At 48.6% G+C, this 71,753-nt stretch overlaps 2 protein-coding genes and 1 pseudogene across 10 annotated transcripts; 1 reads left to right on the forward strand and 2 right to left on the reverse strand.

Moving 5' to 3' along the window:
• Nucleotides 1-25,149: 25,149 nt before the first annotated feature.
• On the reverse strand, nt 25,150-28,395 carry LOC136457632 (uncharacterized). 9 transcript variants are annotated; one of them, XR_010759769.1, is made up of 7 exons: nt 27,937-28,391; nt 27,773-27,843; nt 27,627-27,711; nt 27,407-27,480; nt 26,880-26,950; nt 25,803-26,721; nt 25,150-25,492 (listed from the first exon to the last, which is right to left on the reverse strand). XR_010759769.1 is itself a non-coding variant. In XM_066457662.1 (6 exons), exons 1-6 carry the CDS (start codon nt 28,009-28,011, stop codon nt 26,718-26,720), a joined length of 396 nt encoding a protein of 131 aa, XP_066313759.1. In that variant the 5' UTR covers nt 28,012-28,395; the 3' UTR covers nt 25,516-26,717. The 9 variants fall into 9 exon arrangements, 2 of the variants coding, with proteins under 2 accessions (XP_066313759.1, XP_066313758.1); XR_010759770.1 differs by having other exon boundaries at nt 25,151-25,492; nt 25,973-26,721; XR_010759771.1 differs by lacking the exon at nt 25,150-25,492 and having other exon boundaries at nt 25,516-26,096; nt 26,578-26,721.
• Nucleotides 28,396-29,661: 1,266 nt separating this feature from the next.
• LOC136457634 (probable small nuclear ribonucleoprotein F) lies at nt 29,662-32,554 on the forward strand. Its single transcript, XM_066457664.1, has 5 exons — nt 29,662-29,844; nt 31,251-31,338; nt 31,452-31,489; nt 31,634-31,698; nt 32,250-32,554. Exons 1-5 carry the CDS (start codon nt 29,839-29,841, stop codon nt 32,311-32,313), a joined length of 261 nt encoding a protein of 86 aa, XP_066313761.1. The 5' UTR covers nt 29,662-29,838; the 3' UTR covers nt 32,314-32,554.
• A 777-nt stretch (nt 32,555-33,331) lies between these two features.
• Nucleotides 33,332-35,973, reverse strand: LOC136457635 (uncharacterized; annotated as a pseudogene).
• Nucleotides 35,974-71,753: the final 35,780 nt, after the last annotated feature.

The following is a 71,753-nucleotide window of genomic DNA, read 5'->3' on the forward strand; positions in this document are numbered from 1 at the left end:
GGCGACCACGAGGTAGTGGGCAGGCGACGGCGCCACGACGACGGAGCCGCCCGAGGCTACCACCCGCACCGAGGCGGTCGCTACGAAAGTGGTGAGGACCGCAGCCCCTCCCCTGAGCCGCCAGGACCTCGGGTCTTCAGCAGGGCCATCCGCGTTGCTCCTTTCCCCGCCCGGTTCCGACAGCCGGCCAACCTCACCAAGTATAGCGGCGAGACGAACCCTGAGCTATGGCTAGCCGATTATCGCCTGGCTTGTCAGCTGGGTGGCGCGGACGATGATCTGCTCATCATCCGCAATCTCCCTTTACTCTTGACGGACTCGGCGCGAGCCTGGCTTGAGCATCTCCCCCCCTCGCAAATCCACGACTGGCGCGACTTGGTTAGGATCTTCGTCGGGAACTTCCAGGGCACTTACGTGCGCCCTGGGAATTCCTGGGATCTCAAGAACTGCCGCCAGAAGCCGGACGAGTCTCTCCGAGACTTCATCCGGCGCTTCTCCAAACAGTGCACCGAGCTACCCAGCGTCGGTGACTCGGAGATCGTCCAGGCTTTCCTCTCCGGCACCACTTGTCGGGACTTGGTCCGAGAGTTAGGGCGCAACGTCCCGCGCTCTGCCGCCGCGCTCCTCGACATCGCCACCAACTTCGCCTCGGGCGAAGAGGCGGTGGGGGCCATCTTCCCCAACAACGACGCCAAGGGGAAGCAGAAGGACGAGGCCCCCGAGGCCTCGCCCACCCGCGTCCCTAAGAGAAAGAAGAAGGGCCGCCCGGGAAAGCAGGAGGTCCTCGAGGCCGTTCACGTCGCCACAACAGATCGCAGGAATCCCCGAGGCCCCCGCGGCCCCGGGCTATTTGACGACATGCTAAAGAAGCCCTGTCCTTACCATCAAGGCCCGGTGAAGCATGCCCTCGAGGAATGCACCATGCTCCGGCGTTACTACGCCAGGCTCGGGCTCCCCGACGACGATGAGGCCAGGAAAAGGGGCGCCGGCGAAAGGGACGGTGATAAAGATGATGGGTTTCCCGAGGTACGCAACGCTTTCATGATCTTTGGCGGACCCTCGGCATGCCTCACGGCGCGCCAGCGAAAGAGGGAACGCCGGGAGGTCTTCTCGGTCAGGGTAGCCACCCCCCGGTACCTCGATTGGTCTCGGGAAGCAATCACCTTTGACCGGGATGACCACCCTGATTACGTTCCAAACCCCGGGCAGTACCCACTGGTCGTCGACCCGATCATCGGCAACACCCGGCTCACCAAAGTACTCATGGACGGAGGCAGCGGCCTCAACATCCTCTACGCCAACACTCTGGAGCTCCTGGAGCTCGACCAATCACGGCTTCGGGGTGGTTCCGCGCCCTTCCACGGCGTCGTGCCAGGGAAGCGCACACGACCCCTCGGACGCATCGACTTACCCGTCTGCTTTGGCACCCCATCCAACTACCGTAAGGAAGCCCTCACCTTCGAGGTAGTTGAATTCAAGGGGGCTTACCACGCCATCTTGGGGCGCCCGTGCTACGCCAAGTTCATGGCGATCCCCAACTACACCTACCTCAAGCTCAAGATGCCAGGCCCCAACGGCATCATCACCGTCGAGTCCACATACGAGCACGCATACGACTGCGACGTCGAGTGCATCGAGTACGCCGAGGCCATCGTGGAGGCTGAGACCCTCATCGCCGATCTCGTCCAGCTTGGTGGCGAGGTTCCCGACGCCAAGCGGCGCGCCGGGGCCTTCGAGCCCGCGGAGGCTGTCAAGCTCGTCCCCGTCGACCCCGCCGTCCCCGACGGCCGAGGACTGAAGATCAGCGCCACCCTCGACAGCAAATAGGAGGCCGTGCTCGTCGACTTTCTCCGTGCGAACGTCGATATGTTCGCATGGAGTCCCTCGGACATGCCAGGCATACCAAGGGAGGTCGCCGAGCACGCCTTAGATATCCGGCCAGGCTCCAGGCCGGCAAAGCAGCGCCTGCGCCGGTTTGACGAGGAGAAGCGCAGGGCCATCGGCGAAGAAGTACAGAAGCTCGTGGCAGCCGGGTTCATCAAGGAAGTATCCCATCCAGAGTGGTTGGCTAACCCTGTACTAGTCAGGAAGAAAAGTGGCAAGTGGAGGATGTGCGTGGACTACACTGGTCTAAATAAAGCATGCCCGAAAGTCCCATTCCCACTACCACGAATTGACCAAATCGTCGACTCCACTGCAGGATGCGAAACCCTCTCCTTCCTTGATGCGTATTCCGGTTACCACCAAATCAAGATGAAAGAGTCCGACCAGCTCGCGACTTCTTTCATCACTCCATTCGGCATGTACTGCTACGTAACCATGCCGTTTGGCCTCAGAAACGCAGGGGCCACTTACCAACGGTGCATGATCCAAGTCTTTGGCGAACATATCGGACGAACCGTTGAGGCCTATGTGGATGACATCGTAGTCAAGTCCAGGAAGGCCGGCGATCTCGTCGGCGACCTGGAGGTTGCCTTCACATGTCTCAGAAAGAAGGACATCAAGCTCAACCCCGAGAAGTGTGTCTTCGGGGTCCCCCGAGGCATGCTCTTAGGATTCATAGTCTCGGAACGTGGGATCGAGGCCAACCCGGAGAAGGTCTCGGCCGTGACCAACATGGGCCCGATCCGAGACCTCAAAGGCGTGCAGAGGGTCATGGGATGCCTTGCGGCCCTGAGCCGCTTCATCTCCCGCCTCGGCGAAAAAGGCCTGCCCCTGTACCGCCTTTTGAGAAAGGCCGAGCGCTTTTCTTGGACCGCCGAGGCCGAGGAAGCCCTCGCCAGGCTCAAAGCACTGCTCACCAACCCCCCCGTCCTGGTTCCGCCCACCGAGGGCGAACACCTCTTACTCTACGTCGCCGCGACGACCCAAGTGGTCAGCGCGGCCGTAGTCGTCGAGAGGCAGGAGAAGGGACACGCTCTGCCCATCCAGCGACCTGTCTACTTCATCAGCGAAGTGCTCTCCGAGACTAAGACACGTTACCCGCACATCCAGAAGTTAGTTTACGCCATAGTCTTGGCTCGACGCAAGCTGCGTCACTACTTCGAGTCCCACCCGGTGACTGTGGTGTCGTCTTTTCCTCTGGGAGAGATAATCCAAAACCGGGAGGCCTCGGGTAGAATAGCCAAATGGGCTGTCGAACTCATGGGGGAGACCTTGTCTTTCGCGCCTCGGAAAGCGATCAAATCACAGGTCCTGGCCGACTTTGTAGCCGAGTGGACCGACACACAGCTGCCACCCGTTCAAATCCAATCAGAATGCTGGACCATGTACTTCGACGGGTCTCTGATGAAGACTGGGGCCGGCGCGGGCCTGCTCCTGGTCTCGCCCCTCGGAATACACATGCGCTACATGATCCGGCTTCACTTCGCCGCCTCCAACAATGTCGCCGAATACGAGGCCCTCGTCAACGGCCTGCAAATCGCCATCGAACTTGGAGTACGACGTCTCGACGTACGGGGTGATTCGCAGCTCGTCGTCGATCAGGTGATGAAAGAGTCAAGCTGCCACGACCCCAAAATGAAGGCGTACTGCGCGATGGTACGTCGTCTGGAGAACAAGTTCGACGGTCTCGAACTCAACCACGTTGCACGAAAGTTCAACGAGGCCGCGGACGAACTGGCAAAGATGGCGTCGGCACGGACCCCGGCCCCTCCGAACGTCTTCGCCAGAGACCTCCACAAGCCGTCCGTCGACTACGCCTCGGCGACGGAAGAGGACCCATCGGCCGAGCCCACCGCAGGGCTCGAGGCCCCCTCTGCCGCCGAGACCCCGCCAGCCGAGCCCGAGGCGATGGCGATTGACGAAGAGCCTCCCAAGATCGACCAAGGAACGGACTGGCGAGTCCCTCTCCTTGATCGCCTCGTCCGAGGAGAGCTTCCTGCTGACAGAACCGAAGCCCGACGGCTTGCGCGACGCGCCAAGACTTACGTCCTCTGCAACGGCGAGTTATATAGGCGCAGCCCATCTGGTATTCTCCAACGATGCATCACCACCGAGGCTGGCCAATCCTTACTTCAGGACTTACACGCGGGAGTCTGCGGGCACCACGCGGCGCCTCGGACGCTCGTAGGTAACGCCTTCCGCCAAGGTTTCTATTGGCCAACAGCGGTGGCCGACGCCACAAAGCTAGTACGCACCTACGAGGGATGCCAGTACTATGCTCGACAGACGCACCTCCCGGCCCAAGCCCTCCAAACCATCCCCATCACATGGCCATTCGCTGTGTGGGGACTGGACATGGTTGGGCCTCTGCAGAAGGCACCCGGGGGCTATACCCATCTGCTGGTAGCTATCGACAAATTCTCCAAATGGATCGAGGCTCGTCCGATCGCTCAGATCAAATCCGAGCAAGCGGTGCTGTTCTTTACGGATATCATCCACAGGTTCGGGGTTCCTAACACCATCATCACTGACAATGGGACACAATTCACCGGGCGCAAGTTCCTAACGTTTTGCGACGACCACCACATCCGGGTGGCCTGGGCGGCCGTAGGGCACCCAAGGACGAATGGCCAAGTAGAGCGTGCCAACGGCATGATCCTACAAGGCCTTAAGCCAAGAATATTCAACCAGTTGAAGAAGTTTGGCAAGAAATGGCTTGCCGAACTCCCGTCAGTCATCTGGAGCCTAAGAAATACCCCGAGCCGAGCCACGGGATTCACACCGTTCTTCCTGGTCTATGGAGCCGAGGCCATCCTCCCCACTGACTTAGAATACGGCTCCCCGAGGCTACAGGCGTACAACGAGCAAAGCAACCGCACTGCCCGCGAAGACGCCCTCGACCAACTGGAGGAAGCCCGCGACGTCGCGCTACTACACTCAGCCAGGTATCAGCAAGCCCTACGACGCTACCAAGCCCGGCGCGTCCAAAGCCAGGACCTGAAGGTGGGCGACCTAGTGCTGAGACTGAGGCAGAGCAACAAGGGCCGCCACAAGCTGACCCCACCCTGGGAGGGGCCGTATATCGTCGCTCAAGTGCTGAAGCCCGGGACCTACAAGTTAGCCAACGAGAAGGGCGAAATCTTCACCAACGCTTGGAACATAGAACAGCTACGTCGTTTCTACCCTTAAATTTCCAAACGTTGTTTACATTGTTTCTCGAAATAAATAAAGAAGCGTTCTTTAATTGTTATAATCTTTCGAGGAACCCCCTTATAGACAAATCGGCTGTATAGAACCCAAGGACCGAAAGATCGTCTCAAGGGCGAAAAGGCCGGCCGAGTCGTGAGAACGGCCTATGCCTCTGGGCTACGGCAGCTCCCTCACCACCGTTTCGCCCAAAGGACAGCTTAGGTTCCGAGGAAGTTCTTTGCAGAGAGGTTGTCTATCGATAGGGGCTCGACGTCACTATAACGCAATAAGGGAGACTCGGCTCTGCCTCTGCAAAGTCGAGCCTCCCTCGGGGGCTAAAAAGGGGAACCCCCCTAAGTCCCGGACACCATTTCTCAACCGTTTTTCCGAAAATTTCCACGCCAAACTCTCTCGCGCTCCGACGGGACCTTCACAAGAAACCCAAAGACCAAAAGCCTGTCTGGAGGCCAAAGGGCCGGCCGGGTCGTGAGAACGGCCTACGCCTCTGGGCTACGACAGCTCCCTCACCACCCTTCGCCGAAGGACGGCTTAGGTTCCGAGGGATTTCTTCGCGATCGAGACAGAGGGCACGAACTTAGAAATAGAATGGAAAACGGTTAAGAAGCACACATACGCAAATACTTTAAGGGCCTCGACGGCCACAAAAAACGTCACGATTCGGCAACTAACTCGATCCGGTTACATGGCCCCTTTTGGCCCAGGTCAAAGCTCAAGGATCGGCGGTTGGCGCGGGAGGGACCACCTCTTCTTCGAACAGCTTGGCCAACGCGGTGCCAGGTGCCTCGGCCGCCTCCAACAGCCTCACGACCTCTGCATCAGCCTCCTCGCCATCTTCTGGCAACACGTAGCCGTCGCTGACAGCCTCGAGGTTGATGGCGTAGTGCGAGGAGACGACGGCCAGGGCGCGCTTGACACCCGTGTGCAACGCCCCTCGGAGTCTCTCGCGGACGTGGCCGCTCAACGCGATGAGGCGGCTCCCAAGGGAGCTAGCTGATTGGACCTCCTCGACGTCCAGAGCCTCGCAGGCAGACCGGACAGCGCTGCGCAGCGCCTCGTGCTCCCGGACCTCGACATCTAGCGCTGCTTGCGCCGCGACGGAGGCCTCAGCCGCCTGGGAGGCCTCTTTCTCCAGATCTACGTCGCAACAAGGGGTCAGGAGTCAAGCGCGAACCAGGACAAAAAGGGCAAATGGAACGAGGAACATGGTTCAGCGGAACTTACCCTCGGCCTTGCCCTTCCAGGCTGAGACCTCGACCCGAGAGGCCTCGGCCGCCTTGGTAGCCTCTGCCAAGGCGACTTTTGTCGCCTGATGCTCGCTCTGCTCCGCACCCAGCTGCCCGGCTGTAGCCTTCGCAGAGGCCGTCGCTTCTTGGGCCCGAAGCCTGAAGGAGTCTCGCTCCTCCCCCAGTTCCTTGATCTTGGCCACCAGAGGGGCGGACTGCTCCTTAGCCATGGCCAACTCCGCCTGAATGTCAGCACAACGAAGGCGGAGGTCCTCCACTTCCGCACTCCACGCCGACAATAGTCCCTGGGCATCGGCAAGCAAGCCCTTCTGGCGCCGGAGCTGGTCCCAGATATCCCTCTCATTTCGCAGGAACACCGATTTCCCAAGGGATCGGGTCTCGAGCTCCTAAGGAGGCAAAACAAAAAACACACGTCAAAACACTGCGAGCGGGCTCGGAGAGAAAACAACGCGGCACGAGAGGGGAAAGTACTTACCCGCGTGACACCGGGCAAGTCCTGACCCATAATGGTCATCGCTGTCTGCAGCGACCGCACTGCCAATTGGCGATACTCCTCGAGGGTATCCCAACGCCCCCCCTCGGCGACGTCCTCAAGGGCGAACACAGGCTCCCCCTCGGGATCAGCCTGGTCCCGCCAGAAAACACGCGGGAAGTTCCACCCGCGAGGCTCGGGCCGTAGCCGGACAAGAGCCGAACTCCCCTCGGCGGGATCTGGGACTGGTTGCTCCGCGGTACTGGCCGCCTCGACGTCCGCCGCCTCCTTCCCTCGGGAGGAATCATCAGACGAGATTGTCTGAACCAGGGGCGGCGCCAAAATTTGCCCCGTCTCCACCTCCATCGCCTCGGTCTCGACGGACCCGAGGGCTCTAGCCTCCGCCATCTCTACCTTGATGGCCTCGGCGTCCACCGCCCTGACGTCGGAGGTCTTGGGGGCTCCGGCCTCGCCCTCGGTGGCCTCGGCAATGGCAGACGCCCCAGCCTCCTTCGCGGCCGCCTCGGCCCCCTGTTCCTGGGCAGCCTCCTCCTCCACTCGCTCCGCGGCCGCCTCGGCCCCCTGTTCCTGGGCAGCCGCCTCCTCCGAAACGGCCTCACCCGACGCCGCGCCGCGTCGCACGCCTGCCTGCGCCTCCGCTGCCTGATGGGCGGAAGAGCTAACGTTCACCTTGAGCGCCTTACGGGGCGCCAAGGGAGGGTCTCCCACCAGAAGCGTCTGGCTGCAAGAAAAGACACTCCCAAGGTCAGCATGCAACCAAGGGGCAAACAAGAAGCGGACTCCGCCAGGAAAGACGCTTACCGCGAACGGGGATGCAACCGCTTCGACACCGTCCGCCTCCTCTGCAACGGCGGCGGTGGTGGCAGCAGCGCGGCCTCGGTGTCCACCAGCGCCAGCTGGTCCCCGTCGGACCTCGGCACCTCCTCGACCCTTCGCGGAGATAATGGGGTCGCCCCCACCGTCACCCGCTCAACCTCCACCGTCGAACCCATCGGGCCGACGGCACGCTCCTCCGACACCCGCGCCTCGGGTGTGCCGGCCTCGGCGCTGGGACGAGCCACCACTGGCCCCGGGACACCTCCTCCTCCTCCTAGGGGCGTCAGGCTCCTTGCCGGCGCCCCGGGAACCATCTCCCTGATGTCGGGGAGGTGTTCCAGGCAGGCCGTCCCCACCTCGCGCCCACCGCCGTCGCTCGAAGAATCCGACACCGACGACGAGGGAGACGGCTCCAAAGGGAGACCGTCGAGCCTCTGGCGCCGGCGACGGGCGTCCAGCTTTTCGCGCGCGAGGATCTTCTTCGTGCGCTTCGCCTCCTGGGCATCTTTCTTCTTCTTCTCCTCCTCGGCACGCGCCCTGTTCACGGATCGCCGCCGGGCGTCCTCAGGAACGGGCGGCGGGGAGCCTCGCACGTCTCTTATCCCCTGTGAGAACGACGAAGTAAGACAACAGACCAAAAAGGCGAAAAACAAGAAGGACGCGAAAGCCTCGACAACATCCAACTTACCAGCGAGACATACCCCCGCGACGGGCGCATCGGGAACGGCATCAAGTCATCGAGCCTCGGCTTCCCGTCTACCGCCTCCCTCACCCGACGCAGGGTCTCGTCATCGGTAAGGGCGAAGGCGGACATCTTGATACCGGCGACCGGGTCGCTCGGCGTCATCTCGAACAGCCGCCGCCGCCGGGCCATTAGCGGCAACACCCTCCGGCGGTGAAAGGCCGCCACGACCACGGCCGCCGAAAGGCCGCAGTCACGCAGCTTCCCCAAGGCCCTCAAGAGCGGTTCCAGCCTAGGCTGGTCGACCTTGATGACGCCGTACCCCCATTTCTCCGGTTGACTCTCTACAACCCGCCCGGTATAAGGGGGAAGTCCTCCGCCGTCGTTGCGGAGGTAGAACCAGCCGTCATACCAACGACGGTTGGACGTTGACAGCTGGGCCGGGATGTAGAGGGACTGCCGGTCTTGGCGCACGTGGAGGGTGCAGCCGCCGGCCCTCTGCGCCTTCCGAGCCCCCCTCGTTCCCCCGGCTTGGAGGTGAACGTCGCTCGGAACAAATGGAGCCACAACTCCCAGTGGGGAGCGATCCCCAGATACCCCTCGCAGACGGCGACGAAGATGGCCGCCTGCGCGATGGAGTTGGGGCTGAAATTGTGCAGCTCCACGCCATAGTAGTGCGGGAGTGCCCGCATGAAGCTATCCGCCGGCGACCCGAAGCCTCGCTCGTGGAAGACGACGAAGCTCACCACGTAACCGTCGTGCGGCCTCGGCTCCGACTCGTCCCCCGGAGCAATCCACTCCGGCTCGTCGGGGTCGGTGATCGGGCGAAGAAGACCGGCCTCCACGAGCGACTGCAGCTTCTCCTCGGTGACGTCGGACCGCTCCCAGGGATCCGCCGGGAGGATGACGGGACCACCAGCCATTGCGCGGCGGAGGACGCTGCTACGGCGGTAATCTCTCTCCCTCTCTCTTTCGATCTCTCGCCCTCGCACTTCTCTTCCCCGGCGCTCTATGCTCTCAGCGACGGCACGGAGGCAGCAAAAGCGAACGCGGAAAAGGTAAGGAGGGAGAGGGCGAGGCTGTTTGCGTATTTATGCAGGGACGAATCGAAACCACCGGGCGACGAAATCGGGGAAGTTTCCCCCAGGAAATCCGGCGCGGTTATCCAGATCCGGTCTTACCGCCCACTCCCTCCTCATTAATTGCGCGTGCAGTTACGTCCCGTCGACTGACGCCACGTCACGCCCAACCGCAGCAGCAGCAGGCGCCGTTCCACCTCCCCGAAAAAGCTGCCTCAAAAGGCGCGCCTGCCGTTGCTAACCGCAGGGAGAGAGGTAACCCCCACCCGATTCCTTTCAGGCAAAGGAACCAGGCACCGAGCCCGTTACGGTCCAGGGGTTCGAAGGCTGGGCCCTCAGGGGTTTCGACAGCCGCCCCAGGACAACAGAGTCAGGGGCGACTACGGGCGAGCCTATGCGTCGTGTCCGAGACCGGCAGGGAAGTCTCCGAATGGGATCCCACCGTAGGGAGGCACCGAGCCACCGAGGCCCAGCGAACGGCCTCGGCACCCACTAGAGAAACCCTCCGGTACTCTTGGAGCGCGTCTCCGGACCGCTAGCTGACCCCCAGCGAACGGGGTACGGGCCTCCACTCGGACTTACCCGATAACAGCTCACCGGAAATGCCGTCGCTCGCGCCCACCGAGGGTAGCGTGGCATCTTCCACCCCTCCTTCCGAGCGAAAAGGAAGCGCGAGGGTCGAACAAAAAGTCAGGAGAATCCCTGACGGCCCTCTCGCTCCGCGCAGAGGCTAAGGGACTCTTCCTGCAAAACGTTGCCGAGTCCCAGCGACTTGGGCTCGCACACGAGGGGACTCGGCAATACAAACCCTCCTTCCGAGCGAAAAGGAAGCGCGAGGGTCGAACAAAAAGTCAGGAGAATCCCTGACGGCCCTCTTGCTCCGTGCAGAGGCTAAGGGACTCTTCCTGCGACACATTGCCGAATCCCAGCGACTTGGGCTCGCACACGAGGGGGCTCGGCAATACGAACCCTCCTTCCAAGCGAAAAGGAAGCGCGAGGGTCGTTCAAAAAGCCGGAAGAACTCCTGACGGCCCTCTCGCTCCGTGCAGAGGCTAGGGAGCTCCTTCTGCAAAATGACGCCGAGACCCCGCGACCTAGGCTCGCACCGGAGGGGGGCTCGGCAGTCAGACCCTCACACGCGAGGGGCGAACCAAAAGCCAGGGGACCTCTGACCGCTCTCTCGCTCCGCGCGAGAGACTCGGGGGCCCTCCTGCAACTTTGCCGAGACCCAGCGGCTCAGGCTCGCACACGAGTGGGCTCGGCAAACAGCCCCCCCCCCGTCCGAGCGAAAAGGACGGGCGGGGGACGGGCAAAAAAGACGGGAGGACCCCTGACCGCCCTCTCGCTCCGTGCGGGGGCTCGGGGGCTCTTCCTGCACCCGAGATAAAGACAAGCGACCCAAGCCCGTTACGGTCCAGGGGTTCGAAGGCTGGGCCCCCAGGGGTTTCGACAGCCGCCCCAGGGCAAAAGAGTCAGGGACGACTACGGGCAAGCCTGTATGAGCGCGCCCTGTATCGTGTCCGAGACCGGCAGGGAGGTCTCCGAATGGGATCCCACCGTAGGGAGGCACCGAGCCACCGAGGCCCAGCGAACGGCCTCGGCACCCACTAGAGAAACCCTCCGGTACTCTTGGAGCGCGTCTCCGGACCGCTAGCCGACCCCCAGCGAACGGGGTACGGGCCTCCACTCGGACTTACCCGATAACAGCTCACCGGAAATGCCGTCGCTCGCGCCCACCGAGGGTAGCGTGGCATCTTCCACCCCTCCTTCCGAGCGAAAAGGAAGCGCGAGGGTCGAACAAAAAGTCAGGAGAATCCCTGACGGCCCTCTTGCTCCGCACAGAGGCTAAGGGACTCTTCCTGCGACACTTTGCCGAGACCCAGCGACTTGGGCTCGCACACGAGGGGGCTCGGCAATACAAACCCTCCTTCCGAGCGAAAAGGAAGCGCGAGGGTCGTTCAAAAAGCCGGAAGAACTCCTGACGGCCCTCTCGCTCCGTGCAGAGGCTAGGGAGCTCCTTCTGCAAAAAGACGCCGAGACCCCGCGACCTAGGCTCGCACCCGAGGGGGGCTCGGCAGTCAGACCCTCACACGCGAGGGGCGAACCAAAAGCCAGGGGACCTCTGACCGCTCTCTCGCTCCGCGCGAGAGACTCGGGGGCCCTCCTGCAACTTTGCCGAGACCCAGCGGCTCAGGCTCGCACACGAGTGGGCTCGGCAAACAGCCCCCCCCCCGTCCGAGCGAAAAGGACGGGCGGGGGACGGGCAAAAAAGACGGGAGGACCCCTGACCGCCCTCTCGCTCCGTGCAGGGGCTCGGGGGCTCTTCCTGCACCCGAGATAAAGACAAGCGACCCAAGCCCGTTACGGTCCAGGGGTTCGAAGGCTGGGCCCCCAGGGGTTTCGACAGCCGCCCCAGGGCAAAAGAGTCAGGGACGACTACGGGCAAGCCTGTATGAGCGCGCCCTGTATCGTGTCCGAGACCGGCAGGGAGGTCTCCGAATGGGATCCCACCGTAGGGAGGCGCCGAGCCACCGAGGCCCAGCGAACGGCCTCGGCACCCACTAGAGAAAACCTCCGGTACTCTTGGAGCGCGTCTCCGGACCGCTAGCCGACCCCCAGCGAACGGGGTACGGGCCTCCACTCGGACTTACCCGATAACAGCTCACCGGAAATGCCGTCGCTCGCGCCCACCGAGGGTAGCGTGGCATCTTCCACCCCTCCTTCCGAGCGAAAAGGAAGCGCGGGGGTCGAACAAAAAGTCAGGAGAATCCCTGACGGCCCTCTTGCTCCGCACAGAGGCTAAGGGACTCTTCCTGCGACACTTTGCCGAGACCCAGCGACTTGGGCTCGCACACGAGGGGGCTCGGCAATACAAACCCTCCTTCCGAGCGAAAAGGAAGCGCGAGGGTCGTACAAAAAGCCGGGTGAACCCCTGACGGCCCTCTCGCTCCAGGCGGAGGCTAAGGGGCTCTTCCCGCAGCATCGTCAAGGCCCTGCGATCCGAACTCGCACTCACGGGCCCGGCAAACACAATGTAACTCCCCACTCGAAAGAGAAAAAAGCCCCTGGAGAAGTGAAATCACTCCTCCAGGGCCTCGGGGGCTACACCCGGCGGGTGCGCTCGCGCGCACCCACCGAAACCTCGAAGACAAAACACCATCCCGACAGAAACTATCAAGAGCCAATTCTCGTCAGAACCTCAGGGGGAGTGCCTCCACTCCCCCCAAGGCTCGGGGGCTACTGTCGGATACCGTGAGAAGGGGTACCCTAAGCAAGATCCAAAAAACGACTGCTTAGACTTCGTAAAGATCGAAACCAGCTAAACGCTGCTGGCCTCGGCCGATTGTCCGACTCGCCCGAGGCCCCATCGCCGCGAGCCTCGGCCGACCCTCCGCTTCGCCCGAGGCCCCTCACCACGGGCCTCGGCCGATTCCCCGTCAAAGGCCTCGGCCGGGCCACCGACCCTCTGTCTCGCGCAAGGCGGACTCGGCAGCACTCCGCCACCTCTTCCTTCTCCCGTCCCTCTGGCAAAACGTCGTGTCACGACAACTCAGCCAACTGCTGCCCCTGACAACAGCCGCACGCCCGGCACAGTACAGCAGAATGGCCGATGGGACAGGAGGCAGGACTGGGCAGGGGTTACCCGCCACTGTACTAACCACCGTGACGCCCATGCCTCACTATGCTGCCAACTCCTGCACCGAGGACGATGCAGCGTGGGGAGCCACATCTGGGCTACTGTAGCCTCGGAATCAGTACCCAAGGCCAATAACTCCCCCCAAGGACCTCGACAGTTTGCTTCACGGGCTCAGCAGCCTGAGGGTCCATGACCACCGAGCCCCCCGCGATGGCTCGGCCTCGGCATAGCCGCTGCCCCCTACGACGTCATTACACAGGCAACCCGCACGTCGCCCGCCATGTCCTGCATCAAGCCGTACTGGAGCCCCACGACGCACAAGACCGAGTACGACCAGCATGTCACTTCCGCACGTCCCATCGAGGCGCTCAACCACTCCGACAAATCACACGACGGCGCAGTGCAGCGACGTGGCAGACCAGACGTCCGTCACGTCAGCACCCTGCCATCCACGACAGGACTGTGCAAGGGTTACCGGCTACTGTGCTGCCTAAACTCCTGCACCAAGGACGGACACGACGTGGGGAGTCAGAACCGGGTTCCTGTGACCTCGGGGCCAGCGAACCGACCGCTCCGCCCCGCTCGAGACCCCCGATGAGCCTCGGATTCCGCCTCGCCCGAGACTCCCGGTAGGGCCTCGGGCGAACTGGCCATGCTCCGCCTCGCCCGAGGCTGGGCTCGTCCCGCAATCTCGTCACCTCCACCTCAAAAGTCACTCTGGCAGGCTATCGCATCCAATTAATGCACCCAGCTGCCCTCACTACGAAAGCCACGATCGGCAGTATGCCGCGACAGGACAACGGTCAAATCGCCTTTTTACCATCCCTTACTGACGATACAGGGCACCGTATCCTGTAGACGCATGTTCGGCACTGTTCCGCCCAAATCAACTATCGGCGATGGCCGCCCAGACCTCACATTGCCACCCGCTAAAGGCCTCGGCACAGCAGGCCTCAGCACAGTGGGTCTCGGCCTCAGCGCGATAGGTCTCGACACAGCCTACTACAACAGCCACCAGGCCTCGGCATTTCACCAAGTCAACAAAAGTACAAGAGCGCAGCATGTCGTCAGCCTTGAAGACCATACCGACTAGACATCGACTGGAACTCCCACGACGCCATACTGCTTCAGGGAGCGGAATACGTCAGCAAATAGTAGCCTTCTCATGTACCTCTCGCTTCCTCCTTGTGACTATAAAAGGAGGTAGCCAGGGCCATTTCTGGGGGGGCAGAAGGACAAACACACCGATAGAATCACGCACTTCCACGCTGCTTGGGAGCAACGTCCCAAGCAGCTCGCACCACCCTCGCCGAGACCTGGGGCTAGCTCCCTCTCTCACTCAGCTTGTAACCCCCTACCACGAGCACTCCGGTGCAAGGAATACAAGATCAATCTCTCAGACTGGACGTAGGGCCTCGACTGCCCGAACCAGTATAAACCTTGTGTCTCTTTGCATCACCATCCGGGATTAGGGACACGCAGTACAAATTCACTCGTTGGTTGAGGGACCCCCGGTTCCAAAACACCGACAGAGAGGCTGCCGAGGTGGCCCCAACACAGATGAGGGAGGGAGCACCTCTGCCCTGTGAGGCCGAGGCCCATGAGTCAAATGGGGCCGAGGCGCCCTCAGTGGCCAAGGCCACCGAGGTCGAGGCCCCCCGGGCCTCCGAGGCTGAGGCAACGGAGGCCGAGGTGCCTAGGACCGCCGAGGCCATGGTGGCAGGGGCCGGAGCCCTCAGGACCACTAAGGCCATGGTGGCCGGGGCCAACATGAGTGCGGCCAAGCCAACGGCCTAGGGAGTGGAGATGAAGGTGGCGGAGGCCTCGGTGCCGCCCCTGGTCTAAGGCCTGCCGTTGTTGCGGGAGAGCGCCCGGGAGGCGGAGGTCCATCCGATCTCCTCTGATGATACTTCTCAGGCATAGGAGGTGGTAGACGCCGAGGTGGCCGGCACCATGGAGTAGTCGGCTCCAACCCCAGGCGAGGGAAGCTCGGCCCTCGTGTGGGTACAACCTGAGCCCCATGGGTGGGATCACCCACGTGTCCTGTGGCAGAGCCGGGATGACCCTAAGGGGGAGCCTCTGTTCACCCTCAAGGACGCGGCCAAGGGCGGGTGCTGGGACACCTTTGGGCAATACCGCCAGCTGGCTGAGCGGCCACTGTAGACAGCGCTGTCTGTCATGACCAACGATCTGCCCAGGGTTGCCTAGGTTCACACCTTCTTTTCTCAAGTGGCGTCGTCTTTTTCTGAGTTTTTTCGCAGTGCATGACCCCTATTCTGCTTATCTAGGAGCTCGAGACCCGGTCCCTTGGAAAGTCAATGTTCCTCCGATGGGAGAGGGACATCTAGGACTAGCTCCAGTGGCAGAAAGACCTGCTCGCTCATGCCAACAAGCTTCTGTCGGCACGGAGCGCGGAGGTGGAGGACCTCCACCTACGTGGTGCTGACATGAAGGCCGCGGCGATGGTGGCTTAGGAGCAGGTCACCCCCCTTGGCGGCGTGGATCAAGGAGTTGGAGGAGGAGCTGACCCGCGTGGCCAGTGATCGGGACGCCTTCAGGTCCCGGGCTGGAGAAGCCACAACCTCTGTTAAGGCCCTTACTAGACAGCTAGGGATAGAACAGGGTGTGCACCAGCTGACGAAAGGTGCCTTGGATGAGGCCCTTAAAGCGGCTGAGGCTTCCCGGACCGAGGCTATGGTCAGGAGGGGAAAGGCCGAGGGTGAGTCTTATTCCCTTTGTTTTATTTGTTTTTCTTGTGTTTGGCCCCTAACTCCTTGGTGTGATGCAGAGCTGGAGGAAGAGGCTTCCAGGGTGGCTGAGGCTTCTCAGGTCGAGGTCCAGTGCCTGAAGAAGAAGGCCGAGGCTTCTCGAGTCGAGGCCCAGCGCTGGAAGGAGAAAGTCGAGGCCTCTCAAGTCGAGGCCCAACGCTGGGAGGAGAAGGCCGAGGGTGAGTCCCATCGGCTTCTGTCCCTATTTGGCTTGTTTTCCTTTACGCTCAACCCCATTCCATTTCTTTTGGCGCAAAGTTGGAGAATGAGGTCACCCGGGCAGCCGAGGCCTCCGTCGTAGTGCAGGCAGTGCTTGAGACCAAGATCAGGGAGCACGACGCGCTGAAGAGTGCCGCCCATACTGCCTGCGAGGCCCTAGAGGTTGAGGGGGTCTAGTTGGGCAGCTCCCTCAGGAGCCGCTTGATTGCGTTGAGCGGCCAAGTGCGCGAGTGACTTCGAGGGGCGCTGCACACGGGTGTTAAGCGTGCCCTGGCCGTCATTACCTTGCACTACATCGGCGTCGACCTCAAGGCCATCAGCGATGGCTATGTCCTGCTCGATGATGATAGTGAGGCTGACGAGGAGGTGGCGAAGCTAATGGAGGTGGCGGAGGGCCCTGGCGTGGCGCTAGCCAAGCTGTTCGAAGAGGAGGTGGTCCCTCCTACGCCGTCCGCCGATGCTAGAGACCCTGAGCCTTGACCTGGGCCCAAGAGGCCATGTAATTAGATTAGGGATTATGTTACCCTACCATAACGCTGGTGGCCATCGAGGCCATTTTAAAGTAATTGTGCATCTACGCATCTTTAATCGTTTTTCATTGTATTTTCGAGCCTCTGCCCTCTGTCTTGTCTCTGAACAAATCTCTTGCAAAAAACTTCCTCGGAGCCTAAGCTGCCCCTCAGGCAAAAGGTGGTAGGGGAGTGCCGTAGCCCAAAGGCGTAGGCCATCTCATGACTCAGCCAGCCTTCTGGCCTTGAGACAGTCTTTTGGTCCTTAGGTTTTTTCACCATCGATTTGTTAGAGAACGCTAGAGAGTTTGGCATAGGATTTTTTTTCGAAAAACAACTAAAAAATGGTGCATGGGACTTAGGGGGGAGTCCCCCCTTTTAGCCCCCAAGGGAGGCTCAGTTCTGCAGAGGCAGAGCCGTGTCCTGTGCGAGCCCTATAGTGGGCACCTCTGCAGAGGCAGAGCTGAGTCTCCCTTATGGTGTTATCGTACTACCGAGACCCGTGATGGGCTCGGGGGGGGGGGGGGGTTCTTGAAAAATTAGAAAAACTAGAGAACACTTCTTAATTGTATTCCAAGAAACAATGTATACAATGCTTGGAGATTTAAGGGTAAAAGCGACGTAGCTGTTCTATGTTCCAAGCGTTGGTGAGGATTTCACCCTTCTTGTTGACTAGCTTGTAAGTCCTGGGCTTCAGCACTTGGGCGATGATGTATGGTCCTTCCCATGGCGGGGTCAGCTTGTGGTGGCCCTTGTTGCTCTGCATCAGCCTCAGCACTAGGTCACCTACCTTCAGGTCTCGGCTTCGAACGCATCGGGCTTGATAGCGTCATAGAGCTTGCTGGTATTTGGCCAAATGTAGCAGTGTAACATCTCGGGCTTCCTCTAGTTGGTCGAGGGCATCCTCGCGGGTAGTGCGGTTGCTCTGCTCGTTGTAGGCCCAAAGCCTCGGGGAACCATACTCCAAGTCAGTGGGGAGGATGGCCTCGGCCCCATAGACCAGGAAGAATGGTGTGAACCCCGTGGCTTGGCTCGGGGTATTCCTTAGGCTCTAGATGACTGACAGGAGTTCAGCAAGCCATTTCTTGCCAAACTTCATCGACCGGTTGTATATTCTCGGTTTGAGGCCCTGTAGGATCATGCCATTGGCACGTTCTACTTGGCCATTTGTCCTAGGGTGTCCCATGGCTGACCAGGCCACACAGATGTGGTGGTTGTCACAGAATGTTAGGAACTTGTGGCTGGTGAATTGTGTCCCGTTGTCAGTGATGATGTTGTTCGGAACCCCGAACCTATGGATGATATTAGTGAAGAACAGCACCGCTTGCTCGGATTTGATTTGATTGATCGGACGAGCCTCGATCCACTTAGAGAACTTATCGATTGCTACCAATAGATGGGTGTAGCCCTCGGGGGCTTTCTGTAGAGGCCCAACCATGTCCAGCCCCACACGGCAAAGGGCCATGTAATGGGGATGGTTTGGAGGGCTTGGGCTGGGAGGTGCGTTTGCCGCACATAGTACTAACATCCCTCGTAGGAGCGTATTAGCTTGGTGGCGTCGGCAACCACCGTCGGCCAGTAGAACCCTTAGCGGAAGGCATTTTTGACGAGCGTCCGAGGCGCTGCATGGTGCCCGTAGGCCCCTACGTGCAAGTCCCATAGTAGGGCTTAGCCTACCTCGGTGGTGATGCATCGCTGGAGGACGCTAGATGGGCTTCGCCGGTACAACTCGCTGTTGCTGAGGACGTAAGTCTTGGCTCATCGCGCAAGCCATCTGGCTTTGGTCCTGTCTGTAGGGAGCTCTCCTTGGATGAGGCAATCAAGGAATGGGACCCGCCAGTCCGTGCCCTGGTTGGCCTTGGGAGGCTCCTCATCGACTTCAATGACCTCGGTCTCGGCCACGGTGGTCTCGGCGATCGAGAGAGCCTCGAGCCCTACGGCGGGCTCGACCGATGGGACCTCTTTTGCTGCCGAGGCATAGTCGATGGAAGGCTTGTGGAGGTCTCTGGCGAAGACATTCAGGGGGACCGGGGCCTACGCTGACGCTATCTTTGCCAGTTCGTCCGCGGCCTCGTTGAATTTTCGTGCGATGTGGTTGAGTTTGAGACCGTCGAACTTATCTTCAAAGTGACATACCAGCTTGTAGTATGCCTCCATCTTGGGGTCATGGCAGTTTGACTCCTTCATCACCTGATCGACAACGAGCTGCGAATCGCCCCGTACGTCGAGACGCCGTACCCCAAGTTCGACGGTGATCTACAAGCCATTGACGAGGGCTTCATACTCGGCTGCATTGTTGGAGGCGGCGAAGTGGAGCCGAATCATGTAGCGCATGTGTACTCTGAGGGGTGAGACAAAGAGCAGACCTATGCCTGCCCCGGTCTTCATCAAGGACCCGTCGAAGTACATGGTCCAGTATTCTGCCTGGATTTGGGCAGGTGGGAGTTGGGTGTCGGTCCATTCTGCCCCAAAATCGGCCAAGACCAGAGATTTGATTGCTTTCCGAGGCATAAAGGACAAAGCCTCCCCCATGAGTTCGATGGCCCACTTGGCTATCCTACCCGAGGCCTCCCGATTATGGATTATCTCCCCTAGGGGGAAAGATGACACCACGGTTACCGGGTGGGATTCGAAGTAGTGAAGCAGCTTGCGTCGAGCCAAGACTATGGTGTAGATCAATTTCTGGATGTGGGGGTAGCGTGTTTTGGTCTTGAAGAGTACTTCGTTGATGAAGTAAATAGGTTGTTGGATGGGTAGAGCATGCCCCTCTTCCTACCTCTCGACTACTATGGCCGCACTGACCACTTGGGTCATGGCGGCGACATAGAGCAAGAGAGCCTCACCCTTGGCTGGCGGTACCAGGATGGGTGGATTGGTGAGCAATGCCTTGAGTTTGGTGAGGGCTTCTTCGGCCTCGGGGGTCCACAAAAAGCGTTCTGATTTCCTCAAGAGGCGGTACAGAGGCAAGCCTTTTTTGCCAAGGCGTGAGATAAAGCGGCTCAGGGCCGCAAGGCATCCCATAACCTTTTGTACTCCCTTGAGGTCTCAGATCGGCCCCATGTTGGTCATGGCCGAGACCTTCTCCGGGTTGGCCTCGATGCCGCATTCCGAGACTATGAATCCTAAAAGCATGCCTCGGGGGACCCCGAAGACACACTTTTCGTGGTTAAGCTTGATGCTCTTTTCCCTAAGGCATGTGAAGGCTATTTCCAAGTCGCCGACAAGATCACTGACCTTCCTGGACTTGACCACGATATCGTCCACATAGGCCTTGATGGTCTTCTCGATGTGCTTGCCAAAGACATGGGTCATGCACCGCTGGTATGTGGCCCCTGTGTTTCTGAGGCTGAACGGCATAGTCACATAGCAGTACATGCCAAATGGTGTGATGAAAGAAGTCACGAGCTGGTCAGACTCTTTCATCTTGATCTGATGGTAACCGGAATACACATCAAGGAAGGATAGGGTTTCACATCCCGCAGTGGAGTCAATGATTTGGTCGATTCGAGGTAATGGGAAAGGGACTTTTGGACATGCTTTGTTTAAACTGGTGTAGTCTACACACATTCTCCACTTTCCATTTTTCTTCTTAACTAATATGGGATTAGCTAACCACTCTGGATGGGACACTTCTTTGATGAATCCAGCCGCCAGGAGCTTCTATATCTCTTCGCCGATGGCCCTGTGCTTTTCCTCATCAAATCGGCGCAGGCGCTGCTTCACTGGCCTAGAGCCAGCCCGGATGTCCAAGGCGTGCTCGATGACCTCCCTTGGTATGCCCGGCATGTCCGAGGGACCCCACGCAAACATATCAGCATTCACACGAAGAAAGTCGACAAGCATGGCTTCCTATTTGGTGTCAAGGGTGGCACTGATCCTCAGCGCCTAGTCGTCGGGGTAGGTGGGGTTGACCGAGATGAGTTTGATGGCCTCCATGGGCTCGAAAGTCTCAGCGTGACGCTTGGAGTCGGGCACCTCACTGTCGAGCTAGTCGAGGTTGACGATGAGGGTCTCGGCCTCCACGATAGCCTCAGCGTACTTGATGCACTTGACATCACAGTCGTATGCATGCTCGTACGTGGACTCGACAGTGATGACGCCGTTGGGGCCTAGCATCTTGAGCTTGAGGTATGTGTAGTTGGGGACTGCCATGAACTTGGTGTAGCACGGCCGCCCTAGGATGGCGTGGTAGGTTCCCTTGAACCCAACCACCTCGAAGGTGAGGACCTCCTTGCGGTAGTTGGCGGGAGTACCGAAGCAGACGGGCAGGTCGATGCGCCCGAGGGGCCACGTGTGTTTCCCTGGCACAATGCCATGGAAAGGCATGGCACCACCCCAGAGCTATGACTAGTCGAGCTCTAGGAGCTCCAGGGTGTTGGTGTAGAGGATGTTCAGGCTGCTGCCTCCGTCCATCAATACCTTAGTGAGCCGGGTATTGCCGATGATGGGGTCGACGACAAGTGGGTACTGCCCGGGGTTCGGGACGTAATCGGGATGGTCGTCCCAGTCAAAGGTGATTGCCTCCCGAGATCAGTTGAGGTATCCGGGAGTAGCCACCTTCACCAAGAAGACCTCCCGGCATTCCCTCTTCCGCTGTCGTGCCGTGAGGCACGCCGAAGGCCCGCCGAAGATCATGAAAGCGTTGTGCACTTTGGGGAATCCGTCGTCCTTATCGTCGGCACCTCTCTTCTTAGCATTATCATTGGGGAGCCCGAGCTTAGCGTAGTAACGCCAGAGCATGGTGCACTCTTCGAGGGCGTGCTTCACCGGGCCCTGGTGGTAAGGGCAGGGTTTCTTGAGCATGTCGTTGAAGAGCCCAGGGCCTTGGGGGCCTCGGGGATTTTTGTGCTCTACGGCCACGACTAGGCTAACCTCGAGGACTTCCTGCTTCCCCTAGCGACCCTTTTTCTTTTTCTTGGGGAGGTGGGGAGCCGAGGCCCCTGGGGCCTCATCCCTCCGCTTCCCCTTGGCGTCGTTGTTGGGGAAGATGGCCCCGACAGCCTCTTCGCCCGAGGCGAAGTTGGTGGCGATGTCGAGGAGTGCGGCCGCCGAGGTTGGTACATTCTGGCCCAATTCTCGAACCAGGTCTTGGCAGGTGCTGCCGGAAAGGAAATCCTGGATGATTTCCGAGTCGCCGACGCTTGGCAACTCAGTGCATTTCTTGGAGAAGCGCCGGATGAAGTCTCAGAGAGACTCGTCTGGGCCCTGGTGATAACTTTTGAGGTCCCAAGAGTTCCCAGGGTGCACGTATGTGCCCTAAAAGTTCCCGACGAAGACCCTTACTAAGTCGCGCCAGTCGTGGATCTGTGAGGGAGAGAGATGTTCAAGCCAGGCTCACACCGAGTCTGACAGGAACAACAGGAGGTTGTGGATGATGAGCAGGTCATCGTCCGCGCCACCTAGTTGACAAGCCATGCGGTAATCGGCTAGCCAAAGTTCGGGATTGGTTTCGCCGCTGTACTTTGTGAGGTTGGCCGGTTGCCAAAACCGGGCCAAGAAATGAGCAGTGCGGATGGCTCTATTGAAGACTCAAGGACTAGGCGGCTCAGGGGAAGGACTGCGGTCTTCTCCACTGTCGTAGCGGCCACCTCGGTGCGGATGGTAGCCCCGGGCGGGCCCCTCATTGTCGTGTCGTCGTCGCCTGCTGACCACCTCGTGGTCGCCCTGTGCCTCGCGTTGGTTACCGAGGCGGTCGTGCAGCAAGGGGACCCTGTTGATCGCCGGTGCACGAGCAGGTTCGGGACGAGTCGAGGCCTCCCTGTCCTACCAAGGCAGTGCCGTGGGAAAGTCCGAGGCGCCTTCGCATCGTTGAGAGGCGGAACTCTTGGCCTGCTGCACCACGGCGGTCTTGAGGAGATCCTGAAGCTCGCCGTGGACCCGTCGCCCCTCCATAGTAGAGGGCTCAGGCATCGTTTGAACTAGCATTGCCGCAGCCACGACGTTCTGGCTAGCGCGATTGAAGATTGGGGGTTGCTCACCCCCTTCGTTGTCGTTGATGCGGTGGTGGACATCGTGGGCCCTCCGTCGGGCTCCTCCACCATCACCACGACCCTATTACTCCTGTTCGAGAGTGTCTCGGAGCTGTTGCAGAAGGAGTCGATCTTGCTCGACCTTGGCCTAAAGTTCACGGAGCTGCTCCAGGTCCGGGCATTGAAGTTGTCCAAGGGCGAGGCTCTCGTTCTGTGCTGCCGGTGGGACAATGCGTGAGGGTGTGGCATCGCCCGTTCCCTGGCGAAGCAGGGTACGGTTGCCCGCCGCCTCGTCCTCATCGCCCGTGCTCGACATCCCGAGTCCGACGTGGAAGCACTCACGAGTGGGATCGTAAGTGCCTTCGTCGTCAGAGTCAGAGCAGCCGAAGCAGTTGTCGCTCATGGCCAGGAAACGACGCATGGCTTTAGGGTCGTGAAGTCCGGAGAAGTCCGCTCCGGCCTATGCCTCGTCCTCCTCTGAGGAGTCAGCGCGGGCGTGAGTCAAAGTCATGGTGCCGAAGTCAAGGGCGAAGCATTGGTGGCATCCTGAGGGCTCTGCGTGAGCAGAAGCGTAGGCGGAAGCATAGGTGGCGGCGGCATTTCTCAACCCGAAGGGGTATGGGGATGGTGCCATCGCCGAGCTTTGCTCTGCCGAAGTTGACTCCTCAGGACGTGGCGGGGCAGAGCTTGATGACAGGGCGTCGTCGTGCGCCACCGGCGTCTTTCCCTTGTCCAGGCTCAGGCTAGACAGGTTCCCAACCAGGGACCTTATGCCAACAGCTGGGCGTGGGATACCGGTGGAGGGCAGCGTGTCGCCCTGAGTTCGCGTGGTGTCGAGGTGGCCCTGCTCGCGTCGTGCTCGGCGAGCGCGACGAGAGCGGCCGCCTGCACCTAGGCTACGGGTGCGTGACGTCATCATCGGTCGATGGGGCTCGGGGTGTGAGAAGTACCATATCATACTCACATCCTAGAGACATGAACTCTAGGCTCCCGAACCAGATCACCGTGCCGAGACGTAGCGGTCGTACGAGATCTGCCATCCGGAACTTGTTAGGGAGATGAAGCTGACACACAGAGCCCCTACCTGGCGCGCCAACTGTCGATGTTTCGGACCGGCGGGCCCTCAACCAACTAGTAAAAATATACTGCGTGCCCCTAATCCCGGATGGTGGTGCAAAGAGACATAAGGTTTATACTGGTTCAGGCAATAGGTGCCCTACGTCCAGTTTGTGAGATCGATCTTGTATTCCTTGCACCAAAATGCTCGTAGTAGGGGGTTACAAGCAGGGCGAGAGAGGGAGTTAGTCCCAGGACTCTGCGTGGAGCGGTGCGAATTGCTTGAGATGCCGATCTCAGGCAGCGGGTAACGTGCGTGTTATAGAGCGTTGCTTGCGCGTGAGTGAGTGAGTGAGTTCGTCTGCCTATGCCTCTCTCCTAGAAATGGCCCCGGTCCCTCCCTTTTATAGTCGAAGGGGGTTAGGGGTGATACATGCATTCGTTATGCGGCGTCCTATGAACAGAGGCGGCATGTCCGAGCCCTGTAGCCTGTTATTGTGGTGGTATGGTCGACGGAGCGGTCCTGTCCTTGATGCACTGGAGCAACACGCCGGCCACGCCCAATCCTGTGCGAGTGGGAGCTCCAGTGATAGCCCGACGCAGGGCATGGCAGACGACGTGCCGGTTGTTGTGCGCTGATAGTGTGAAGAGCCGAGGCTCAGTTGATGCCGAGGCCGAGCCATCTTGGGGGGCTTGGCGGGCGCGAATCCCGAGGTTACCGAGACCCTGAAGTTGACTGCCGAGGCATGGAGGGAGCAGTTGGTCTTGTACACTGATTCCGAGGCTATAGTAACCCAAACCTAACTCTGCACGCCGCGTTGTCCCTGGAGCAGGAGTTAGGTAGCATAGCGCAGTACGGATGCCGGTCGTGGGCACAGCACCGAGCATAGTGGCCGGTAACCCCCGTCCTGTCCTGTTCTGGACGGCATGGCTCCGATGTGACTGGCGTTCAGTCGGCCACGCCGCTGTGTCGGGCCGTCGTTCGGCTGATATCGCGGGAGCGGTTGAACGCGCCGGGCGGACGTGACATCTTGTCCGAGAAGTTGGTCGAGGCGGAGGCGGCGGGGTTGTTTTGCCGAGCCGGCCTTGAGCGAGGCGGAGAATCGGCGTCTCGTCCGAGGCTGCACACGCGGGGCCTCAGGCGAGACGGAGAATCGGTTCCTCGAGCGAAGCGGAAAATTGGTAGGCCGTCCGAGGCCTTCCGTGCGAGGCCTCTAGCGAGGCGGAGATTCGGTAGGCCGTCCGAGGCCTCTCGTGCGGGGCCTCTAGCGAGGCGGAGAGTCGGTGGCTTCGGACATGGCCGGGGTTTGGCCAACAGTTGTCCCTTGGCTTTGACTTTAACGGGGTCTAAGCGATCTTTTTGATTGTTGCTTAGGGGATCCCTTCTCGTGGTACCCGACAACAAGCTCTCCCACTTAACCTTTTCTAGTCCCTTAGCAAAATTAAACTTAGCAAAAATTGGATCAGGAGTTTTGAAAATATCGAAGCAACTCCTTAAAAGTACACATACGTTCAAACAAGAATTCTCCTTCGAATTAGAATGAACTGATCTGACTTTCAAACTTACCTATATTACCTTCAACTATGGGGCTTCTTAGCCTTCACTTAGATATTGAGCAATTGAAAGATAGAACGATCAAGTCAAACACTATGTCTCTAGTTCTTTTGCTTAAATTTCAGAGTTTTTGTAAATTTTCAAAATAAATGTCAGAGCTTACCATCCGGTGAGCTCTGCTTCTATTGCCCGTTACTGCTGCTCCTGCCGTTGCCTGAAATTGGTGCTGAAATCCCGAATACACTAGAAAACCAGCGCGGCTTTGCCGCGCCATCTGTTGAGTGAGCCTGCAAGTTTTGACAGGTTTTGTTGCTCCTCTTTCTTCTATATCTTCTATACCTTTCACCATATCTTCTTTGCAAGACGTATTACTGATAAATAGAGGGGATAATTTTGTTTAACATTGGTAATACTGAGTTGTAGTAAAACTTTTGTTTGCTGAAATCTTGAGGACAAATGTGTATGTCTATTTTCTGCCCAATCAAATGTTGTTCTTTCAGGAGACAGGCTTTCAAATAATCAAAGAGGCATATATAGCTTGTGTCTGTCTATTATGAATAATAAATTGTTTTTGTGCTGAATTTTCATAGAAGGAAAATAGATCTCCCTGGGAAGCGTTGTCATTTGAAGGTATGGCAAATGTTTAGAGATAAGCATATAGCAAACATGTATTAAGCACACCTTAGGCAGAGATGGATAGACTGGCATGCTACAGCCTATACAAAGACGTTCACTCAGTATTCAGTGTCGTAGCCACTGAGACATCCACTTCGAGTCTTCCAAAAGCTTCACAGACTAAGGTACTTCCATTTGCTAAAATAGCAGCACGTACAGTCTAAATAGTGCAGTACCTGAGTACATTGAGTCTATAGGTGATCCAGATTCAAGATTCAGGAGTAAGTGATCTTGAAATGGTATGAGGAGGTAAGCAACGTAGGCGGAGGAGACATAGGCACCAACTGGGACTCACCAGTTCTGCCCATTTAGAAGAATATGGCAGCATTAATGAATAGAAACATGTATTAGAGGAAAATTTATTCTTGAAAAGAGACATATGGAAACATGTATATATAATAACAATAACAAATCTTAGAATTCTAAATTATGCATTTATTTCAACCAAGGCCCCAGGAGTCTTTCCGGCACCATTATGATAATTATACAACCGAGATAGACCTATTGGCATGAAATCTGAAACTCATAAGTAACACACATGCATAGCCATGGTTCGCATGTAGGTCGGCAGGTGTATTTTTTCCCAATTTCATGAGTACCATAACAGTGGGTATTCTATGTCTTTACATTGCTTCAGAAACAAACAAAATGGCATGATGTACAACAAATCATACAGAAAATAAATAGGTTGGGTAAACACGATCCTCTGAAAATAAATTTGAAGCTGACAACACATACAGAAAACAATAGATGTAGAGACGATGAGAGGGGTGTACTCAGCTGAATAGGTTGGGTGGGGAGGGGATGGCAAGTAACTTCGGTTGGACTGGTTGTACTGCCGTAGCGGGCTGCAGCAGGGAGAGACAGGCAGGGAAATGTTCGTGCCAACATTGGAGCTTCTGTATGATGAAATTGCAGTCTTCACCTGGCCAAAAAAAAAGACATACCATTAAGAAATCATGAAGGATACCTTGAGATATGATCGGTGTGTCATATTGTATAGGAGATGTAGAATGGAAGAATCTGCATTATATAATTGATAAGCATGTAAAAGTAGTCGCATCCATTCGGTCAATAACTCACCCCTTCATACTGACTCCAAGGAGACTTTGCTGTTGCCATAAGTAGAATGGTGTAGCCAAGACTTCAATTGTCTACTGAAAGGATGCGAGCATTGCTATTAATTTTGGAATGAAAAGGAAGAATTAAAGCCTTTAGTTAATATGTTCACTATGGGAGAATGAAAGAATCAATATATAAGATATAGTTGTCTTTTACTCTTTGTAGAACTGCATGTCAGTCTTAGTGTCTTTAATTATTAATGAAATTTTGCTTTTCTGACAGGGATATCAAAGGGGCAAGCACACTTGTTGATGGTAATGGTGACAGGAAGGCTAGCATGCAAGTGGTAAACTCTGTGAAGCATCTCATAATTTTATACTCGACTGCCTGTCTTATCTTATACTTTTAATCAATAATCTGTTATATTTACATATAAATCAGCATATGTATGAAATCCTTGAAAGGGAGCCTTTACCGGATGGAAGAATTTGCATCATATAATTGATAAGTATGTCAAAGTAATTGCATCCATTCAGTCAATAACCCACCCCTTCATAATTACTCCAAGGAGGCTTTGCTGTTGCCATACGAAGAATGGTGCAGCCAAGGCTCCAAATGTGTACTGAAAGGCGGAAAATTTAGACATCGAAGGAAAGAAATGAGGTGCTTAGTTCACATGTTCAATACGGGAAAATCCAATGATCAACATATAAGGTTAATCCTAAGCCGGTGCAGCATCGCATTTGGTTAAGCATCAGGAAGCCTTACCCATCGTTAATGGCACATTAAACTTCGTTAATTCGTTGGAGCACACTGCCAGCCCCCCATTGTCGTTGGAGCATACCGTCATTACCTTCATGTAGGAGAGGTCTGATTAGAGTCACAACCGGGGTCCGAGATGTTTCATCACTTACATTATTAGTAGGATTATGTTCCTGGAAAAATCTGAAGACTGCATTCCTGCTGGCACTGATATGGCGTCCACCTAAATTTATGGCACCCTCAAAAAAATTAGGATGAGATGAATTAGTACAACATTTTAACAAACAGCTGATGTGCGTATCAGGAATTCATGTACCTTCTTTAACTGGAGTACGCCAACACTGCTGCAGAGTTTGGCACCAGGGGTGGGGAGGGAAGCCGTGAGGTTCATCGAGGTGCGGCATCGAGGTGGGCGGCAGCGGAGGCGGCGTGACGGAGCCGGGCTGCGCCGCTAGGGTTTGGCCGCGCCGGGGCTCCTGTGCTGTCGCGGCGCAACGTCGGGCCGCCAGAGAGGAGTGGAGCGTCGTTGCTGGGAGAGGCGGAGGGCGTCGCGAAGGCCAGGCGGAGAGGGCGGACCTGCGCCATCGCTGCGACGGCATGGACTCGGCGTCCGGCGGCGGCGCGACTCCGGGGAGAGTGGACGGAGGAGGAGGGCGGCCGGCCCATTGAAAAGGCCTGGATTGAGGGTTGATTTCGGTAAAGTTCGAGGGTTTTTTTGCAAAACAAAACTGAGAGGAGGCCTGGACTGCGGGTTGATTCGACTAAAGTTCGATGGTTTTTTTGCAAAAAAAACCACGCCTCGCACGCTCTGGGCCGTTCACGCGCCCGATCCGACGGCCGGGAACGGCCTGCGACGTGGCCACTCTCGCTGGCCCGCTTTTGGTCCCAGGATTCATAGTATAGAGATGAGAAGAGAATTTGCCTGGAGATACACTAATACACGCTACTTGCCGCTGTACTACTACTAAGTACTGATTGAACGCTGTGATCACGGTTGCAATGCTGGCCAATGCTACGGAGGGGATCATCGACCAAGCCAATGGCGAGCTGCACGCGTACGGCTGAGCAGAGTTCAGGTTCCTCAGGGTTCTGAACTCCGACGAGTACCGAATCGTGCAGAGCGATGCTACATTGATGTGTGTAAAGAAACCGCCAGCCCTGCCTGGTTCTGAATAATTCATTTATGAACCATGATCTCGTACGATAGGCCATTGAGATCTGGAGTGATAATGTGAATAAATATCTGAAGAGAGCCCCAGACCAGACGTTTTCTCCACGAAAAGTCCCCATTTGCGTGTTATACTCTTGATGATCTGATCGTGGACTCATGAGGGCGTCTCCATCTTGCTTGCTGAGTACGGGAACTGCTTCATCTTTGCTATCGGCATTCGGCAACCGGTGGCAACCTTATCCTCCTAGGACTTCTCCAATGGCTAGCTCACATAATTTTTTCTCGCATTTTAATAGGAGAGAGAAGAGCTATCGCTTGTTCAAGAGAAAGTCTCATGCACGCACTTCGAGATTACTTTGAGGATGACGTGTGGGGTCATTTATATTATGTACTATGTGCTAAGAGATAGATTATTGGAAGTGTTGTCTCTTAGAGTGCTTAGAGCTAGGTACAAAGAAAACAGAAATACTCCCTCCGTTCCTTAATATAAGCCATATAGTTTTTAGCACCAATATTAACGTATAACTTGAGGAAGGATGTGAGACCGAGAAAAAAAAGAAAATCAAGCCATCTTCTCTCTCCCAATCATGTTGCTTCATAAATTTAAGGGATTAGTTGGGGCATATGCTATGTACGGTGGGAAAGTTTCCAAATTAATCGGCGTGGAAGCTGATACATACCTATATTTTGAAATTTTATTTAGAAATCTATATGGCTTATATTAAGGAACAGAGGGGTAGTAGAAAGGAAAGAAAAGGAAAGAGGAAAAAAGAAATAGAAAAAAAGAAAACTGCCGTACCTTGGGCCGACTGGGCCGAAACGGCGGGAAGCTTCGCTGGTCGTACGTACGAGCACGTCCGTAAAATAAAAAGAACGAGCGTGGAGGGGGTGAGAAAATGCACGCGAATCCTGTCGTCGGCAGCGATTGTTTCCGATTCCGCCCCTCTCCTAAACCCTAGGGTCGCTTCCTCCGCTCCAACCCCCGCTTCGCCCGGTCGTCGACTCGCTACCGCTGCCGCCTTCCTCGACCCGCACCCGCAGAAGCTAATGGCGGTAAGACCAGCCGTTTCGTCCTCTCTGTTTCTCCCAGATTTATGAACCAGATCTGTTTGTTTCTACCTCTGTTTAATTAGTGTGATTTGCGGACTAGTACCCCTTAGGCTAGTCTTAGTTTCCTGTGGTGTGCATAATTGAGTTCAAGCTGCTTCCTATGGCATGTTTGGAACACAGGGTTATCGGATTCCAGCCAGAGCCAGCTAGCTGGGAGTAGGTTGGATGAATAATTTGAGATATTTGTGTGAATCCACTGTGGACGGGGAAGGAGAAATGGGCAATTACTAATCTAGAGAATGCAACAAAGCCTCCCAAAATCGTCGGTTCCAAGGCACACTTGTTGTTTGGAGTTTTTATTTAAATCAGAAGATTCTGTTAAACACGATTTAAGGTCTAACTCCCCTAAATCTTGTTTGGTTAGGAATGCTTGCACCGAACATCGTGTGCGATTGCCCATTAGACTCTTTTGTTTTTTTGGAAACCAAGAACTGGATCGGAGCACCGATAAGGCTTTTCCTGTTTTTTCCGTTGCCAGTACCAATAATAAGTTAGCCGCTTGACTTAGTGTCATGTATACATCATAATCTAGCCAGCTCTTGCAGATTTGTTATGTTATTGTCTCGTAGTCTTCTTGTGAATGTCAGCACCACCATCGAAGGTTAAGATAAGTGAATGTACCTTTGCCAGTACCAATGATGGCCCATAGCTCAGCTTATAACTGCTCCTGTTAGAGCTGAATCTAGAAATGCATCCACAGTTGTCTCCAAGTGTATCCAAGCTCAGCTGGTTAGAGATTCAAGTTAATTTATAAAGCTCATTGTGATGTCAACCTTCATGAGAAGAGCATCGGTTTCTAATGAGCTAGTCCATGCTTAAGCTATTATTAAGCATAATTCCATCTCTGTCTGATGTTCTATTGTTATTGAACTGCTATGGCTAGAAAACAAATTAAACTAAAGAAACAATAAGGGACAGATAACCATCTACTGTACTTGAATCACATCGCAATGATTGATCTGTTTATATAACTTTGCCATGATAACATTTTAATTATTATATATAAGGTGTACTTTTCTTATCCATACAATGAAGTTATTACTCCTTAGGCTCCCAGGATAGTGCAATGGCAGCCACTGGGTGCATCACCCATGCCATGTTGTTCCGTTCCTATTTGTTAATCAATTTATGTGTTGCCATGTAATAATAAAATCCTATGCCTTCCTTACCATTTTGTATTGGGAAATTACCGTCTTGTCGACTCATGGAATTCGCTAATAATTGGAACCAAGAAGTCCGGAACAAAATAACAGTCTGTTTATGCATACTCCTATTTGCCAGCCATAATAAGCCCTAACCTCATGCAATTATGCTACACTTACTAATGGATGGACTCTTGCTTTGTGCAGACTGTGCCAGTTAACCCAAAACCTTTCTTGAACAATCTGACAGGGAAGACTGTAATTGTCAAACTTAAGTGGGGTATGGAGTACAAAGGTAAATTTTTATTGTTATCAATTTTATTTATTTCAAATTTTAAATGTTAAATTTTGTTCCTTGAATTGGCCCTTCCATAAATATATTGATGAACATTTGCTTTATTTTCCCAGGGTATCTTACTTCTGTTGACTCGTACATGAACCTTCAGGTATTACCTTTGGTCTTTGGCAGTTTAGCTGTCGTATTATTAGACTTCATCTATTTGTTTTTTATTGTTTTGCAAGCTCATCATTCGTTCAATATGGAAGAACATGCCAAAAAAAGTGATTACTACCTTTGCTACTGGTTGCAGCTTGCTAACACAGAGGAGTACATTGATGGACAATTCTCTGGAAACCTGGGTGAGATTCTGATCAGGTAATGATTCATGTTCCTTTTGTTTGCTTGCATCAGGTGTGTTAATCTAGATATAACCCAATAAAAGTTTGCTTGCTGTCCAATTCTGATTATTGAGGTTAAAAGGTACTTTAGTGTGAATCTGAAAAGGTTGAATGTAAGTGATCATGAAAAGCCAGGGGTAAATATTCAATAAAGAGCGGCATCAGTTTGTAAAATTGTAGCATTGGATGCTTGGGCTACAGTTTTCACAAAATAAGTTGAATAGGTTTTCTGAATTAGTTTCTTGTTCTTATTTGATTAGTTTGGTTTTCTGAATACTTTGATTGAATCGTGTGGACTGAAATTTTGTTTCATGGATGCAATATTTGTTTGAGTTAGTGAGGAATACAATTTTGTCCCCTTAAGGGCTTGTTCGGTTTGGTGGGTATTCGAGGGGGGTTGAAAAGAGATTGAGGAGGATTAATAAATCCCTTGAAGTCAAAATCCTCTTCATTTCCTCCAATCCCCTTGAGGGGATTAACCGAACAAGGCCTAACTGACACCCAAATTTCTATTTGCTCAATTTACAGATGCAACAATGTCCTTTATCTCCGAGGTGTTCCAGAAGATACAGAGATTGAGGATGCGGAGTGAGGAGACGTGGACCATGCCTTAAGATTGGTCGATGATATTGTTCTGACAACAATGTAGCCTTAAGATTGGTTGATATTTCAGATGCGCACTACTGAATTCAATGTTGCTGATGCATTTGCCTGCTTCCTGCCCCCGTTCTATCTAATACTAGTAAGATACTAAGATGCATTTGCTCAGCACGGCAAGACATTGTGAAATCATTTGGGCAATGTAATACGGACTATTCCAATCTTGTCTTGTATGTTTTGGCTCAATAACTTGTCTGCTGGAATTCCTGCCAGAGGTGATGGATAGTATTCAATTGCTAAGATGGAATTCCGAACTATTTTGTCTTCCGGTGAAGTTAAACCCATTGGTGCCTAGTGCCTTGGTAACATGGTGCAAATATTATAAGACGTCGATGTTCCATTCTGCTCAATGAAGAAAATGCACCATTTATCAAATGGAGAATTCTGAGTCTTTGAAAGCTGTAGCTAACTCAGGTTGCCACGGTTCAGGCGCTGCTATGCGATGCCTAGAGTGAATGCTATTTGCTACTTTGAATACTGTTTGCTACTTTGTCACTCTGGACACGTCGCTTTGTTGGTTCAGTTACCTTTCACGCAAAGATTGCTACCATCATGTAATTTCTCGACTCGGGGGCATGATTCTAAAGTCTAAACCATGCATTGAACTAACTAAATATTATATTTGTGAACAACACCATTTCTACATATGATGTAAAACAGTATTTACTCTACTATCATTCAAGGAAACAGGAATGCCATCGTTCAAATATTGAAGTAACAAGAAATGTGAGTTGAGAATGGATGGAGAAGGAAACAGGTAGGATAGAGGAAATGCCTCCAGTGTCTGTTTGAGGGGACTGGGGAGTTATTGCTGCATTGTCTCTGCAGGTGATGCTACTGCTAACAAGTAATGACTGGGCGAAAAGAGGATCCCAAGTATAATTTTTGGTTGCTTGTTTTCTGCTCAAGCAGGACACGAAGACAGTTCAACTAATATACAGATCAGATCTGAACTTCATCCATAAATGTACTGACGATTGCTAATAAGACCCTAGAAATTACATTGTTGAGCAGCGACAAGCTCATGTATAGCTCTCATATTGATAAGAGTATTATCCCACAGAAGAAAATGAATAAGACGACAAATATAGGCTAGAGAACGTGCCGGCTCTGTCATTTTTGCCCAAAAGGCTATGTTTCCACAGACTGAAGCAGTGCTGTAACCGACTGCCACTGACAAAGCGCTAGGACTGTTTAAAAAAAATAATGGCAAATCACATGACTAATGCCAACTTCAATCCTGATATTTCCTTTGTGATCAACGTGCCAGATAGATGCAAAGCTCATACCAATTGCACAGCAGGAGGGCTTTCAGATCCAATTGCACTAAAAAAAAAAACAAAATTTTGAATGAGAAAGATGTGATGGAGAACTTATATTCACCAAGGCTCCATCACACCTAGGCCAGCAGGCCATCCAGAATTTTAACACGTCTCTTTAGGTATTCTTGCTTCACCATCTGTAACCAAATCATCATCGTCATTGCTGTTCAAGTGCATAAAAACGAATAAATCAGACCAGTCTATATAACCATGCATGCTATTCTAGCTAGCAAGTATACGATTCAACAAAGATTAAAATAAACCTGACAATTTGAACAAACTCACCTTGACTGAGCAGCACCTTGCGGTGAGGGTGAGTCGATTTGCATTGTCACGGGGCCATCATTCACCAAAGAAACCTGCAAGACCTTCTAATTTACCCTTTTTCTGAAAAGGTCAAACGCTATGAAGGCAATTAGGCAAATAACGTGTTTCACGAAGAGACACCTTCATCATCGTTCCAAAAACGCCATCTGCCAGTCAAAGTAGGAACATTGCCACATTTATTTTCATATGATACGGTGACTCATGGCAGAAATCTTTACATGTAGATGGAGCATAGTGCAAAAGCAATAGTAGCAGCAGCAACAATAATAAGTGCAAGAAGATCGTGTATTATGAGTATGGGGAGCATAGACATACTCATGACAATATTTCAGCAAAGTAAACAAGTGAGCAGAACATCACTAAAGAAATAGCTATGTTAGTGGCATAACATAACAGGACGTGACTATCGAGAAGATGAAATGCACATCCAGCAGAAAAGAATGTTCAATGCAGGACCATGGGGAGTGTGGGAAGTTACAACGAATGCATCAATCATGACAGGCAAATCCCAAATATAGGCAGATCCATGTTAACAAATGGAAAAAGAACATTGATTTGATAATCAAGAAACAAGGTTGGTAAACTGTGTAAAGCACAATGAATTATAAAATGCATATTTGTTACCTTTCACTGAATCAGCCGAGTATGACCTTTAAAATTTCTCAACTAGAGAAGCATAGAATGGTTTCGCTTTTGCAGGTGGCATAGCCACATGAAAATCTGGCTTATTACCCTTCAGGATGCCATATAAGGTGAACTGACTGACTGAATAAGATATCAGATCAGAAACGTAGTAGTTAATAACAGATTTAATGGAGGCTGCTTATATTTTACACATGGGGCAAGGTTGCATCATCACATTACCTAATAGCACCTCAAAGTTACGCTGCATAACCTGCAGGGAGGAAAAAGCTTATTTAAGTTTGTCTTCAAAGCTCATATGAAGTGCAGTAAATAATTAGCATTCTCAAGTAAGCCAACTTTATTCTTCTATTGGGCCAGGATGGATCTGAGGCTTACACTTCGATCCCATGCTTTTTCAGTCTTGTCGTTTGGAAACAGCCTCATGTTCAGGACCTTCCGACAACTATGTAAGGGTAATATTAGCATTCAATTAGAGATATAACAGCAGGCCATGCAAACTTAACATTTCAGCATAAACAAAATTTCATAAAAAAGATGGTAAGTTAGTAACATATCAGAAAACAAAAAGGTGACAGACTTTGGTAAATGAACAAGAAATGAAACCAGCCCGGTGCTTTGGACGCATAAATCATAATGTTTGCCAAAGATTACCAATAAAGAAGCTGCCACCAATGCATTGTGGTACTAATACAAAAGGCATACCACACAACAGATTACTTAGTAGTACAAGTGACTAGTATTATCGTTCATTTATCAAGGATCATTATGACATCCTGCATCTCAATCACTCCGCAGCTCAGGTAACTCGTCACTGAATCAACACAGCTGACTGATATCTGGACGAACACATTCCCACTGCAGATTCTGATGAGTTATAAAGATGTAATCATGTCTAAACATACAAGAATTGAGACAACGGCTAGCACTAGCAGTATAAACAAGAATTGGAGGAAGTGGGAGGGGGATGAACGGAGAGGATTGTATACATGTAGTCGGCGTCGGAGTCGGTGTCCGCCTCGTGGAGGCCGACGAGGACGAGGAGTCCAGGGCCGATCGCCGACACTATTCGCCCCTCGACCTGCGGCGACCCAACAGAAGAAGCATTCAGGGAAGATTCCGAGCGAATTGCAGTGAACTGAAGAGGGCGCTCACCTCGACACTCGCCGAGAGGACGCGCTGCACCACAGCCCTCATCCTGTGTCTTCTCCTGCGTCCGCCACGCCTAGTGGCGAGGGACGACCGGACGAGTCGCCGCTCGCCGGTGAGAGATCAAGAAACGGCGGCGGCTCTGGTGTGGAGTGTGGGGAGCTAGTCCAATGTGCGAACGCGGATGCCTCGTTGATGGGCTGTGAAAAGCGACGATGGCTTACTGGGCCGACCTTTGCATTTCTTCTTCTGTCTGAACTGGGGCCTGTTTAGACGAGGGCTAACTTCCAAAATATACCTAAGCTAAAGATTTTGCAAGCCATAACTTTGGTTGTTATTTGGGTCTCTTTTGGGCTCTCACAATTGATTCTCTGTTGAATCCAGCAGGAGCTCTGCCAAATAATTTTTCAAAGAAAAATAATTATCTACTGATTCTATGAAGTGATTCTCTAAAGAGGCTGGGAGCTAAAAAAACACTTCTTCTGATTATGTGAAGTGATTCTTCATCGTGATTTTGAGGGTTTATGCTAAACAATCAAGAATCACTTTCAGCCACGGAATCACTTCTCTCAGAGAATTAGCTCTCATAGAGAATCAAAATCAGATAGAGCTCTCCCAAACAAGCCCAAGGTTTGTTATCAAAACTTACAACCTCTCACATTTGGCTTGCCGAATCTATAAACTTTTTTGTCAAAATTTTGCTTGCCAAAGCTAGGGCACAACAGATTTTGATCAAAAACCAAATGGGCCCTATATTCAGGACTAGTTATTAGGACTAAAAATTTAGCGTAAATTAATTGAAGGTAGCTATCTAGTTGATTAACAACTGCTTAAAATTTTATCAAAAAAATTAGCCCGTTTATTAGCCATCCTGTTTAGATGTGCTAGGGCTAATTTTAATTAATTTTTATCTAGCTAACAATTAGCCCTTAGCATCAAACCGGCCCTAAATCTCTTGACAAATTACTGCATGACAATTGAAAGGATCAAGATGCCCAAGAGGGGATGAATTGGGCTAATTCTAAAATTCTTTGTAATAATTAAATCATACACTTAGCCCACTTCATCCCTTGTGCCTAGAAAGTGATTCAATTGATCTATCGCACAAAAGTTTAGCACCCTAAGTTTTAATCCTACTCTAGCATGACAATTCTAACAATGTAAAGACAAGAAATGAATTGCTCAAATGTAAATGCTTAAAGTAAAGAGAGGAGAAGGAACGCGGCGATGTTTTGTCAAGGTATCAGAGTCGACACTCCCCATTAGTCCTTATTGGAGCACCCGCGTAAGGGTGTAGCTCCTCCTTGATCCGTGCAAGGATCAAGAGTTCTCTACGGGCTGATTCTTCGACACTCTATCGTGGTGAATCGCCCACAACCGCTCACAATTTGAGTTGGGTCTTCCACAAGCTCTGCCGAATGATCATCAAACTCCTGATCACCACCAAGCCGTCTAGGTGATGGCGATCACCAAAAGTAATAAGCACGAACTCTCACTTGACCACAACAAGCCTAATGAGAAGGGTGGATGCACACTTGCTACTCTCCTTACACTAATGAGGTCTTAATCTTGGATTCTCAAATCTCAATTACTACACTAGGCTCTTGCTCTCCTAAGCACTCTTAAGGGTGTTTCTTAGCTGAACAAATGGGCAAGAGACCTCCCTTGTATGAATAGAGGAAGTACTTATACCCCCTTATTCAAAACGAAGCGTTAGAAGGTTGAATCAACACTCTGTGGGGTGACTGGACGCTCCGGTCAAGGTGGCCGGATGCTCCAGTCAAGGTGACCGGACACTCCGGTCAGTTATCCCCGTCATAGAGCCGCTAAGTTGTGACCAGACTCTAACCTGCGTCCGGTCACAAAAACTGCTCTTTGGAACCTTACTGATGTTGACCAGACGCTGGCACCTAAAGTCCGGTCACTTTGCTGTTCAGCGTCCGGTCAGTAACTGAAACTTGACCAGTGTCCGATCAACACTGTCCGGACGCATCCGATCAGGATTCTCCCTCTCTAGAACCTTATTGGAGTTGACTGGACTCTAGCACCTAGTGTCCAGTCACTTTTCACTCAGCGTTCGGTCACAACCAGACGACTTCTCCTTGATCAAATGAACTGATTGGACTCTACAGCCAGCGTCCGGTCACAACCGGATCAGCGTCTGGTCAACATTTGACCCTCCATTTACTTCCAACTCGAAATCATATGTGAATGAAGTTTACTCCAATTGATCTTAGGGCTACTCCTGAGCTATCTAGTGCTAGATTTGACAAGTGTGCACCACACCTAACCCATTAGACTCACCTAGGTCAAGCTACTAGTCCATACCCCCCTTAATAGTATGACCAAAGGAAAAACAAAGTCTTAAACTACTCTAAGTGTCTCTTCAACACCAAACGATACTTAGAACTAGTCCATCCTTAACCTTGTCATCCATCCTTTAAAAACCAAAACAATTTACATCATAAGGGCATGACAACCATGATTGCCCAATCAATTGCCATTACCATGACCTAACTTAATTACCTCTATAAAACACACGTTAGTCATAGTAATCTCATATTGTCATTAATCACCAAAACTGAACTAAGGGCCTAGATGCTTTCAATCTTCCCCTTTTTGGTGATTGATGACAATACAACCTCGAGTATGTGAAAGAGATGAGGTTTTCAACATGCTTGGTTCATAGAAGCTTTTGACAATAAGAGCAAAAGAGTTAGACATGCTTATATGACCCAAGCCAACATGGTGTACTCAATAGATATGAAGTAAGCATGAGTACAAGAAATAAAGCTCATTTGAATTAGAGTAAAACACGGAAGCAAAGCAAATGAGCATAATAAAGTGACATGACATATATATAGATTAAAGTAGGGAGCACACATGTCACATATCACATAAGTATCACACTCATACGTATATAGTTCAATCCATGAAAGTAAACATGAATGCATAATAATGTATCACACATAAAAAGCCAAAAAGTAATAAATCAAAAGCTCCCCCTAGATATATCACTCCCCCTAGATCTAACATACTCGATCACTCTCCTCCTTTGGCGTCAAGCACCAAAACCTAAGGGTCTGTTGGCGGGGTAGGAGCAGACGAGTTGGGCACTGAGGTGCGGTGAGCGATCTGAAACTATGTAGCATCATCCTCTGATCCAGAGCTTTAAGCTGTCTGACCCTCTATCGCTAGAAGTGAAGCTGAAGCAGTCTGGGTCTGCTCTGGGACAGGTGAGGCATGTGACTCTACAGGTATCACTGAAGCAGGTGGCTCAGATGATGCAACAGATGATGAAAGCATCTCTGTAGTCCCAATAATAGGAGCAACTATGGAAGAAACAGGGACGCTTAGCTCTAACGGTGTAGGCTACCCTGTCAACTCATTGAATGTCACACCAAGACTCCTAGATACTGGGGTGTCAGTCACAAGCACTGAGGAACTCTAAGCTGGTGCGAAGCCCATAACAATAGGTGTGAAGTGCAGACCTATCGGTGCGAGACCCACGGGATACCCCGCAAGGAAGGGAGAAGAACTAGCCTAACTAGGATTCTTCCCCTGTAATCTTAGTAGTAATATTATTCCGTAATCCTACTAGGAACTCTCATTGTAAACCAACTAGAACTCTAGCCTCTTGACTATATAAAGGAGGGCAGGGCTCCTTAGATTGGGAGTTCAGAAAATAATTGTACAACACAACACTTTACAATCAATCCAACGTAAAGGCTAACGCCGACTGGACATAGGGCTATTACTCGATCTACGATCGAGGGCCCAAACTAGGATAAATTGACTGTCTCTTGCGTTAACCATTGAGTTCTACATACGCTGAAGCCCGAACATACTACCTCAGGGACCCCCGTGGTAGGCTATCGGTGGTCAAACATCGACAGCTAGCGCGCTAGGTAGGGGCTTTCGGCGAATTTGCATCCGAGAGCTCGATGGACCTCGATAACATGATCTTCTCAATGGGATCATCCTTCATCTTCAGTTCATGGATCTATGAGGTAGGCGATGATGGCAAGCTTCAAAGCTATCTTCTTGAAGATTCGGATCACCATGAAAACTTTCCTATTTCGGCGACTATGACAAATCAAATCACTAGAAGATTCGCACAGCTCATGATGTCCGATTCAACTCAGGTTCCACGACTTTGCGCATCCGACTCGAACTCAAGTTCTGCTTTCGAGATGAAGTCTTATCTAAGTTCTTTTAGAAAACTGAGTTCTTTTCTGATAAAGCTCCAGGACATGACGTCAACCTATCAAGAATACTACTTGGAGTACACTCAGAGTACTTCAAAGAAGTCAGATCCTCTTCTGTTTAGACTCCACAACATGGCAGCATCTTATCAGACATGGCCCAAAGGATTCCTCGATCTAGTGCTTAGAATGCCACTGAAGGGAGCCAGGAAGGTCTCATTTTAACTATAACATCTCAAGACTACATCGTTCACTAGCCAGGTACCGTTCCTAAGGATGACGGCACCCAACTAAATGATGATACGACAATAACAACTCTACCCTACCAAGAGAGAGACTCAATCTATGACCTTGAAACCTCTACTGAAGTTATCAACAGCTCTGGCAGTACAGAAATCAACGACGATGACAAAACAACTCACGCCAGAGAAGTATTCATGATTCACCGTCCTCGATCACCATTGATCCCCCAGAAGTACCTGACGTAAGGTCTTCAGATGAATCCAAATCCAACATATCACCATTTATCTAGGGGCACGATGGTGAGACTGAGAGTCAGCGATAAGCGAGAGAAAGAAAGAACAAATTGAAACAAGGACATCAACACCGTGCTAAGCAGTGAAAGGACACTTGGATCAAATATGAGTCAGATCTAGCTGAGTACAACAGAAGGAAATCAGAGCGAGAGGTCGAAGAAAGATGAGCAGCGAATACACCCTATGATAAGATCCGAGAAGCACTAGAAGAACTCAGGGCGACTTCATATCCCAATGAAAAACAAGAACAACTCTAGGACTTTCTTTGATCAACAGTCCTTAGAACACACGATGGAAGGGCAACATCTCATGAACAGGAAGATCAAAATCAAAGTAAGTCTGCTTTCGAAAGACTTGGACCAAGTGGAAGTTACAACAGAGAGAGCCAAAGAAATCATAGTCAAAACAACCGAGTCGAACAACCAAGAAAGGACAGAAGCAAAGCACCTACTCGGACAGCCACGTAGAACTACTCTCACCAAGACGACAGTTGGCAAGAAAGGGGCGCTGAATCAGAATACATAGAAGCCAGAACACATGATAGATTCCCCTATTTCGCAAACAGACTGGCTTCTATACGACTACCTCACAAGTTTAAACCGCCCAACCACTCCAAGTACGACGGTAAGACCAAACCAAAGCAATGGCTCAGGATTTACTCACAATCGATTGAATTGGCCAAAGGAGACGATGACATTAAGACCTTGTTCTTTCCCATGGCCCTAGAAACTATGCCACTTCAATGGTTTGACAAATTGAATCCAGGATCAGTCAGAAATTGGGAGGACTTGCAAAGAGCTTTCTGTGAAAATTTTGCGAGTATTATTACACACCTAATCACCCACGCAGAGTTAAAAGAACTCAAACAGAAAGGAGGTGAAAGTATCAGAAATTACTATCGATGATTTGGCGAACTACGAGCTCAAGTACATGACATCACACAACGAGAAGTAATCGAAGCTTTCTCTCATGAAATCATGGCTAGGTGGTAATTTCAATACTTCCGCAAAGAAAACCCAAGAAATAATGAAGAATTCAGAAGAACAGTGGAAAAGATGATTACTGTAGAGGAAAAAAATAAGAGAAAGATTCTTGGATAGAAACAACAGAGACAACCCAGACAGGCAAATTCCTCGAAACAGCAGACATCAGGAGAGAAAGCGTGGTCCAGACAACACAGTAGCAATGGTTGACAAATCAAAGAAGTTTTCAAAACCCAGAAGATATGACGACATTGAGAACATATGTTGCCCCTTGCACCCCAATGGAAAACACACCATCGAAAATTGCTACACCTTCAACAAGAGATACATAAGAAAAGATAGCAAGGGAAACAATAAAGAAGACAATCAGAAAAAAGAAGGAGACAACCATGAAGACAAGGGATTCCAAAAATCCAGAGGGACAGTGGCAGTAATCTTTGCCAGGGTTCCAGATTCCAGAAGCAAACATCAAGAAAAACTAGCGTTATGAACCATCATAGCAGCAAAACCTGCTACACCAAGATATATCAATTGGTCAGAGTATCCAATCCAATTTTCAAGAGAAGACCAATGGACAAGCGTAGGAAACGTAAGCCATTACCCACTGGTTCTAGATCCAACCATTGTCAGTATAAGTGTTACAAAAGTACTAATTGACGGAGGAGCCGGACTCAACATCATTTTTTTAGAAACTCTAAGGAAGATGGGACTACAACTCGTCGAGATGATCACACCAACAAGCACACCTTTTTATGGCACAGTACCTGGCAAGGTAGCAATGCCACTTGGACAAATCACTCTATCAGTTACCTTTGGGACTCCCTCGAACTACTGTATAGAGTTCATCAAGTTTGAAGTCACAGACTTCGATTCATCTTATCACGCGATCCTCGGGCACCCGGCACTAGCAAAATTCATGACAATACCGCATTATCTGTACCTGTTGCTTAAGATGCCAGGGCCTAACGGTGTTCTTTCTCTTTGAAGTGATTTGAAACGCGCTTTTGACTGCGATGTTCAGGCGATTCAAATTGCAGCAAAAGCACAGGCAAATGATGGAAGAAAAGAAATAGCCACTATTGCCGCAGAAATAAGCCAAGAAGAACTAGAGATACAGGCTAAAAAGCCAAGCATCCTAGCACCACCAAAAGAAGCCAACGTCAAGCAAATCGACCTGGGCACCGGTGATCCCTCAAAAACAGCAACCATCAGCGCCCACCTCTCGGCAAAATAGGAACTCGCGCTCACTAACTTTCTTCGGGACAACAGAGATATCTTCGCTTGGAAGCCGGCCGACATGCCAGGCGTCCCAAGAGAGTTGGCTGAGCACAAAATTAATATCAATGAAGGCTCCAAGCCTGTAAAGCAACGACTACGACGGTTCTCACCTAACAAGAAGGCAGCGATTAAAAAAGAAATCACAAAGCTAATGGCAACCGGATTCATTAGAGAGATCCTTCATCCAGATTGGCTAGCAAACCTAGTTCTAGTACAGAAAAAGAATATGGACGAGTGACGCATGTGTGTCGACTACATAGATCTCAACAAATACTGCCCGAAAGATCCGTTCGGGCTACCACGCATTGATCAGATAGTTGATTCAACAGCAGGATCTGCCCTATTATCCTTTCTTGATTGTTATTCCGGATATCACCAGATCGCTTTAAAAGAACAGGACCAAAGCAAGACATCTTTCATCACTCCATTCGACGCCTACTGCTACAAGACCATATCGTTTGGACTAAAAAATGCTGGAGCCACTTACCAAAGAGCTATCCAAACATGCCTTGGTGATTAGATCAGCAAAAACGTGGAAGCATACGTGGATGACGTGGTTGTAAAAACAAAGAACCCGGATGCACTGATTGAAGACTTAAAACAAACCTTCGAGAATCTAAAAAGGTGGAGGTGGAAATTGAACCCAAACAAATGTGTATTCAGAGTTCCTTCAGGACAACTACTCGGATTCTTGGTCAGTCATCGTGGAATCGAAGCAAGCGCCAAGCAAATTTGAGCCATAACAGAGATGGGCCCTCCTCGAAGCGTCAAAGATGTACAAAAACTAATAGGCTACATGGCGGTACTCAATCATTTCATTTCAAGACTCGGTGAAAAAGGGTTACCTTTCTTTAAACTACTAAAGAAGACAAACAAGTTTGAGTGGACAGAAGAAGCCAATGAAGCTTTCAAGAAACTTAAGGCATACCTCACATCCTCACCAGTCCTCACACCTCCAAAGAAAGACGAAGACATGATGCTATACATTGCGACAACTTCTACTATAGTTAGCACGACGATAATAGTAGAAAGAGAAGAAGAAAGGCACATGTATAAAGTACAACACCTAATATACTACATCAACGAAGTACCGTCAGAATCAAAAATCCGGTACCCGCATGTGCAAAAACTACTCTATGCCCTACTGATCACTTCACGTAAGTTTTGTCACTATTTTGAAAGCCACAAGATTACCATGGTGACAGATTTCTCACTAGGAGACATCTTACACAACAAAGACGCAACAGGGCGCATATTCAAGTGGGTGGTTGAACTCGGAGCTCTCAACATTGATTTCACACCATGAAAAGCAATTAAATCTTAAGCCCTTGCAGATTTTGTTGTCAAATGGACAGAGATTCAACAACCTATGTCAAATACAATCCTTGACCACTGGAAGATGTACTTTGATGGATCACTCAAGCTAGGCGGAGCCGGTGCGGGCGTTCTCCTAATCTCTCTGAATGGAAAACAACTCAAGTATGTCCTTTAGATATTATGGCAAGCTACCAACAACGAAGCAGAATATGAAGCTCTCATCCACGGGCTACGAGTGGTAATTACCCTTAGAATCAAGCGATTACTCGTATACGATGATTTGGCAGTAGTCATCAACTAAGTCGACAAAGATTGGGATTGCACCAAAGAAAACATGGGTGCTTACTGCGCTGAAATCAGAAAACTCGAAAAATAATTCTAAGGATTAGAAATTCTATATGTCCTGCACGATTCCAACATTGCAGTAGATATCCTCGCCAAGCTTGGATCAGATAGGGCAAAGGTTCCACCCAACATATTCATAGAGGAGTTATCAGCTCCTTCTATCAAACAACCCGGTGAGACAACATTAGAACTCACAACCAAAGGCAACCAGATTCTAGTAATAAACACTTTATGGACATAGGTTTTTATTGATTACATCAAAGAGAATAAGTTGCCAGCGAAAAAACAGGAAGCCACACGAGTTGTTCGTAGAAGCAAGAATTATGTCCTAGTAGGAGACAAGCTCTACAGAAGAGCCGCATCATCAGGAGTACTCCTAAAATGCGTCTCATTTGAAGAAGGCAAACAAATCCTAGACGAAATACACTCATGTTGCTGTGGAAATCACGCACTTCAAGAACACTAGTCGGCAAAACATTTCGCACTGGTTTCTATTGGCCAACCGCTTTGAAAGACATAGAAGAACTCATCAGAAGATGCAAAAGTTGTCAGATGTTCGCAAGACAGGCTCATGTGCTAGCCCACAACCTCATCTACATACCACCTGCTTAGCCCTTCTCCTACTAGGGGCTGGATCAAGTAGGACCTCTCAAGAAAGCAAAAGGCGGATTCAAGTACATCTTCGTGGCAATTGTCAAGTTCACCAAATGGATTGAATTCAAACCATTAGCAAAATACAGCGCAACCAAAGCAGTCGAGTTCATCCAAGACATTATGCACCGCTTCGACATGCCCAATCGAATCATCATGGATTTGGGTTCTCCCTTCATGGCCACGGAATTCCAAAGTTGGGCACAGGACTACGGTTTCAAAATAGATTACGCATCAGTCGCACATCCAGAGGCCAACGAACAGGTAGAAAGGGCAAATGGACTCATACTAGTTGGATTAAAACCAAGACTGTATGAAGAACTAGTAGACTATGGATCAAAATGGATTGAAGAATTACCCAAGGTTGTATGGGGGCTATGGACTCAAATAAGTAGAGCCACCAGATACTCACCTTTCTTCTTGGTGTACGGATTAGAAGCCATACTACCCACAGACTTGATCTAGACGTCCCCAAGGATAGAGCAATACGACGAAGGAGAAGCAGAACACGTCCAAAGATTAGAACTCGATAGTATAGAAGAAGTCAGAGTAAATGCTGCCCTGCAATTAGCAAGATACCTCCAAGGACTAAGGCGCCACTACAACAAGAATACCCAATCATGACCATTACAAGTCGGAGACCTAGTACTAAGAAGAATACAAAAAACCGATGGACGCCACAAATTACTCAGTCCATGGGAAGGTCCTTTTATCGTCACAAAAGTCATCGGACTAGGCACATACAAGCTCATAACTGAAGATGGAAAAGAAGTCAACAATACATGGCACATCAGTCAGCTACGAAGATTCTACGCATGAAAACAACTCAAGGAAAAATATGTATACAAGACACAAGAGATCAACATTCATGATCAACAAAGATAGCGCTCACCAAAAACATATGTACCATTGTGACCTATCAATATTCATGATCAATAAAGATGATTCTTTCTTGACAAACATATGTCTCATTATGGCTTTCCCTGAGTTGTTGCTAAAAAGCAAAATGGCTAAAAATATGCCTGAGCATCCCGACCGAGAGCAAAATAGCTGAAAAAACGCTTGAGCCCGCCGATGAGGGTAGCTAACAATCTAACACCCAAACCAAAAAGCAAAATGGTTGAAAATATGCCTGAGCATCCCGGCCGAGAGCAAAATAGCTGAAAAGATGCTTGAGCCCACTGATGAGGGTAGCTAACAAGCTAACATCCGAACCAAAAAGCAAAATGCTTAAAATACGCCTGAGCATCCCGGCTGAGAGCAAAATAGCTGAAAAGACGCTTGAGTCCGTCGATGAGGGTAGCTAACAAGCTAACACCCAAACCAAAAAGCAAAATGGCTAAAAATACACCTGAGCATCCTGGCCGAGAGCAAAATAGCTAAAAAGACGCTTGAGCCCGCCGATGAGGGTAGCTAACAAGCTAACACCCGAACTAAAAAGCAAAATGGCTGAAAATACGCCTGAGCATCCTGGCAGAGCAAAATAGCTGAAAAGATGCTTGAGCCCGCCGATGAAGGTAGCTAACAAGCTAACACAAGAACCAAAAAGCAAAGCAACTAAAACTAAGCCTGAAGCATAAATTAGAGCAATTTCAAGACAAGACCCTCCAGCTCCTTGTGCCAAGAAGCAAGAGGCTCGAGGGCTACACTCAAGGAAAGAGACAGATGCTGAACACAGTTCGAGTTAAGCGAAAAAGTGAAAAAGGAGAAGCTTAAGACGTTTGAGATCTCTGGTCCTAAGTCTTTTCAGTACTAACAAGAGCCTAGAGTTTGTCAAGACAACATTCCATACCGAGTTGTTTACATGGCGCAGACAAAAGCCGGACAAGCACTCAACAAATCAAGAAAGATTGTCAATACAAAGACCTACATATAACGAGTTGTTTACATAGCACAGAGGAAGGATAGAAAAGTACTCAACAAATCAAGAAAGTTTGTCAAGATAACACGTAGAGTTGTTTACATGGCAAAGATGAAAGCAAGACAAAGTACTCAACAAGTCGAGTAACCCTGATCACTTGGACAACTCATCTAAAGAATAAACAAGGCATCCAGGCAAAAGAAGACATCAACAAAAAATCTTCATTCAAGAAGAAGTATAATGTCATATTACAAGGTGCAGGCATAAAGGTCAAATACATCAAGCGTCATCGTCGGGAGAAGAGAACAATATTAAGATTATCTACAATTCTACTGGCTAAGTCTTTGACCTTAGGCTCCATCCTCTCAATGGCATCAATGTACTCTTGACTATCGGCTTCCTCTGCTATCTTGGACAAAGATGCCTCTGGAGCAAGAACCTAGACCTGGGCCAGGACATTCTTGGTATACAGTTGGGCGCACCTCTTCACGAACTCTTGGAAATGAGTCGGAATTCGAGGAATTAACTGAGCCCAAGATTGTCCGTCATCCGCTAGAGTTCGGAGAACGTCGGCTACTGAATGAAAGGATTTCCATAAAGCTTTCCAGTTTTCAGTAGCCGTCGCCAACTTGCTAGACAAGTCTACAATAGTTTTTAGGCCTACACAAGATCTCTATCAGCTCCACGCCTAATCAACTTAGCAAGCGCAAGTTCTTCCTCAGCATGAGTAATTACCTCCTCAGCCTTGTTTTGACTAGAATGAACAAGAGTCTTCATCTCATCAATGCCCTCCAAGAGCTTCTGCCTTTCAACTTGGAGAGCTGGACAAGGCAACAAACAACAAGTCAGCAGAAAAGAGAATTTGAATACAGAAGGAAACAAAAAGAACCTGCAATACTGTTGCACTCCTTCTTCATAGCCTCCAAGTTCTTCATGGCCTCCGAATTCTTTAAAGCCTCCTAGATAGCAGCATCCCTCTACTTCTCGGCCTCAACAACCTAGGCACGAAGACCTTGTTCCTCCTTCTGATGCATTTGATGCTCAGCCTCCATCTTGGCCTGGTAGAGATCCAGCTTTGCCTTCAGGGCGCTCAACTCAAAAGATAGCTTCTTCTCGGTTTTCGATGAGAAGAAGAAGCTGATATGGTCCCAAGAGAAGGACTGAACAAAAAAGAAAGAGAGAAAGAAGGCATAAGAACAGGAGAAAGATGGACATCCAAAGAAAGAACTTTAGAAAACTTACTTGGAGTTTTTCTCCAAAAGAAGTCACAAAGGTCGCAAAGTCTCCCCAAGAAGCGGTCAACTCTGACAACTGATGAGTGACATCAAATTGATGAACCACATCTTCAGTAGAAAGAGGAGCGAAGGGAGAAGACGACCGATGTGGAGAAGGCAAGATCAAGGACACATCATGAGAAGTCTCGGCTACCTCCCTAGATGAATCCACCATAATGGCCATGGTCACCTCTGGGGCAACCAAGACAACAGCAGCATCGTCACCAGAAGGCCTTGTTGCCCCCACAACCACTTCACTAATAGTGCGCTGCGAGTCCTAAGGCTTAGTACTCGGTGGCACAACAGAGGGTTAGCAAGAAGTCGACGGAGGGACGAGAGAAGACGAAGGCCTAAAAGTTGATAAAAGAACTCGCCACTGAGAACAAGAGAAAAGGAGAACAGAAGCAAAGAGGCGAAACCAAAATCCACTCACCCAGCTATCTTCTTCTTCATAAAACAAAAAGAAGACCTCATAGGAGGAACCACGGCAGCAAAAACGTCCCCGCCACTAGGCGGCAGGAGCGGTATAGCCAGTACCGGAGCTCTAGAAGAACTCGGTACCAGAGCTATGGAAGAACTTGGCACCAGAGCCATAGAAGAACCCAGTGTAGGAGCCTTAGAAGAACTCATACCCAATGACCACTTACTGCAAAAAGATCAAGACCAAAGTCAAAACAAAGAGGAGGGATTCAATAGCAGCAAAATAAGAAAATAACTCACCGCCGTGTGATAAGGGGTGCATCATCGCCCTCTTCTTCCTTAGTCTCAACCAAGGCCACCATAGCACTAGCTGAAAAAAGAACAAAAGAACTTGATTCAAGACAAAAACAAGAAGACAAAGGGACAGAGTGTATTAATATGCTCACCTAAGAGCATGCTAGCTACAACTGGAGTACCTAGACGAGTACTTAGCTGGCGAGACTTCTTGGAAGCAGGTAAACCAGATGAAGAACCATCCGCTTACCCCCTCTTTGAGACACTATGAGGACCTCGAGGGACTAGATGAGGAACATATTCTTCATATACATCAATAACTCTGGAAGAAACTCTAGGAAACACGGTGGTGATTGGGAACTTACTGGTTACAGAAGCCCCAGCAAGGTTCTCCCCAGTATTCACCATGATAGGGAGGACATCAAGGAGGATCGGGTCAACAAAGTTGCACCCCAATTCCTACGAAAAGAATAAAACAATAAGACAAGGAAAATTAAGCAAAAATAGATATAGCAAAAGAAATACAGAAAGTACCCGCACGAAGAGAAAACAACTTACAGTTGGAGGTGGGTTGTTGGCAGAGAACTCGGAGATAGTAAGCGGGACAACGCTTGCTCCTTTCAGCATCTTCTAGAGACGCTCGAGAACCTCTTCATCAGTCAACTCAAGGATAGGGACCATGCGTGAAGGATCCTCAGCCCCAAAGTACTCGAAGCCAAGGTTCTCTCGCTCCTTCAGAGGCTGAACACGGCGATAAAGAAAGCTTGAGACAATACCAAAGCTGGTCAAACCCTACTGTTTTAGAGTACTTATCCTATCAAGAAATGGCTGGATCGCCTGAACCTCAGTCGACGTCAGGGAGTTCTTTTCCCACCGATCATTAACCGAGGGACCAGATCTAGAATGTACGACTAGAGAAGGAATCAAATTAGCGGCACAGAACCAATCAACACGCCAATCCCTCACAGAATCAACCAGGTCATAGTCAAAGAACTTGCTTTTAAGACCCTAGTGAAACTGAATCCCAGAGCCACCAAGAACATTGGTGTCTTCACGGTGGGGTTGAGGCTTCAAACGAAAGAAGTGACGAAAAAGAGAAAGAGAAGGAGAAATTTCAAGGAAAGCTTCACAGAGATGTACAAAAATAGAAAGATGGAGGATGGCATTAGGAGTTAGATGGTTCAGACTAACCCCAAAATAACCAAGAAATTGATGAAGGAAGGCGGAAGCAGGAAGGCAAAGACCGGCATGGATAAAAGAGATGAAAAGGATAATCTCACCAGGACCTAGAGCAGGGACCCGATGCTCACCTGGAACTCTCCATTCAGTATTGCCCTTGCTCTAGATCAGACCATCACCGGCAAGCTCGCGGAGCTGGTCTTCAGTTGTTGTTGGAGCTGGCTAAGCTTTCTGGGCAGCCCTCATGGCCACAAACTCCTGGTTCTCGATCATGAAAAGAGACGACTCCTCATCCACAAAGGTTGCCTGGGACTTGCTCACAGCTTTCTTCCTACCCATGTACTAATGGAGGCAAGAAGGAACTAAGGGAAGAGAAGGTTTGTACGGTGGCACTAAGATGGCAGCGGCAATGGCGATGGTGGATTTTTGAAAGCTAGGGTTTCAAGGCAAGAGAAGGGCAATAAAGAAAAAGAAGATGAAGGATCTTTAAATAGATTTTATAGCGATAAAAATGGCCCACCAGGCCCGTTAAAGCACCGTGTGAGAATGCAACAGTCCATTTACTGACACAACTAAAATGACGGAGGGCACAAATCCACACAATGGTACAATGCAATGGGTAGATTTCAGACTTATCCATCTAGCACTACGGTGGAGTTATCAGATTACTGCAAAAAACAACCCGTCAACCATGAAGAAAAGAAGGGCTACCTCACAAGGAACATAAGAACTCGGTTCTTACGGAAAGAACTTAGGAATCTCATGAACAATCAGGACTATAGCAGAAAAATAAATGACAACTCAGAGGACAAGATTCTTTCCATTACAAGCAACTTCAAAAATAGAAGATTACAAATCTTACAAGACCCAACGAACTTGGTACCACGAAAAGCAAAGTAGCAAAGAGGAACCCAGACACGGCTAGGCTCTAGAACGACTATGTGTCCCAAATTGCTACTCGGAAGGACAAACCGCCCTCGGCTACACTATTTTCTTCAAAGGACGGACGTAGTGCATCAAAGGTGGAAATCAACAGCACGATGGGACAACATGGAGCAGAGAAGGCCGATAGGCATCTATCTACCCAAGACCGATGTGATGCTAGATATGGTGTTGATCTGCATCGGACAGTCTCAGGACAGGCGACGAGGATCAACCTAGAACTACCAGATGAAGGAACGAAGCCCACATCACAAGACTTCCTCCAACTACCGCCACGTACATCCTGGTACATTGCTGCTGTGGGATTAGCCTACCTCTAATCCCTATCACAAGACTTCCTCCAGCTATGACAAGACACACAGGAACTATAAAACATGCCTAGGGGCTGCACTACTTCACAAACTACCATATTCATGACAATGAAGGTTTCAATAGAATGTTCAATGGATGAAAACAAGCACTCTGGGAGGATATTTATAGATCAAAGGAGCGGAGCACATAGACTAGGAGTACCAACAAAATAAGCCTAACAAAGGACATAGTGAAAAGATAGGGCTCAATAATGGAAGACTCAGGCAAGAGAGAATAGTACTCGAAGAGCATATTCGGAAGAATATACCAACATAGTACAACCTGTGAACAAAAGTCATTTACACTCAACCACCACCATACAACTACATCTGACAATAGCAGACTACCAGAGAATATGCCAAGACCCTGCATTCGAGTTCTTCCTGAACAAAACAACCCGGATATATGCTCGGGGGCTGTAAAAGGAAAGGTATACAGTTCTTTCGAACAACTCAGATTCAAGACCCTCCAACTTTTTGTTCCAAATAGCAAGAGGCTCGGGGGCTACACTCAGTGAGTGCACTTTTTCCTTCAAAAAAGCGCATGTCACTTAGAACACTTCTTCAAGACAAACAACTTCAAGGCCACAAGATAAAAAGAACCTAGACATAGCTATATCCGAGCTCTTTTCGACAAAAAGAACCCGAACAAAGCTAAATCAGAGCTCTCTTCAACAAAGAAACTGGGTATATGCTCGGGAGCCTTTCAACAAAGAATCAGGGAGATTTCAAGAAAAGACCCTCAAGCTCCTTATGCCAAACAACAAGAGGCTCAGGGGCTACATCCAAATGGGGGTACTTTTTTCTTCAAAAAGGTACACACCACACGAAGATCTCATGAAGCGATGCACGGTTTCGCTCAAGAAAGCACTCAGACGACGCTTGTTTCTGCTCGACAAGACTTGAAGGAGCAAGACGATGCTTCCAGAACTCAACCATGAAGTGCTCGGGGGCTTGTCGGTGCAGGACCCACAGGATACCATGCAAGGAAAGGAGAAGAACTAGCCTAACTAGGATTCTTCCCCTATAATCTTAGTAGTAATATTATTCTGTAATCCTACTAGGAACTCTCATTGTAAACCGACTAGGACTTTGGCCTCTTGACTATATAAAGGAGGGCAGGGCTCCTTGGATCGGGAGTTTAGAAAACAATTGTACAACACAACACTTTACAATCAATCCAATGCAAAGGCTAACGCCGACTGGACGTAGGGCTATTACTCGATCTATGATCAAGGGCCCGAACCAGGATAAATCGACTGTCTCTTGCGTTAACCGTCGAGTTTTGCATACGCTGAAGCCCAAACATACTGCCCCGAGGACCCCCTATGGTAGGCTATCGGTGGTCAAACATCGACAAGACCCTAGGCTGGCACTAGAGAAGCAAACCACTAGGACACCTGCTCTGTCGATGAAGCAAACTATGTAGCTAGCTGTCCCTGACTCTAAAGCCCACTAGGCTATAAAGCTGAAGTCACTAAAGTGGTGATAGGCTAACCAAGCTGAGGTATAGATGGTGGCGAAGTAACTCCAATAGCAATGACAACATGCTGCATAAATCCAAGTAACTATTGCTACATCAGGAGCTGCTGTTGCTGTATGGCTTGTTGTTGTCTCTAGAACTCATCCTATCTAGCCTGAACCTGTGCAAGTGCAGTTGTGGTCTCCTAGGCCTAGCAAGCCTGATCCTACCTCATCCGCTCAAGTATAGCAATAAGAGCGGGGTCTGTCTGTGGTGGCTAGGGTGGAGCTGAGCTAGAGCCACCGGCCTTGCTGTCATGTCATCGAGGAGGCATCTGAGGGATAGCATGATAATCATCATCAGAACTATCACTAGGGTCTCTCTCAACCATACCCTCCTACTGAGCATCTAGCTGCTCCTCCTTTATTGCTGCAACGCCCCTGATGATCTCATCCTACTGGGCTGTAGTCTCTGGCACCTCTAGGCGATGGCATGGCTTGCTAGGTGTCCTCGCACTGTTGTGATAAAGCATCTAGGTCATGTTGTATGGAGGAAACTCAGTAGTAGCACCAGTATACTCTGCCATAGTCTCTAGGGACTTCACTGTAACTGCCTTGCGAATCAAGAATGTGATCCAGTGAGTATAAGACAGCTTATGATGGCCTCTAAATCCCTCTACAAGAGTATCCTCCATCTCTGATAGAATAACATCCTAAATATCTAAAATTATCTACTAGATCAGAGAGTTCACTAGCCACAGCTAGATGCGAGCCAATCCCTCATGATACCCCATCCTCAGGAGCAAAGTCCTCCTCATGATAGCATCAAGCAGCTAGCAGTAGGAGTAAGGTCTCTAGGTGTCCTGCTGAAAGGTCCTAATGGCTAGAGGGGATGAATAGCCTAATAAAAATTTCTACAACACTTAACAAACCAATTAGACAATTATGAGGTGAAGCAAGTGTTGCGCTAGCCTACTAAAATTGTAAGCCACCTACCATAATTCTAGTTTATATAGTTTCTATCCACATAATAGCTATGACACTACACTAAGTTAGTGTGCTCTCAAAGACAAACTAAAGAGCTACACTAACCAAACTAACAAGCTCTCACAACTAGCTACACTAAAGAGCTTGGTAACTAGTTTGCAATAATGTAAAGGGAGAGAGTAAGATAGTTATACTGCCATGTCGAGGAGTGAATCAATCAATCACAAGAATCAATATCAATGAAGACCAATCACCTCGGGATCAAATAATGAACACAATGATTTTTTATCGAGGTTCACTTGCTTGCCGGCAAGCAAGTCCTCGTTGTGGCAATTCACTCACTTGGAGGTTCACACGCTAATTGGCATCACACGCCAAACTCTCAATAGGGTGCCGCACAACCAACACAAGATGAGGATCATACAAGCCATGAGCAATTCACTAGAGTACCTTTTAGCTCTCTACCAGGGAAAGGTCAAGAACCCCTCACAATCACTATGATCAGAGCCAGAGACAATCACCAACCTCCGCTCGATGATCCTCGCTGCTCCAAGCCATTTAGGTGGCAGCAACCACCAAGAGTAACAAATGAATCCCACAGCGAAACATGAACACCAAGTGCCTCTAGATGCAAACACTCAAGCAATGCACTTGGATTCTCTCCCAATCTCACAAAGATGATGAATCAATGATGGAGATGAGTGGGAGGGCTTTGGCTAAGCTCATAAGGTTGCTATGTCAATGCAAATAGCTAAGAGAGTGAGCTTGAGCCGGCCATGGGGCTTAAATAGAAGCCCCTATGAAATAGAGCCATTGTACCCCTTCAATGGGCACAACATGGGGTGATCGGACGCTCCGGTCATATTGACTGGACGCTGGACCTCAGTGTCTAGTCACGCGATGCATGCCACATGTCCCCTCTCTTCAAATGTTGATCGCCCGATGTCAACGGTCAAGTGACGACTGGACGCTGAACCCCAGCGCCCGGTCGATTCCAGTAAGCATCCAGAGATGACTTTTCACAACCGGATGCGTCCGGTCATGCTCGACTGGACACACCCAACGTCTAGTCACATGGTGACTCCCCTGTGTGCTGCCACGTTAGCAGGACCGGACACACCCTATCAGCGTTCGGTTACTAAGTGACCCAGCGTCTGGTCAGAGATCGTTGCTAGCGTCTTCGTGGCTTCCACTGACCAGACGCGCCGGTCCAACCGAGGCCAGTGTCCGGTCACTTCCAGTGACCTCCGTATTTTCTATATAGGGCACCGGTGAAGTTCCCAACCCTTGTTCAAATGTGCTAACCACCAAGTTTATCACCTTATGCACATATGTTAGCATATTTTCACAAATATTTTTAAGGGTGTTAGCACTCCACTAGATCCTAAATACATATGCAATGAGTTAGACCATCTAGTGGCACTTTGATAACCACATTTTGATACGAGTTTCACCCCTCTTAATAGTACGACTACCGATCCTAAATATGATCACACTCACTAAGTGTCTCGATCACTAAAACAAAATAGCTTCTACCATTTATACCTTTGCCTTGAGCCTTTTGTTTTTCTCTTTTTTCTTTTCAAGTCCAAGCACTTGATCATCACCATGGCATCACCATCATCATGTCATGATCTTCATTTGCTTCACCACTTGGAATGTGCTACCTATCTTATGATCACTTGATAAACTAGGTTAGCACTTAGGGTTTTATCAAAACCAAACTAGAGCTTTCAAAACATGTCTAGATGCACTTAGGGTTTCATGAATGAGCCTATTTAATGTGAGAGATGACTAGATGCACTAAACATATCTTTAGCAAGGATGTATACTATGCCAATCAACTTTTACCTTAGATTGCTCAAAGGAGAGGCATGTTATATAAATGGGGGGGGTGCATCAACACATATTTGACAAATCCAATATGTTTAACTCATTCCTTAGCTTGCAAAACCTTTTCTCATCCAATGGCTTGGTGAATATATCAGCAAGTTGATCCTCGGTGCCTACACTCTCAATGCAAATGTCCCATTTTTGTTGATGGTCTCTTATGAAATGGTGGTAGACATCAATGTGTTTTGTTCTTGCATGTTGAACCAGATTTTTGGTCAACTTGATTGCACTCTCATTGTCACATAGCAATGGCACTTTCTTGAACTTAATTCTAAAGTCACTCAAAGTGGCCTTCATCCAAAGTACTTATGCACAACAACTACCGGCGGATACGTATTCAGCTTTAGCGGTTGATAATGCAATACTATTTTGCTTCTTTGATGACCATGAAATAAGTGATCTTCCCAATAATTGACATGTGCCCGAAGTGCTCTTTCTTTCAACCTTGCATCCCGCATAATCTGAGTCAGAGTAACCAACTAGCTCAAACTTTGCTCCATTGGGATACTACAAACCAACATTTTATGTATGCTTCAAGTACCTCAATATTCTCTTAGTAGCCTTCAAATGACTTTCTCTTGGTGAGGCTTAAAATCTTGCACACATGCATACACTAAACATGACATTCGCCCTTGATGCGGTCACAAAGAGTAGGCTTCCAATCATAGACCGATATAATTTTTGATCCACCATATTGCCACTTGCACCACTATCTAAGTTGCCATTTGTTCCTATTGGTGTGCTAATGGCTTTACTATCACTCATGCCAAACTTCTTGATCAAGTCCTTGATATACTTGCCTTGACTCACAAATGTACCATTCTTCAATTGCTTGATTTGAAGACCAAGAAAGTAATCAACTCTCCAATCATGGACATCTCAAACTCATTAGCCATCATCTTTCCAAACTTATCACAAAAATCTTGATTGGTTGATCCAAATATGATGTCATCAACATAGATTTGCAACACAAACAAGTCTTTTTCAATCTTCTTGATGAAAAGAGTGATGTCAACCTTTCCCATTATGAACCCTTTAGAGAGTAGGAAGTCCTTCAATCTCTCATACCATGTTCTAGGTGCTTGCTTCAAGCCATACAATGCCTTCTTCAACTTGTACACATGGTCGGGCTTCTTATCATCTTCAAAACTGGGAGGTTGCTCAACATATACTTCTTCATTGATGTAACCATTGAGAAATACACTCTTGACATCCATTTGATAGAGCTTGATGTTATAGGCATAAGCATAGGCTAGCAAGATTCTAATTGCTTCTAATCTAGCAACCGGGGCATATGTTTCTTCAAAGTCAAGACCATCAACTTGTGTATAGCCTTGTGCTACCAATCTTGCTTTGTTCCTTACTACTATCCCATCTTGATCTTGCTTGTTTCTAAAGATCTATTTGGTTCCAATCACATTGTGTCCCTTTGGTCTCTCTACTAATTCCCATACTTGATTTCTTGTGAAGTTATTTAACTCTTCATGTATAGCATTCACCCAATCAATATCCTTCAATACTTTATCTATCTTCTTTGGTTTAATGGATGACACAAATAAGAAATGATGGAGTCTCCCAATCAAATAATTCATCTTTAGTAGGTTCATCATTATCACTATCACTATCATTTTCATTATCATGTTCCTCATCACTTCCATCATCATAATTTTGTACCTTAGTGGCCTTAGCCATGAAGCATGATGGAGTGTCGAAGAGATAAGGCTTCTCATTGATTGCAATACTTGCAAGTGCCTTCTTCATGGTGGTTTTGTCATCATCACTATCATCATCATCATCACTTGAGGAAGCATCACTATCCCAAGTGACCACATATGAACCACCCTTCTTCTTCTTGAAGGTCATCTTGTCCTTCTCTTTCTTTTTCTTCTTGTCCTTCTTCTTGTTCTTCTTGTTGTCATCATCATTGTTGCTATTGTATAGACATTGAGCAACAAGATGATCTTTGCTTCCACATTTGAAGCACCTTCTTGACTCTTCCTTGTTCTTGGATGAAGATTTCTTTCTTCTAGCATGGTACCCTTTCTTCATCATGAACTTGCCAAATTTCTTGATAAAGAGAGCCATCTTCTTATCATCATCATCATCCCATGAGCCATCATCTTCACTTGATGTATCTTGCTTTGCCTTGCCCTTGGATGATGTGGCCTTGAATGCCACGCTCTTCTTTTTCTCATCCTTCTTCTTATCTTTCTTTTCCTTCTTTTTGAGAATATATGCCTTTGCACCCTTCATGGCTTGAGTGCCTTCAAATGATTCTTCCAACTTCTTCCAAGCCTCATGAGCCATCTCTATATTCTTGATTTGCTCAAATGTTCTCTGATCAATTGCATTATGAATGGCACTTAGAGCAATGTCATTATTTTGGAGAAGCACTTCTTTGGCTGCGGTGGGATTCTCTAGATCACCAATCTCAATTTTGGTTTATACCACCTTCCACACTTTTCTATTGATTGACTTGATATGTGTGGTTATTTTTTATTTCTAATACGGATAATTTGTGCCATCAAATTGGGGTGGCTTCTTGGTGTTGTTGATTTGAGCCATTTTTACCCCGAAGGTTGTTAAGCCTCAAATCACGATGATCTCGGCTCTGATACCACTTGAGAGGTCCTAATGGCTAGAGGGGGGTGAATAGCCTAATAAAAATTTCTACAACAACACTTAACAAACCAATTAGACAATTATGAGGCGAAGCAAGTGTTGCACTAGCCTACTAAAATTGCAAGCCACCTACCACAATTCTAGTTTATATAGTTTCTATCCACACAATAGCTATGACACTACACTAAGTTAGTGTGCTCTCAAATACTAACTAAAGAGCTACACTAACCAAACTAACAAGCTCTCACAATTATCTACACTAAAGAGCTTGGTAACTAGTTTGCGATAATGTAAAGGGATAGAGTAAGATAGTTATACCACCGTGTCAAGGAGTGAACCAATCAATCACAAGAATCAATATCAATGAAGACCAATCACCTCGGGATCAAATGATGAACACAATGATTTTTTACCGAGGTTCACTTGCTTGCCGGCAAGCTAGTCCTCGTTGTGGCGATTCACTCACTTGGAGGTTCACGCACTAATTGGCATCACGCCAAACCCTCAATAGGGTGCTGCACAACCAACACAAGTTGAGGATCACACAAGCCACGAGCAATTCACTAGAGTACCTTTTAGCTCTCCACCAGGGAAAGGTCAAGAACCCCTCACAATCACCATGATCGGAGCCGAAGACAATCACCAACTTCCGCTCGACGATCCTCGCTGCTCCAACCTATCTAGGTGGCAGCAACCACCAAGAGTAATAAACAAATCCCGCAGTGAAACACGAACACCAAGTACTCTAGATGCAAACACTCAAGCAATGCACTTGGATTCTCTCCCAATCTCACAAAGATGATGAATCAATGATGGAGATGAGTGGGAGGGCTTTGGCTAAGCTCACAAGGTTGTTGTGTCAATGCAAATGTCCAAGAGAGTGAGCTTGAGCTGGCCATGGGGCTTAAATAGAAGCCCCCATGAAATAGAGTTGTTGTACCCCTTCAATGGGCACAACACAGGGTGACCGAACGCTCTGATCATATTGACCGGACACTGGACCTCAGCATCTAGTCACACGATGCATGCCACATGTCCCCTCTCTTCAAATGTTGATCGCCTAATCTCAACGGTCAAGTGATAACCGAACGCTGAACCCTAGCGTTCGGTCAATTCCAGTAAGCATCTAGAGACAACTTTTCATGACCGGACGCGTCCGGTCATGCTCGACCGGACACACCCAGCGTCTGGTCACACGGCGACTCCACTATGTGCTGCCACGTCAATAGGACCAGATGCATCCTATCAGCGTTCGGTCACTGAGTGACCCAGCGTCCGGTCAGAGACCGACGCCAGCATCTTCGCGGCTTCCACTGACCGAATGCGTCGGTCCAACCGAGGTCAGTGTCTAGTCACTTCCAGTGACCTCCATCTTTTCTGTATAGGGCGCCGGTGGCACCATTGAACTGTCTGCACTCTATGGATGGACACTCCACTGGTGAAGTTCCTAACCCTTGCTCAAATGTGCCAACCACCAAGTGTATCACCTTGTGTACATGTGTTAGCATATTTTCACAAACATTTTCAAGTGTGTTAGCACTCCACTAGATCCTAAATGCATATGCAATGAGTTAGAGTATCTAGTGGCACTTTGATAACCGCATTTTGATATGAGTTTCACCCCTCTTAATAGTATGGCTATCAATCCTAAATGTGATCACTCTCACTAAGTGTCTCGATCACCAAAACAAAATAGCTCCTACCATTTATACCTTTGCCTTGAGCCTTTTATTTTTCTCTTTCTTCTTTTCAAGTCCAAGCACTTGATCATCACCATGGCATCACCATCATCATGTCATGATCTTTATTTGCTTCACCACTTGGAATGTGCTACCTATCTCATGATCACTTGATAAACTAGGTTAGCACTTAGGGTTTCATCAAAACCAAACTAGAGCTTTCACCTGCTTGACCCCTCGCTAAAAGGCTCTATGAAGCAAGGTCAGACCAGATCTGTAGGAGGCACTAGACTGCCGTGAGGGCATCTAGGAGGCTCTATTTGACCATAGCAAACCTCATGTAGGCAAATGGGTGACTCTAGAATCCTGAGAATCTCTGTGACCCTGAAGCTCATCAGCCTGTAGTCATGGCCTATGAATGTAAAGTGTATGAACCTATGGCTCGGGTTAATCCAAAATGAAGAGTAAAACTCATGGACCTATGATGGAACATATTGGCCAGTCCATCCAAGTAGGTATGTCAACCCTAGCAGATAAGATAGATGGGGATGAATCTGCTCTCCTACTACTGCAACAACTGATTCAATGGAGCAAACTCTCTGAGATCTAAAAGCAACCCCACTATTAAGATATGCATGATAGAAATCCTCTTGCAGTGGTGTATAGAATCCCTCTAAAGCACGCTCATCCTACCTCAGCGGAAACCAATCCTCGAACTGCATGAACCTAAGTTATTGTACCTGCTTGGTTGTGGCTGCCCTCAAGTAAAGGTGAGTCACTAGAGGCCGACCCTATGGTGTGGGAGGCGGATGACAACCTCTCCTCTGTGTCTTAGGCCTCGGTGTCACCTAAGCACAAGTACAACCAGAGCGTCGTAACTATGGCTGAGGTGCCTGCTCTGTCTCCTCGATTTGCTTTGCCTCCTAAGTCTGCTCTATTTGTTGGGTACCCTCTGACTGCTCTACTAGCTGTGCCTGCTGCTCAATAGTCTCCCTAGAGGCTAACTCTCATCTATAGCAATATGCCATCCACCAAGCATGATAGTCCCAGCTGGACTACCATGAAGACTCTCAACCCTCTCGACGGCGGCCCTATGTACTGGAGAAAGCTGATCTATAATGCGGAGACCACTCTGAGCCCCTCCTCTCTTTGCACGCTCTACAGCGGCTGCCACTACTGCAACTCTCTAAGTATCAGCATCTACAAACTTCTGCTTCTTTGTCATGGTCCTCTTTGCCTTGCCTTTCACCTCAGCAGATAGGCGAGGAGGAGGCCTCGGATCCTCATCACCGGGACCACCTCCAGCATTCTTGACACGTGCCATTGCTGGAGCTAAAATGAACTACTACCACAGACAAGAATCAACTATCACTGACACTCGCAAGGCTTGGCCTCGATCCGTACTCGCTGGCTTGACCCCAAGTTCACTGACCACTGCCAAAGGAACCTCACAAACACTAACTCGCTGCACGATAGAATAGATCGGATATATGAATAATTACAATATACATCTAGAGATATGAAACCCTAAGAAGCAAGCAATAGATACAAAATTAGAGGCGATGGCTTGCTACCTGATGAACCGGCAAACCAAAGAGTAAAGGAACGAAACATGAGGGCACCCCTAGGAAAACGCCTAGGGTTAGGGTTCTGATGCGAAGAGGTTCAACGACCAAGAAGATGCAGAGTAGTGATAGACTAGGGCACCGGCATGGAGCAATGTGGCGTAGGCACATGGCTGTGATGCTGGTGCGGCGATGCTAGGGCACGGGCATGTGACACTGCTATGAGAGAGGCGGTGCTAGGGCATGGCTGTGTGGGAGCAACATGGGCGGTGTGCGGGGCATGGGGAGGTGTAGTGTGGCATGAGATAGCGGCGCAGTAGGCGGTGGCTAGGGCACGGGTGCGTGGTGTGGGTGAGGAAAGCTACGACGATGAAGTCGGTGCGGGTGCGGGTGCGAGTGATGTAGGTACAAAACGGCGTATGGTATATATGGTGGCCCACCCGTGATGGATAAGGAAAGGAAACGGAACAGAGTAATAGATTCGCACGACTTCTACTGACTAGACACTTCGGTGGCAATGATTGCCACCTAGAGTCTGGCCAACTACAGAGAGGTCCAAATCCCTTCAAGTCATGACCGGACGCAGCCAGAGTCCGGTCGATCCTATGTACATCTTCTTCGCTTGACCGGATGCAGTATCACCATCTGACCAAACGCAGGATGAACACTGTATCAGCGTCTGGTCACTCCTTTGTGCTTCTATTCACCTTCTATGAACTAATCGGACGCTAGAATCCAGAGTCCGGTGCAGCGTTCGATCGTCCTTTTTCAGCAAATCTTCAATGTTCCTTCGCGCTACCTGCTCTCAATCAAGTCCCAACTTCAATAAGACCCAAATAAACATCAATTGGGACTGATGTGAGTGACCTCTCTCAAACCCTCAATTTTTTAAAAATATTTTGCCTTACGCTATACTTCTTTTTTAAGAAAATAGGCAATAAAAAGGGTAATAGAAATGAAATGACAAAACAACACACATGCATATGCAATGCAATACTTGAAATTAATTCTAGTTGCTTATCAAGTTTGATCCGAGGTTAAGCTTCTTCACATGCTTTTCGGTGGTTATCTTAACCATGTTAGACAAGCCCTAAATGCATTACAAAAAAATTAAACATGTTGTATATTACAATGCAATGCAAGAGACAACACAAGCTTATTTTCTAGTGAAGTTACTAAAATCAAGGACATCGAGCTCATTCCTCAACCGACAAAATGTCGCCTTATCTAGCGGTTCAGTGAAGATATCCACCAACTGATCCTCGGTCCTTACACCTTCTAATGATATATCATTTTTAGCAACATGATCTCTAAGAAAGTGATGGTAAATATCTATATGCTTGGTGCAAGAATGTTGAACCAGATTATTAGCAAGCTTTACCGCACTCTCATTGTCACACAAAAGAGGTACTTTTTCTAGAACTACACCATAGTCTAGCAAAGTTTGCTTCATATAAAGTATTTGTGCACAACAAGCACCCGTGGCAATGTATTCCTCTTTGATGGTGGACAAAGCCACACTATTTTGTTTCTTGGAGGACCAAGACATAAGTGATCTACCAAACAAATGGCACCCTCCGGATATGCTTTTCCTATCAACTTTGCAACCGGCATAATCCGAATCGGAATAGCCAACTAATTAAAATCTAGCTCCTTCAGGATACCAAAGGCCAATGCTTGGTGTGTGCTTAAGGTATCTAAGGATTCTTTTAACGGCAACCAAATGAGCTTCTTTAGGATTAGTTTGAAATCTAGCACACATACACACACTAAACATGATGTTGGGCCTAGATACGGTTAAATATAACAAGCTACCAATCATAGAGCGGTAGAGAGTTTGATCAACCATTTTACCTCCCTCATCTAGGTCGAGATGTCCATTAGATGGCATTGGTATCTTGATTGGCTTACATTCATCCATATTGAACCTCTTGAGAAGATCCTTGGTATACTTTTCTTGAGAGATAAAAATCCCTTCTCTCATTTGCTTGACTTGAAAACCAAGAAAGAATGTAAGCTCTCCAATCATTGACATCTCGAACTTCTTTGATATCAATTCACCAAACTCTTTGCAATAATCTTCATTCGATGATCCAAAGATGATATCATCAACATATACTTGACAAATGAAGATTTCTCCATCAAGCTTCTTAGTGAATAGTGTGGTGTTGACCTTCCCAATGGTGAAGCCCTTCTCAATGAGGAAATCCTGAAGGTGCTCATACCACGCTCTTGGGGCTTGCTTAAGCCCATATAGCGCATTGGACAACCTATAAATATGATTAGGATATCTAGGGTATTCAAACCCAGGAGGTTGATCAACATAGACTAGTTCATTTATGAAGCTATTTAAAAATGCACTTTTAACATCCATTTGATATAATTTAATTTCATGATGCAAGGCATATGCAAGGAGGATACGAATGGCTTCAAGTCTTGCAACCGGTGCAAAGGTCTCTCCAAAATTCAACCCTTCAACTTAAGAGAACCCCTTTGCAACTAGTCTTGCCTTGTTCCTCACTATAACGTCTTGATCATCTTGCTTATTATGGAACACCTACTTTGTTCCAATGACTCTTGCACCTTGTGGTCGCTCTTCAAGAGTCCAAACTTCATTGTGAGTGAAGTTGTTTAACTCTTCATGCATGGCATTTATCCAACCTGAATCTTGAAGAGCTTCTTCTACATTCTTAGGTTCAACACAAGAGATAAAAGAGTGATGTTCAATAAATGAAGCAAGGTTTTGGGATCGAGTCATTACATCCTTTGTAGGACTCCTTATGAAGAAGGTGAATTTCTTCTATCAACAACTTGAGGGAGAGGTTATGGAGCATCAACATCTTGTGCTTGTGCCACCATTTGATCATAAGAGACATGAGTATCTTTATTTTCTACTCTTCCATCTTTATCACCATCTTGTGGTACATTTGATGAAGAAGGTGGATCAATCACTTATACATCATCTTTGGGCTTGATGTCTCCAACCGGAATGTACTTCATGGTCTCCCTCAATGGTTCATCACCTACATCATCAAGATTCTCATATGCTCCTTGGGAGCCATTAGATTCAACAAATTCTACATCATATGTTTCTTCAACCAAGCCGGTGGCATGATTAAATACTTGATATACTTTGGACTTTGATGAGTAACCAATAAGAAAACCAATATCACAATATCTTTAAAACTTTTATAGGTGTTGTCGCTTCTTATAGATGTAGCATTTGCATCCAAACACCCAGAAGAATGAGACGTTCGACTTCTTTCCATTGAGTAACTCATAAGGTGTCTTGCCAAGAAACTTTTAAAGGAATAGGCGGTTGGATGCATAACATGCAGTGCTGATAGCTTCCACCCATAGAGCTTCAAGTGTGTTGTACTTATCAAGCATTGTTCTTGCAAGTGTGATAAGTGTTCGGTTCTTTCTCTCAACTACACTATTTGTTGAGGAGTATATGTTGCGAAGACCTCATGCTTGATCCTAACTTCATCACAATAAGCTTCAATGTTTGTGTTGTCAAACTCTTTTCCATTATCACTCCTTATGTTCTTAAGCTTCACTTCAAACTCATTTTGTGCTCTCTTGGCAAACTTTTTGAAACATGATGCAACCTTGGTCTTGTCATGAAGGAAGAACACACATGTATATCTAGAATAGTCATCAACAATCACAAGACAATAAAGATTCCCTCCTAAACTCTTGTAAGTTGTTGGTCCAAATAAGTCCATGTGAAGGAGCTCTAGCACTCTTCTTGACATGAAAGCTTTTGTAGGATGAGTGTTTGCAACTTGCTTGTCGGCTTGACATGCACTACAAAGCTTGTCCTTCTCAAATTTCACATCCTTCAACCCTCTCACCAATTCATTCTTCATAAGCTTCTTGAGTGAGCTCATCCCAACATGAGCAAGTCTTCTATGCCATAGCCACCTAAGTTATGTTTTGGTGAATAGGCATGTCTTCAAGTTAGCATCTTCAGAGGTGAAATCAACTAGATATAAGTTGTTGTATCTAAATCCCTTGAATATAACTTGATCATCATCTTTCTTAGATACAACCACTTCCTTCTCGGTAAATAAGTATTGAAAGCCAAGATCACATAATTATCCAATGGATAGCAAGTTGAAGCTTAAAGAAGCAACATATAACACATTTGAGATTGAATGATCATTTGATATTGGTACTTTGCCCAATCCTTTGACTTTGCCCTTTGAGTTATCACCAAATGTAATTCTTTCTTGACCATCAACTTCTTCATCTAGTGAGGTGAATATACGAGGATCACCGATCATATGTTGAGTGCAACCACTATCAATTACCCAATGACTTCCACCGGTCTTGTAGTTCACCTACACATAAGAGATCAAGCTTGTTTAGGGACCCAAACTTGTTGAGGGCCCTTGACTTTCTCAACAAGTGACTTTGCAACCCAAATTTTCTTAGGCCTATTCTTGTTGAGAGGTCCTAAGAACATGACTTTCATTTTACCACTAGAGTCCTTTCTAAGCATGTAATGAGCATTGAAAGCAAAAGGTCTAGCATGCTTGGGCAAGAGTTGTGGTGGTGGAGTTTGACACTCATGGGCAAAGTGACCTTCTTGTCCACACTCAAAACACCTCTTTGGCTTTAGCTTTGACTTGTGTTGTTGTTGGTGTTGAGCTTGAGCCTTCTTCTCTTGATGTGCCAAGTACCCAATGCCACTTCTATCCATCTTCATGACGGTGTTCATGAGTAGCTCACTTTGAAGATGTTGACCTCTTGTGAATTTGCTCAACCCGGTCTTGAGATGTTCTTTTTCTAACTTGAGCTTCTTGTTCTCTTCCTTGAGCTCATCATGATTTTTCTCCTTCTTGAGTCTCTTGTTTTCTTTCTTAAGCTTCTTATTCTCAAGAGCTAGATCACTATCATGGTCAAGGTTCTCTATCACAATGGTGTTGGTGGTTGATAGATTTTCAAAATCTTTCTTTAGCTTCTCATTCTCATCCTTGATCTTGACATACTCATCATAGTTATCGGACTCAACCACTTGCTTGCCTTTGATACTAGAACCTTGCTCAATCCTCTCAATAATCAAATCATCACATGATGTAGTTATATCAATCTTAACAACATGGTTAGTAGCATCATGTGGCTCATTGGATAAAAAACTCATGAGGGACAACAAGATTATCATGATTAACCTTGAGATTGGTATACTGTAACACCCTAAAATTAGCCCCTTTTGAAATAGAGTTCAAATGATTTATTTATGAATTTTTGTGCACATGAAATATAGGAAATAAATCTTTTCATTAAATTAAAATACATCATAAGGTAGTAACATATGTGAGCATACATGCTGTTGCATTTTATTTATTGTGATAAATGGTGTGACCCAAACTCCAAAGTAATTTGGAATGTTTTTTCAAAGAGTTTGAAAATGGCTTTGAAATAAAAGAAAAGAAAGAAAAGAAAATTAGAAAATAAAAGTATTTTTAAAAGTTGTAAAGTTTATCTAGGAAAGCCTAATAGAATTGTCCATTTTTATTGAATGGGAAAGAATTTTTGAAACCATACTCGAATTGGATTTGAATTTAGCTTAGAATTGGAATATTTGAAAAAGAAAAGGAATTGGAAAATGTAAGAACTTAAAAAGTTATTTTTAGAAACTTACCAAAAATTGGTTCATCTATGTTGGAATTAGAAAGTATATTGAAATCATATTTATGCTTGATTTGGTTTATATTTGAAATGGTTTTGAATTAAGAAAAGAAATAGAATTCAGAAATAGAAAAGGATTTTTATTTGAAAAATATCCCTTCTTTCCTTCCCTTCTCAGCCCAGCACAGGATTTGGCCCAGCTCAGCCATGGCCCGCCTCGGCTTCGCCCGCACTCACCCGCGTGGCCCAGCACCCCGGCCCTTCACCGCGTGTCTACGCCCGCCCGCATGAGCCGTCCGCTCTCTCACTGCACCGTGGGACCCACTCGTCAGCGCGCACCGCACACACCTGCCGCTCTCTCCCCTTTCCCTCTCGCTGCGACTTGGCCCCATCCGTCAGTTGTGCCTGCCTTCTTCCTTTCCTTCTTCCCCGATGCCCCTTTCCTTTCTCTGCCCGTCAATGGCGCAGCTTCCATGGCAAGTCACAGCCGCCGGTGCCCGTATGCAAGGCAAGCGCCCCATCTCGCCCGCGCGCCCCGTTTCCCTTTCCTTGTATGCCGCGCCCACCCACCTATAAAGCTCTAGCTAAGCCCCCATCTTCTCCCCATTCCTCTGCCCGCATCCAACATCTCACCGTTGCCGGCTAACTCCTCCTCCCGAGCGCAAAACTCGACACCGACGTGTCCAGGAGCTCTGCCGCGACCCACCGGTGCCGTAGGTATCGTCGATTTCACGTTTTGACCTTCAATTCCTTGGATTCAACCTCAACCGTGCATCAATTCTCTCTCTAGATCACGGTCGCTGTCGACGACCCGCTTTGAAGCCCTCCTGGACGTCGCAACCACCTCTAGAAGCATCGCGGTGAGCTTCTCCACCTCCCGGTGCCCCCATTTCTATTGTTAGCGCCCTAGAACGCCATGCCCGCAAGCATCAGTCGCCGCCGGCCATGGTGCCCTCGCCGGAGACGAGGAGCAGCGCCAGACAATCACCCGGACTCACCAACGTCATCCGATCTTGCACGGACGGTCAGGATTAGATCTGCTAAATCATTGTGTAACCGGTCCACCGTAGACCCACGGACTCGGTCCATGCCGCCCTGTCACCACATCCACCACGCCATGTGGTGAACCACACCACTCATGCAGTGCCACGTGGCTGTCTGGTCAGCAGCCGAGTCAACCGCAGTCAAGCCTTGCACATTTTGCAGATTAGCCCCTCGGTTTTTAGTGAATAAACCCGCAATCCAAATTAGTTCAAAATAAATGCATATCAGTCCTGATTTTATTCACTTTAGACCCTGTGTTTTCCAGAAATAGTATGCCCAGTCCAAAATACATTTAAATTCAGATTTTTAATTGTTTTAATTCAAAAATGAGTTCAAATATTCACAGAAATGCCATTGAACCTTATTTCATACGTAACTTTTGCGTTTTAAGTCCGATTTGATCCATTCAAATTGCATTAGGATTGTATTTACGTTATCTACATGTTTATACAACTGTTAGGCATGTTTTCAACACTTGAAATTCATGAGTAGATTTAATCTATTATTTAACCAAAGTAAAACTTATTTAAATCATAACTTATTCGTTTAAACTCCGAAATAGTCCGTTCAAGTTGCGTTTGTTTCATAACGTCGAGATCTACGCATTAGTAATGATGTTTACTATATTACTATTTCATAAAAATCATAGTTTAAATCATATCTTGATTAATAATTATGCAACTGGGTTTTATACATAAAATATGATTTGTTTTACTTTTGTTTTATAATTTAAATCTAAAATTAACTTAATTTAATCTATATTATTTATAAAATATCTTTTGTATATGAATTCATATAGTTAGCATAAACGAAGCCTATAGTTTCTTTTCCACGTGTTAAGCAAATCTCTCGGTAGTTGTAACTTTTCAACCGTAGCTTCGATTAGCGTGCCTCTTGCGACTGTGTGATCGTAGTGATGCGTAGAATCGTGTTTCAATCTCTTCTACTTATTTTTCTATGATTGGTGTACTGTTTTGATATAGATGCAATTGTATGCTATGCATGTATGTGTATGGATGTTTGTGTGGTGTTCTACGATTGTCCAGTTGGTGAGATACACGTGGTGATCTAAGAAGAAGAAGAAGGACATTAAGGATTAAAGCTTACCGAAGGATCAATGTATAAGGCAAGTATAGCATGAGATTATCCTTGTTACCTATTCACATTTAATCACTAAATTCATATTGCATGTGTCTACCTTGTTGCCAAATAGGATATCCTAGATACTTGATAACTTGTACCTTGATACCATTGGGATATTGCATGGGATAGTTTTTGCTAGTGTTTAATCAAAACCATGATCTTGTAACTTGACTAATGATATATGCAATAAACATTAAAACATGACTTTTTAGTAACATGGAAACAGGGAGCTGGAGTGTTTATATGCTTCAGATTCCTCTCCCTAAGGACTTATCTGTAAGCGATCATCCGGGACTTACAGTACAGCTGTGAGGGCCATATGGCTCTGGCTTTAACTCAGTATGAGGATCTTTTCTAGCTTGTTAGTGGTTACCTTTCAGGCATAGGGTATGTTTCATTTACTGCTGGGAAGTGTGTACCGTGCTACGATGCCCACGCATGCCACTCCTAGAGATGGGCCACATACGCCTGGTGGCCTTAACTTGTTAGATGAATTATTTGAAAGGCTTTATAGTGAACCCTGCCGACCTTCCTTAGAAGTGGGTCAAGAGAATAGCTACCTTGGGCAAAAGGGTAAATCACAACTCATAGTGAACGTGTACAAACCCTGCAGAGTATAAAACTATTATAACAGCCATGCTCATGGATACGAGCGACCTTAGACCCTTATGGAATAGAGATGATCACTAATGGATAATGGTACTAATGATTAATTGTTTATGCTATACATTATTCATGTTTACCCGATCATGTATTTATTGGAATGATAAATCCTTTGCTACTCAACTGCTTAAAAAGATGACATATTAAAGCTAATCGCAGTAAACCAGTGTTAGGCTTTTTGAGCCTCATAAACCCTATGATATAATTGTTAAGTACGGCATGTACTTATGCTTGTTTTACTTTTCTATACATTGGATAAAAATCCCGGATGGGTACCAGATTGCAAGTTTGGAGGAGTTAGGCTTATGGTCAACCAGTCAGTTGTCCCTGTGGATTTGAAGTCTTCGCCTAAAGATCGAAGTCAACTTTCCACTATCTTTACTCTGAGGGTACTTTTCTTTTACTAATACATTATGTAATAAGTATTGTCTTTTGATATTACCCTTATTTGTGATTATATGTGAGATTTGACTTCTTGGGCTCACATATAGTGTGTATCTGGTTTTGTCTTTAAAATCGGGTGCTACAAAGTGGTATCAGAGCAATGCTGACTGTAGGACGCAAGCCTAGATAGAACTGGACGTTTTAGCATGCTTTTATCTTGCTTAGTTCTTGTTTTCTCTCCAATCTTGTTATTTGCTAAAATTTATGATCACTTCAGCCTCTGTCTATTATGAAAACTTTGTCTCTATTCTTAATCCTCTATCTTTGTCTATATAGATGGATCGTAATGAGGAGACCACCGATATCAAAGGTCAGGAGGACCAAGCTACGTTGCCCTTGACTGCATTCAACAAGGAGAAGTTTGTAGCTATGCAACAACAAGCACCAGAAGGGATGACTCAACCTAGGAGTTTTCAATAGTGCTTGCCACAAGGTCAAACCAACATACCAAAGGAACCAGTGAAGAGACAAGTAGCAGAAGCTTGGAAGAATATGAAGTCCAATGAAGATGTTGGAAGAATGGCACATGAATGCCAAGATCACCCACAATAGAAGCAAGAACAGAAGGTCCAGAAGAAACAAGAGCAAGGAAGTAAAGTAAAGAGAAACTACATCCAAGGAAGATTGAATAATGTGGATATGACAACCACTCATGGAGCTAAGGAGGTTGTGTATGGTTTCATTCTAGTAAACTCAACTCCCGCCACAGTGCTGTTTGACCCCAGAGCTTCACATTCGTTTATCTCTAGTGCATATGTAAAGGAACATAAGATAACAATGCTTCCAATGAGGAGACCAGTGATAGTTAAGACCCTAGAAGGAGAAATGAAGGCGAACCGCAAATGCCCAGGAGTTAGTCTTAACATCAAAGGAGTGAAATTTGAAGCAAATCTTATTGTATTAGAGTTAGTGGACATTGATGTCATTCTTGGAATAGGATGGCTATCTGTTTGTAAAGGAGTGATCAAGTATGCCCAGCGTTCGATGCTTCTAACCGCACCGTCAGGAGAAAGAATTGAGTACGAAGGTATTCAGCCTGTACCTGAGGACAATGTGGATAAGAAGAGAAAGGAGATCTCACCAGAGTCAGAATTAGGAAGAAATCAACATTCGAGTTCTATTACATTATCACATCCAGCTCCAATCCCTAGTCAGTTAA

This window comes from Miscanthus floridulus, chromosome 6 (assembly GCF_019320115.1).
Source record: "Miscanthus floridulus cultivar M001 chromosome 6, ASM1932011v1, whole genome shotgun sequence".
In the NCBI taxonomy this organism is placed as follows: Eukaryota; Viridiplantae; Streptophyta; class Magnoliopsida; order Poales; family Poaceae; genus Miscanthus; species Miscanthus floridulus.

Bases quoted from the DNA above. Each gene is read 5' to 3' on its own strand.
- LOC136457634 (XM_066457664.1), top strand. The intron at 31,490-31,633 runs GTATTACCTTTG...TACTGGTTGCAG, and splicing joins ACTCGTACATGAACCTTCAG to CTTGCTAACACAGAGGAGTA. The intron at 31,699-32,249 runs GTAATGATTCAT...CTCAATTTACAG, and splicing joins CTGGGTGAGATTCTGATCAG to ATGCAACAATGTCCTTTATC.
- LOC136457632 (XM_066457661.1), bottom strand. From the start codon at position 28,219: ATGCCGTCGCAGCGATGGCGCAGGTCCGCCCTCTCCGCCTGGCCTTCG. The intron at 27,712-27,772 runs GTAAGTGATGAA...TCCTACATGAAG, and splicing joins AACATAATCCTACTAATAAT to GTAATGACGGTATGCTCCAA. The intron at 26,951-27,406 runs GTGGGTTATTGA...TCCTTTCAGTAG, and splicing joins CTTGGAGTAATTATGAAGGG to ACAATTGAAGTCTTGGCTAC.